Genomic DNA, 71561 nt, shown 5'->3' on the forward strand with positions numbered 1-71561 from the left:
CCAGAACTGAACACAGTACTCAAGGTGTGGTCTAAGCAGTGCAGAGTACAGGGGCAGAATGACCTCCCTGCTCCTGCTGACCACACCATTCCTGATGCAGGCCAGGATGCCACTGGCTCTCTTGGCCATCTGGGCACACTGCTGGCTCATGTTCAGGCGGGTATCAATCAACACCCCCAGATCCCTCTCTGTCTGGCTGCTCCCCAGCCACTCCGACCCCAGCCTGTATCTCTGCATGGGGTTGTTGTGGCCAAAGTGCAGCACCCTGCACTTGGAGCTACTGAATGCCATCCCATTGGACTCTGCCCATCTGTGCAGGCGGTCAAGGTCCCTCTGCAGAGCCCTTCTGCCCTCCAACCCAGCCACATCTGCCCCCAGCTTAGTGTCATCTGCAAACTTGCTGATGACTGACTCCATGCCCTCATCCAGATCATCTATGAAGATGTTAAAGAGGATGGGGCTCAGCACTGAAGAATTCACTGAAGAATTTTCCTTCTCATGCTTTGCCACTTTGGTTTCTTCAGGAACATCTGGACATTTTTTTTCAAACTGAAGTGACTGCATATACTGGATTTCCATTGTCTACTTTTGCCTGCCTCTTAAAAGAAAACTTTGAGGCATGACCTTCCTTGACAAAGAGGATGCTTGTACTAATTCTTCCTTGGTACTTACCTGTTTTCTTGAGTTCTGTTGGAACAGAGTTCACATCACCTCCCAGCTTTAAATTAGCAAAGAAGTTTCCTGAGTATTAAGATTGGGATCAGACTATCAGGTTAGATACATGCATCTGAACCTGGAAGAGACATAGAATCCTAGAATGGCATAGGTTGGAAGGGATTTCAGAGGTCATCTAGTCTCAACTAGACAGCTTCTCAAGGCCTCATCTAAACTGGCCTTGAACACCCCCAGGGAGTAGGCATCCAGACACTCCCTGGGAAAACTATTCAAAACCAAGGTCAGCCTTCTAAAAAAAAATCAAAGCATTTAACAATGTAACTAAGGTTCCCCTCAACCTCAGCTCTGTAAATTTCAGGTGAGAAGCTGAGAACAAGGAACATAAGTAGTCCCAGAGGCAGCTCTCCATTTGTGACATAGAACCAGACCAAAAATGATGCTTTCAGGGTTCAAAACAGGCAAGAGGAATGGAATTCATTGTGCTGGCACATGGACCTTAGTTAATGGGATGAACCTAAGCCCAGATGTCAGGTTGTGTTTTTTTGGCAAAAAAAATTACCCTTTGTGTAGAAGCTTTATTGTTAAGGATATAGTGTTGAAGACTGGAGATCAAAGTTCAGATTGTTTCTCAGCTTGTCCCATGTCACTCCCTTGCTGTCCAAAACACCATGCTGTGGAACAGTAGAGAGGAAACTGAGACTTAACTGTCATACAGCCAACTTAAACTATTCTGAAGACAAGAATGCACAATTTTAGATGAGCTGTGAAGAAGTTCACCTTGGCAGAAGATAACTGCCAATGTTTTTCATCTTATCAAGCCTTCTCTAGCTTCACATTGCTGTGAGCTTCCTTCCAATTTTTCTGTGCAGCTCTTCCCTTTCATATCTCTGCTCATAGCAGCTGTCTTCTTTGGCTATAAAACCACTGTGCTTACATATAAATGCTTGCATTTTTTTTGACAGAAGTTTTATGAAGTGCAGTGGTAAACCACTCCAACAGTGGTGAAGTGCAGTAACTTCCACTTGAATTTAGTGTAATTTGCTTTTTAGCTGGGTCTCACTTCTGTACTGCTCTCTTCTCCTTTCCCTGCCTCTCTGGTCTGGTGGTCAGCAGCACTTCCTATGCTTGAAATGCACCTTGAGTTGCCAATGCTGATGATGTGGTTTCACAGACTGATACTCATCTTCCCCAGGCAGATGCCACCAACCAGAAGAGCTCTGCAGCTCTACAGTTACAATTTGTTTCTTCTGCATGCATTGGGTTGTTAGCAAAATTACAACAATAATTGTATCTACCTAACGATAAATCAGTATTAATTTAATCCTCTCCCTGGACTGAATTCTAAACAATCCTCTGCTGGTTCAGTTTATTTCTAAGATAAGGGCTATATATATTTAAAAAAAACAAGTTCCAGACCTTGTTTGCCCTGCATTTTTAGCAACTTCCACTGCACATAAAGCAAGCTAGGCTAAAATCTCTTTGCAATGACATGGACTACTGTAGGACAGCATCTACATGTCCCACCTTGGGGAATTCTTCTGTTAATCATTTGTGATCGTATTTTTCCAGAGTGTGTATCCATTCTGAGAGACTTTGAACACTTTTAATTGTATCCTGTCTCAGATAGACTCCTGTTGCCAGAGAGGACTTTGCCTTACAAATGATCTTTTAAATAAATAAGATGTGGATTTGTTTAAATGTATTAATTTGATATTCCAACTGAATTGGAGAAATCTTCATCTACTATTGGCCATTAAAGCTTCTGTCCCAACAAAAAAAAATATGTTCCTGCACACAAGAGACACAAGGACATGTTGCTATAGTTCTCAAAAGGAGATTGCCTTTACTGTACCAGTTTTGTTCTACACAAACAGAGCTTATGAGCTTGGATTTTAGCTTTTATAACGTGGAATAGCAATCACAACTTAGATTGTGATATAATCTTACCATAATTTTAATTGCAGCAACTGCCCACAGCTCTTGCTGAAGTGAAAAACCACCTAGATACTTTTCAGCAGTCACACCTGAATACAGAACAGACTCTTCAACACGGGTCATGTAACTGAGTTTTCAGATAACTTATAAATAGATAAGTAAATAAAGTACAGAGAATGGTAAAATGCCAGTTCTCATCTTCACCTGGAGTCTCCTTAACTCACATGTATTCAAAGGTGACCTCAGCTTCAGATAAACAAAACTCAAACACAATTAGCATTAACTCTTTTTGCTGACTCTGAAAGAGAAAGGATTTATTAGGCTAGTTTTATTTCCCATGTGCTCAAACTTACTCAGATTTTTTTTCACCACAACTATCAGAAAAGCAACCATTTAAAGCAGATATGTTAAAGTTGGAGGGAAAGAAGGAAGGAAGGAAAGAAGGAAGGAATTTGCAGTCATCAGTCACAGCTTTGGTTCAGCCCAACTTTTCTATTTGTTTGAAGCCATGGTTTGAGATTCAAGGAGAAAGTTTCACACTGTGCAAAAAAAAACAACCCTTGGAGCATAATAACTTATTTAATGATCTTGAACAGTTCATATAAGTCTTATTTTAGTTAAGCACAATAGGACAGGTTGAAAAAAGTAATGGTTACAGTGGTGTGTCATGAAAATCAGATTCTCCTGATAGCTCTCATGACATGACAAAATGAGTATGACTTTAAAATTGTGTTCATCCCCTTATCCCTTAGCAAAACATCAATGAAAAGCTGCGTGCACTTTTTTACCACACGTGGATATAAATGAAGACAAACAATTGGATTATCATCAAAATTAGTAAGAACTTACATGTTCTTACATGTTTGCTTAAGTAAAGTATAGGTAAATACCTCTTCAAAGCAGTCTTATTTCTATTAGGAGAGCTTTTTCCACATACAAACACAGCCTGCATGGGAGATGTTTGATTTCAGCTACTGTGTTTATAGTTTTGGGTTTTTTTTTCTATCAAGCTTTCATCTTATTATTCTTTTAAAACAGAATCACAGAATGGCTTAGGTTGGAAGGGATCTCAGAGATCATCTACTCCAATCACTCTGCCATGAGCCACTCCCAGGGAGGAGGCATCCACAGCCTCCCAGGGCACCCTATTTCAGAGTCTCACCACCTTTGTACCGAAGAACTTCTTCCTAGGATCCACTCCAAAGCTACTCTCCCTCAACTTCAAACAGTTTCTCCTTGTCCTATTACTAGGTACCCTTATGAAAAGGCTCTCTCCAGCCTTCCTGTAGGATCTCTTCAGGTATTAGACTATATTAAATCACCTCTATTGTGTGAAGGTATTACTGATTCAGGCAGCAACTGCAAGTGACAGAAATTCTAACTGCTGGATGAATCAAAAGATGCTAGAAATAGGTAATGTGGTGAGGGGCCTGGAGCACAAATCCTATGAGGAGAGGTTGAGGGAGCTGGGCCTGTTTAGCCTGGAGAAGAGGAGGCTCAGGGGTGATCCTATTACTGTCTACAACTACCTGAAGGGGCATTGTAGCCAGGTGGGGGGTGGCCTCTTCTCCCAGGCAACCAGCAATAGAACAAGGGGACACAGTCTCAAGTTGTGCCAGGGTAGGTATAGGCTGGATGTTAGGAAGAAGTTCTTGCCAGAGAGAGTGATTTCCCATTGGAATGGGCTGCCCAGGGAGGTGGTGGAGGCACCGTCCCTGGGGGTCTTCAAGCAAAGCCTGGATGAGGCACTTAGTGCCATGGTCTGGTTGACTGGCTAGGGCTGGGTGCTAGGTTGGACTGGATGATCTTGGAGGTCTCTTCCAACCTGGTTGATTCTATGATTCTAAAAAAAAAGCAGTGGAGAAATCATCTGTCACACTTGATCTCATCTTAACTGAAATGAGGTCAGGGCTGTCTGCTTCATGATTAAGGACTGTCTTCCTTGTTTTGTTTATGTGCTTCTCTGCAGCACAACCTTGTGACACTTGGGAATCACGAAAAGATTTTCCTCATAAGCAATGCTTTTTGATTGTGTTTCTTTAATTTGTATTCAAAACATTTTAAAAGAATAACCAGTTCCTGAGATGCTGTTGAAATATCTGCAATCTCCAGAGTGTTTTCTTACTTTTTTCAGTTGGGTGATTGCCAGAGAATCAGAGCAAGGTTAGAAGCATCAGAAATGCTAATCCACCAAAATAAAGTTATTTATGGAACGTTTATTATAACAACTTCCTGCATTTGTGTGATTAGAAATCTGTAAGGAAAAGCTCATTTTCAAGGATATTCAGAAGTGGTGTCCCAAAGTCCCCTGAGTTAAAATAACCCAAACTGTTGAAACACAGAACCACCCACTGAAATGGGCGGGGGTCATCTTCAGTGGGACCAAAGGAGGCAATCTGCCTCTTGAGGCACTTTATGGAAGTCTGTAACAACATATTTTAAGGAAACATCTATGCTTTCTGTAAGAACTTATAAGAGTAGTTACTCTTGTGATTTCTGCACAATGGATCAGGGAAAAAGTGCTAAAATGGACCACAGCTCCCATTTTCTGTCCCCATGTGCTGCTTGGAGAGAGGAGGCAGAAGAATTAGGAGTGAAGCTGAGCCTGAGAAGAAGGTGAGGGAAGGAAATCAATTTTAGATTTGCTCCTATTGCTCATTATCCTAATTTGGTTTTATTGGTAATGAATTAAATTATTTTCACTAGAACAAGTTCATTTTGCCCATGATAGCAATCAGTCTCTGTGTCTACTACAGGCTGCCCAGGGAGGTTGTGGAGTTGTCTCCTCTGTGGCTTGGACAGATTCACTCTGATATGGGTCAAGAAGTGGCTGGAAGGCTGGGCCCAGAGAGTGGTGGTGAATGGTGCCACAGCCAGTTGGCCCAGCCCTGTTCAACATCTTTATTGATGATCTGGACAAGGGGATTGAGTCCAGCATCAGTAAGTTTGCAGATGACACCAAGCTAGGAGCAGGTGTTGATCTGTTAGAAGGTAGGAGAGCCCTGCAGAGGGACCTGGACTGGCTGGATGGGTGAGCAGAGGCCAATGGGATGAGATTTAACAAGGCTAAGTGCAGGGTTCTACACTTTGGTCACAACAACCTCAAGCAGCACTACAGGCTGGGGACTGAGTGGCTGGAAAGCATCCAGGAGGAAAGGGACCTGGGGGTACTGGTAGAGAGTAGCTGAAGATGAGCCAGCAGTGTGCCCAGGTGGCCAAGAGAGCCAATGGCATCCTGGCCTGCATCAGGAACAGTGTGGCCAGGAGGACAAGGGAGGTTATTCTTCCCCTGTACTCAGCACTGGTCAGACCACACCTTGAGTACTGTGTCCAGTTCTGGGCCCCTCAATTCAAGAAAGATATTGAGGTGCTGGAACGTGCCCAGAGAAGGGCAACAAAGCTGGTGAGGGGTCTGGAACACAAATCCTATGAGGAGAGGTTGAGGGAGCTGGAGTTGTTTAGCCTGGAGAAGAGGAAGCTCAGGGCTGACCTCATTGCTGTCTACAACTACCTGAAGGGGCATTGTAGCCAGGTGGGGGGTGGCCTCTTCTCCCAGGTAACCAGCAATAGAACAAGGGGACACAGTCTCAAGTTGTGCTGGGGGAAGTATAGGCTGGATGTTAGGAGGAAGTTCTTGCCAGAGAGAGTGATTGGCATTGGAATGGGCTGCCCAGGGAGGTGGTGGAGTCACCGTCCCTGGGGGTCTTCAAGCAAAGCCTGGATGAGGCACTTAGTGCCATGGTCTGGTTGACTGGCTAGGGCTGGGTGCTAGGTTGGACTGGATGATCTTGGAGGTCTCTTCCAACCTGGTTGATTCTGTGATTCTATGACTCTCTGATCTGCTATATTTCTGGGCGACCTGCTTTGAATGGGGGCTTTAGTTGGGGCTTTGGACTACAAGTCCCTATAGATCCCTTCCAACCCCTACCATTATGTGATTCTATGATGTCCTCTTCTCAATCTACTAACTTTCCTGGTATTTTCTTCCCCTGTCCACTTGAGGAAAAGTAGTGTTAACATGGCTTGGCTGGCACCTGGCAGTCACCCAGTCAACCCACCACACTTAGTGTGCTAGTTTGAGGCAAATTGGAATATGTTAGTGAGAGAAAATAGATTATAGGCTGTGAAAAGGAAACAATGGTGATGTCTACTTCACTCATAGGCTTGCTGAGATGTATAAAAACAAGAACACAAACATAGACAAGACAATGTGTGTGTGTCTCTGTCAGAGACTGGGCTGCTTTCTGTGTAACTAATCTTTCTGCTTTCTAACCCCTCTTGCTGATCCTCCAAACTCACCTTGCATGTAAGGTGAACTCTGGGGTAAGATAGAGAGGTGGAAAGAAGGCTGAAGGGTGGTTGGGAGCCCCTCCTGGGGACTCCGAATTTTGGGAGGGGTGCTATGTCTCTGTATTACCTTTAACTTGTATATTTCTGTATATAGCTGTAAATATTTGCTTGTATATTGTGCTAAGCTGTAAATATAAAGCTTCACTCCTTAACTTCCAGCTCAGCTGAGTCTAGTTTGGGTGATTTCATATGAGTGAGGGGGCAGGGTCGTGAAGGGTTGCAAAGCCTTCTTGCAAAACCCTCATTTGTACAAAATTGTGGCTCAAATGAACCATCAATTGAAGAGTCAAACATTGCTCCCATCTGCCTGGATCAGGTAATTCCCAAACCATCACAGTTAGGTTTTAATGTTCTTTGCTATTTTTAGTATGTCTTTTGAATCTTTGCTTTTCTTCTAATTTGGTTCCACAGCACAGTCATGCTTGAGGATTGTTAGTATGTTTGCTGTCAGGTCCCTTGAGGCTGTTTAAGTAATGCTTCTCAAGTCTAATTCTCCATTATTAACATCAGAGTTTCCTTTACCCTTTTACATACTCTTCAGAGCTTCAAGTTGCCTTCCAGCTTTGCTGCAATTAGGCACTGTTTTCAGGTGTCTGGAACAAAATGGTTCAAAATGAAAAGAGAAGCCAGCTATCCTTGGGCTACTAGCCTCTAAATGGTCATTCTTACACATATTTAAGTATGACTTGTGCAACGTCAAAGTCTGGTTTGGTCCAAATGTTTCTAGCTCTTGACTTGTTACTTTCAGGGATCGCTGCTATTCTTCCCACAATGCCTGCCAGAGTCATTAGAGACTCAAAGTGCATGTGTGATTCCAAGTCCTCACAAAGTGCAAGGAACATTCTTGTGACATTTTGTTCAGTATCCTGCTAAAGGAACAGGGATCAGTGTCTGTGACAGCTGCCCAGTAGGGCAAATAGCCTCTGAGCACAAGATACAGACATTGTCATTCTTCACACAAGATTCTGTATTCTGCCCCTGATAATGGTACAAATAGACAATTTTGAATACAAGTTGCTATTTAGGCTTCTCATTAATTAAAAAGTGTGCATATTCCATAAAGGAAAAGTCAGTTTAGCTGTTTGCTGTACTAATTTAACTTTGCAGATGTTGAAATAAAATAATGTTCACCCAAGGTATAAATAGATCAAATTCTTAATGCTGGCCAGCTCACAGGAGAATGCTGCCTCAATGAAGCAAGACCAGTCCAGGCATTTGCATACCTTCTTAAAGAAGCCTTTATCTCAGGAATGTAATGGCCATATTAGAGAAGCTTATATCTTGTGTCTAAAAGCTTTAAAAGATAAACTTGCAAGTAGTAAATTGTCATATTAAGATGTTAATGTTAATCAGGTTCTCTGATGATATGCCTGTAGCCTAATTTTTAAATTAATTGGAAGTGGATTTATTTGCTTAGAGTATGTTTTCTACTGAGGTTAGTTCCAGGTGCAAAGACTGGGGACCTTGGCATGAGCTAATCAGTGAGACCTGTATGATAACATCAGAGGGATTCAATTTCACTTTGCTTTCTCATTTTCATTGTGGCCTCCCAGTATCTGAAGGGGGCCTAAAAAAAGCTGGAGAGCGAATTTTTAGGCTATCAGCTAGTGACAGGACTAGGGGGAATGGAGCAAAGCTGGAGGTGGGGAGATTCAGACTGGACATGAGAAGGAAGTTGTTCAGCATGAGAGTGGTGAGAGCCTGGAATGGGTTGCCCAGAGAGGTGGTTGAAACCCCATCCCTGAGGGTGTTTAAGGCCAGGCTGGCTGAGGCTCTGGCCAGCCTGATCTAGAGTAAGGTGTCCCTGCCCATGGCAAGTGGGTTGGAACTAGATGATCCTTGTGGTCCCTTCCAACCCTGACTGATTCTATGATTCTAAAAAGGGAGGAGAAAGAAAAAAAAATATAAATTCCAGTTCTTTGACCAGCAGTTTCTTGCCTGATTTTATGCCTTCTTTCATCTATCAGTGTACACACTGGTTGGGTTAGAACAGGTTGGGTTGGAAGAGACCTCCAAAGGTCAACAAGTCCAACTGCCCTGCAGTCAGCAAGGACATCCCCCACTAGACCAGGTTTCTCAGAGCCTTGTCCAGGGATGGGACCTCAACTGCCTTCCTAGGCAACCTGTTGCAGTGTTTGAGCACCCTCATGGTAAAGAACTTGCTCCTAACACCCAATCTAAATCTCCTCTAGTTTCAAACCATTGCCCCTCATCCTATCACTGCAGGCCTTTGGAAACAGCTCCTCTGCAGCCTTCTTGGCTCCTTTCATGTCCTGGAAGGCTACTGTTATGTTACATGCAAGCAATTTGCTATTTTTATTATACAGAACAAAACTGTTTGTCAATGTTTTGTAAAGCCTGTAGCTTTGCTTGCTGCAATGTCCTATGCTCTTGAGGATAGATTTTGTAAATCAAGAACTCCCAGACAGAAATGTTCCAAGAAAGGATGTGCTGAAGCAGGAGGGATATACTGGCAGTTAATGGTCATTAAAAAGATCATGCTCAGCCTTACAGTTTCATCAAAAGGTGTTTTACAGGTATGCCTCTTGTATTTGGAGAATGCAAGTGAGAGGCCAAAGAAATGAAAGCTAATCAAGGTCTGCTGAGATGAAAACAAATGTTAAGGAACTTTCCAGTAGGAAAAGAGCTAACCTTCATTACTTTGCTGAGGTAAATTCCTTTGGATTCCTGTGAAGGTAAATTCCTTTGGATTCCTGTGATTTGTCACTTGGTTTGGCTTCTATTTCTGGATGCCTCCAAATCCATCCAGGCTCAGCTAGAGAAGAGGAAAATTGCTGTCTCCAGTTCTGGGCGTGTAGGCAGCAGGTTTAGGCAACTGGCTTTGGAAAAAATTCCTGCTCTGACATTTTGCTTTGTGCCACAAGACTTTCCAGTCTCGCTGCCTAGACTCAGCACCAGTGTCAGCTCTCCCAGCTTCTTTGCAAAGCCAGCAGGGATTTGTTGTGAGCACTCAATTCCCTGAGTATATCTAGCAGGAATGGGTTGTCATTAAACAAGGAGCTATGGCACTTTGTAGTTTCGAGATTCAGACTAACTTTTAACCGTTGAACATTCATAAGAAGTACTAACACTGCATGCATTTTTCTTTACATTTGTATTCATGGCTTCAGAGAATGTTAGGCTCTCTATTAACTAAAATCAGGTAGAAATCTGCTTTCAAGGACTCTGAATCTTTATAAAGTCTATAAAAGTCCCTTTCTCTTGGCAGAGAGAGCCACTGAACTCTTCAGGAGCTACATGACTTTTTCATTAAAAGAAGTGATCTTGCTACACTGCTCTTTTACTTGAAATATCAATGACTCATTAAATGCAGACTAAAGGCAAGCTCAGTGCTCTTGCAGCTTCTGAAGAGAAATGCAACATGCATGAATATCTCCCGTCTTTTCTCGTTAGAAGAGAAGCTATACAGAGAGTGGTCCTGAGGAGAAGGACTTGGGAGTGTCAGTTGATGAAAAACTCACCATGAGCCAGCAATGGTCACTGGCAGCTCGTGTGCTGGGCTGCATCCAAAGTGACGAGAGCAGCAGGTCAAGGAAGGGATTCTGCCCCTCTATCCTGCTCTGTGAGACCCCACCTGGAACACTGCATCCAGTTCTGGTGCACCCAGCAAAAGAGGGACATGGAGCTGCTGGAGTGGGCCCAGGGAGGCCACAAAGATGACCAGAGGGCTGGAGAACCTCCCCTATGAGGACAGTCTGAGAGAGTTGGGGCTATTCATCCTGGAGAAAAGAAGGTTCTGAAGAGACCTCATAGAGATCTTCCACTACCTTAAGGGACTTTTCACGAGGGTTTGTAGATATAGGAGGAGAGGGAATGGATTAAAGCTTGAGGAAGGCAGATTTACACTGGAGATTTTGAAGAAAGTCTTTACAGTGAGAGTGATGAGACACTGGAACAGGTTCGTCAGGGAGATTGTGGATGCTCCCTCCCTGGACATGTTCAAGGGCAGGTTGGACAAGGCCTTGAGCAATCTAGTCTAGCTGCACGTGTCCCTACCCATGGCAGGGGGCTTGGAATTAGATGATGTTTGAGGTCCCTTCCAACCTAAACCATTTATGAATCTACAAATCTATGAATCTACAAATCTATGAATCTACTGTTGGACTTGATGATCTGTGAGGTCTCTTCCAACCCTGATGATACTGTGATACTGTGAGACACAAGACAGAGGTGTCAAAACATTTGTCAGTGTAATACTTTTTAATTAATATCACTCAGTACTACATGGAAATGTCTAGAGGAGCATGCTCCTTGCTAAAACTAAATATTGAAGTAATCTATATTTTAATACTTTATTAAGTATTATTAAGAGCTGTAATTATTTAATTCATATGGTGGCTCCTTTTTATGCTTCTAAAAATACCTGAAGAAAACCACTGGTTGGTATTCCATCAGCACTTCATGAAGCTTTGGCTCCTTAAAATTAGTGTTTGACTAATTTTAATTGCTAATTAACTGTATATTAATGTTAACTAATTAAAGAGAGAGAGATTTGCCATTGGAATGGGCTGTCCAGGGAGGTGGTGCAGTCACCATCCCTGGAGGTGTTCAAGATGAGGCACTTAGTGCCATGGTCTACTTGATAGGATAGGGCTGGGTGCTAGGTTGGACTGGATGATCTTGGAGGTCTCTTCCAACCTGGTTGATTCTATAAATTCTATACATTCTACAATACAGTGAAATAAATAATATAAGAATAAAAGCCAATGAATTAGATAGAAGGAGAAATAATAATCATGTTGTGATATTTGAATAAAGGTTCATAGGGGCTCTTTGAATTGTGATGAAATTCACCCTGAGTGAAATCTAGAAATAATATCCACAAGGGTGTTTAAATTCATCTGGTGGCATTGCATCACATCTCACCAACTTCAGCCACTTTTTCAATACAAAGCTCTCCCCATAGCTTATAAATCCCAAACTGCAAAATGAGCATGAAAGAAAGTCAGATAAAGCTTAGACTGATTTTTTTTCTTTTGATTCCCACTCCCTTCTAATGGCTCACAAAGTTGAATGCAGGTTATTTCTGAAATTCTGAAAATCCTTCAATATCTTTGGCATGCTTTTTTTTGCAGATATTCTATCCAATAATGCTATGTTGTTTGTTTAATTTGCTTAGGGAAAAGGAGAAACTTCATGACACAGTGGGAAATATTCTGGGCTAAATTTTTCGAAGCAGTAGAGACTTGTGGCAGGTAGCCCATGAAAGTTACCTTTGCTTTATCATACAGCAAGAATGAGAGGATTCAAGTCCTAGAAAGCCATATTTTTCTCTGTACACAGTGAAGGGATTCTGGGTAGACATTCAGATGTCTACAATGTAGACAATTAAATTGTAGATAAGTGAATCCCACTCAGAATGTCAGTTCATTTCTCCACCTAATGGATATTGATTCCACATTTTTCAGAAAATACCAACATGCTAAGAGCTACCCTATGATTTTGTTGTTGTGGTGGTGGTTTTGGTTTTGTTTCTTTGCTTGTTTTTCAATTGTCATCTGTTAACTTTTAGTCCTGGAAATATTTAATGAAGGTCACAGAGAGGAAGCGATGCACTAGCTCAGTCCTACCGTGCTGCACGTTACCTTCACAACAGAGCAACAGCAGCATGAGGATTTCCTCCAGGATTTCACAGCTTTGCACTGGATTTTGATCCTCAGAGTTGCAAGATCCAAACAGGGTATGCTTTCAGAGGATCCAGAGAGACCTGGAAGGGAAATCAAGGTGAGGTGTTTAGTCAGTACATTTGCACTGGGTGTATACTTTGGGAGTTGCTCTTGTCCCATCTGTAGAATGTTCACTGGGCACGTGCCTGGTGTATAATGAGAGTTAAACATGAAGTGTCAGGATGGTATTTAGATGAGACATAGTTCTAAAAGTGAGATTCTGTTAACGAATGCATTTCATCACAAGAAAAAGAAGGCTCCACAGAAGGGCAGTAGCCACATGAAAGAGGACTGTAGCACCTCCAAAAGTGGCTCAGTTTAAGCAATACACTAAGCACGGTGACATGCCAAATTAATAGGTCTGTGTTAATGCCTCACTGTTCAGGTGAGGAACCTGAATGGTATGAGAAGTATGGCTTGGTGAAGGCTGTGTAGGGAATCAGAACACCATGTTAAAGGTCTGTGTAGGTACAAATCCTGCTGGCCACATGCGTTTTAGTGAGACACACATGGAAGTTTCAGACAAAACAGTATCAGTTTGCAGGACATTTACATGATAGAAGATGGCAATAGACAAGGTAGAGGCAGCAGAGTTCAGCTACACATAAAGTTTCATAAGGCATTCTTTAACATTGAAATGAGGCACCTGCTTGCTCAAATGTACTTGCAAGCAAGTATAAATGCTTAAATATCTTGGGGGTAAAAATTGAATTTTATTGCCTTTAAAGGAGAGGGTGTTCACATTTTTCTTGGACATAGGAAAGTAAAATATCCACAGGAAAATATCATCTCATGTGTCAGATTCAAGACAAGAAAATACCCTCTCACAAGGCTCACCAGTTCATGAAGCAACATGTGCCTGTCATGTCAAGATGAAGATTCTTTTCATTACATGCAGGCAAAAAAACCAAAATATTGGGATCAACTGTCTCCAAAGGGCAAAGAAGGTGTCTTTTACTAGGTCTTTAATAAGCTTGATGGGTGTGAGCCGTCTTCCAGGAAAGCTATTAGGAGGACATGGAAAGTCATCTCCACTGCAGTCATTTCTGCCTGTTATAAAGAGATTGGTATACATTGCTTGAATGTTGCCCTGGTTTCAGTGAGAACAGAAATAATCCTGGTCAGTGATTTTACTTTTCTGCTTGGACTCATTCTAAGTAACTGCACATACTGAAAGTCACAACATGTTTTTGCAGACAGTGTCTACTTCTAGGAGTAATAAACTGGACATTTCCAGTTAGTACCAAGACCAAGGTCACTGTTTAATCTCATTTACTGTGTGAGGGTACAAAGTAAAAGGCCACACCTGCAGGGAGGAACATACAGGACAAGTATAACTAAACTGACCGACTAGGTGTTCCATTCCATGTGGATCATCTTTGGTAGAAAGCTGAGGGATCACAAGGGTCAAACCTCTCATCTCTCCTTCTCTCCTCTCTTCTCTTCTCCTCTCCAGTGCCTGGTATCCAAGGAGGACTCTGTCTATTCTGGCTTTGATCTCAATCCACGTGTTCCTGAATCCATTTCCAGAACCCACCTCCTAAATCTGGTTACCATCTGCCACTTAGCTCAGTCTGGGATTTCTGCCACAGCATTGGTGGTGATGGTGACTAATTGTCATCAGGAGGTTCAAGTTAGTTTTGTATATATTTGTATGTCTTTCATTTTATTATTTTTGTTAGTTTTCATCTCAATTCATAACTCCCTTATTCCCTTTCTCTTCCCTTCAGGAAGGCAGAGGGGCTGGCAGAGGGTGTCAGTCATTTAAAGGCTGGCCCAGCCCCAACCCTTGCCAAACGTTCATGCAGACTTTATTTAGGCATGCACATTAGAATCACAGACACATTAAAACCACAGAAAGAGGCAGAGCAGGTAAACTGAGAGCTATCAGCTGATACATGCCCATGGTGTTCAATCAAGATATTGGTGTGCTCCTCTGGGTATCCAAACTTTGGAAAAGACTGTCTAGTAAGAGCTACAATGTGTAACTGTTGCTAAAACAGTTCTTGCATGCAGAAGTCCAGGGGAGTAAAACGTCCCTGTAGTGTGAAGGTGCAGTGCTGAGATGCAAATTCCAGTCTGCACATCCGAGGCTGTTAGAGGTAACGTTGTAATCCCGGCAGGATTGCGAGAGGAGGTGGGCAGACAGTCTGATGGCAAGGCTTGGGAAAGGGAGAAAAAGATTGTTAGGATCTGGCAGCCGAGAAAAAGAATTGGTAAAGAAGCTGGCAAAAACCTAACTAGAAAAGCACTAACAGAGCACAGTACAGCATGGAAACAGTGGTTCTGAGAAGCTGGAGGGGCTGCCCGTTTGAATGTCTGTAATCCTGTGGCTGTTACTATCCCGAAGGTCTTGGGAGTGTCCTGCTGAACGCTCTGCAATTACCATTTCGAGGATCTGATAAGTGGCTATTGTTGTTTTTTGCCTAAAACAGAGGCCTGAGTATAATTATACAGAGGGTGTGGACTGCACCACAAACACGCCCGGGGTGGTTGGTGGTGTGATGGCATGTTTACAATTCTGTAATCTTTATCCTATGTAATTTCAGCGATTGTTTTTCAATGCTACACACTAACAAGTGCTCTGACTCCTCAGAGCATAAGAAGGAGGTGAAGGATACATCCCATTTGCTTTCTAGCTGTTGTGAGGCGGAAGGAAGGACTCAACACCAGGTTTGGCAGTCTGGTATGCCTGCTCTGCCACTGAGTGTGTCTGGCCTTGCATCCAGAGACATCTGAGGTGTTCCCAGCCTTGTCTCAGATCCTCTCTCAGTTCTGGTGCAGGTAAGTCAAGGACAAGGCTTACTGGTCCCTGCGAGGCACACCTGCTTCTTTGTGTATGGGTGAAGCTGTGCAGTATTAATTTTCTTCGGAGTGGGAGTGCTGAATGGCAACTGAGCAGGCAAAAGGTAATGGGCAGGAGGATGGTGGGCTTGACTGTTTTCAGGCTTCAGGGAGGAACACAAACAAGAAAACATTACAAGATGAAGGGACCAAAGTTAAATTATTATTTATACTTAACCTTCTCAGGAAGGATTAGTCTGCGTGCCAAAGAGCACTGATAGCAAATCAGCCTTTTGATTAACTGCAGAGCAAGAAGGTTATATACCAGGACCTCAGGTAAGGCAGAAGAAGAGAAGCTGGAAAAGAAAGCAAAAAGTATTATGGCAGATTTTGAGAAATATAAAAGTTAACAGCAGCATACAAGGGCAGAATTGATCTAAAGCTGTAAACTCTGAAAGTGGGGGGAGGGAGGAAGAGGGTAATTCATCTGGGGAGGAGACAAACCGGCAGAGATGCTTGGAGGAGGAGTGACTGCTGAGATGATAGGGTGGAAGAGATATAGAGAGCTAGAGGAGGTTCTTTGGGGAGGAAGAAGGAGTGAAAGGAAGCACATGTAGGAAAAAAGAGCAGGCTGGCAACAAGCTGGAGGTTACAGCTGTGAAAGCCACACAGGAAGAAATCAACAGGACTCCAAGAAGACCAAAGGTAGAATAACAACATATACATAAGAGGATAGGTCAAAAATATCCAGATTAATGGAAATTTTAGGAATATTTTTATTTTCTGCCTTTACTTTCTTGCTTAATTTTCTGGCTAACTTTAGAGGAGAAATTTCATAGAAGGACAGGCAGTGAGCCTTATGCCATGGGATTCCTCTTGAGTCAGTATGTGTGAGACAGCTTCATAGCTCTTGTACTGGCTCATGTCAGAGTCCTGTTAACTTTCTGGGACAACTCTTACCTTAATTTTACAGGGCCTTGGCGGACAGGCTGCTTGCTATAACTGTCTGGAAGGAGGTGCCTCGATCTGCTCTTTGAATAAAAAAATTAATACAACGTTTAAAAGTTTAATACATGACTACCTTTTAAACAGCTCATCACTGCTATGGTAAAAGTATCTAGCAAGTATCCTATAGCGTAAGGAGAGCAAGCAGTAACACTGTCACTTGGCTTAGATGTTCATTTAGACATCAAAGTGCTGAATAAGAGCCTGTGGAAATCTGAACCAAAGCCTGTGAAAATCATTACAAAAAATCCCATGAATTTGAACTGTGTTCACAGCTGTGATTTCTTCTGCTGATCTGGCTCTCCACTTACATCAGTGTAAGAAACCCAAATCTGAAGCGATTTCTCTAGTATACAACAACTTACCTGGATTCCAGCCCGTTGTGAGCATTAAATGGAATTCGACTGTGTTTGCAAAGAGCTAGTGTGAAGAGTGAAATCAATGAAGCTTGTTCTGGACTGGCAACGCTAAACCTGATACATTGCCTCCAAGTGCTGGGCTACTGCAGAGGGTAAGGGATTTCTTAGAGCTGATCTTTCTTGCAAAGCACAAGTGTGAAAAAGAACTGTCTTTGGCTCAAAGATTTTATAATTCCTTATCATTTGAGACAGCTTAGCTACGAAGGAGTTTAAAAGGTCTGTGCAACTTTCTGTTTCTCTTTGTGGCTGATGGAAGATTAACTGACTCTCAGAGCACTGGGCAGCCAGGGTTGCTATAGGGTTGTCACAGCAACTTGATTTTCCTGTGAATAAGGAGCTATCCTGGCAGGCTCTTCTGCAGCTCTCCATTTCCCGATGGCAAGTGTAGTGAGAGCAGCTCTCCTTCCTTACAGGTATGTGACCCTGCTCCTGGACTAAATATAGTTTCTCAATACACAGATGAACATTGTATTTGTTTCTTGTGAGCATACTGTCACATCCTGGTGCTAGCAAAATGCTCTTACTTGCTACAGTTGTTTAAAGCAAAGACAGATGCCATTCAGCCTCTATTTCTTAATTGTTTATAATGCTAAGAACCCATTCACTAAAATTTAGAAAGAGGAAATATACTGATAATCACATTATTTCACTTGCAGTTTAATGAATGTGTTCATATTCTATGGAAGCCCTGAGATCAAATCAGTATGCACCATAGTCGTTTGCCTGCTAATAACATCTACTGTTGTAGTAATTCTCTTTAACAACTGATACAATAAGTACTATATTAATTCCATTTTTAAATGAATTTTTTTAACTTGGCAAACATGTCCTATTTATATGTTTAGCCTTTAGTTGTCTAGTTTGGGGCATTTTTTAGTGTCCTCAAATGAGACACCAGAAGCATTTACATGATTGGCACAACCAGGAAAGATGATCAGAAATACAGAGGTTTGTGGGCTTTGTTTTCTTCAGTTTTTAATTATAATATTTTGGAACTACTCTTTGTGTAACTGCTTGTTACATGCATATTTCTGTAACATGGTTTCATCTGAAAGAATAGTGCCACATCTTAACATCAGAAAATTACATGATCCTAGAAGTCAAGGGTATCTATTAGCTGCCTACTTCATACACTGCTAGTGCACAGAAATCGCTCTGCTAGTGCACAGAAATCACTGCTAGTGCACAGAAATCGCTGTGCTAGTGCACAGAAATCACTGCTAGTGCACAGAAATCACTGCTAGTGCACAGAAATCGCTGTGCTAGTGCACAGAAATCACTGCTAGTGCACAGAAATCGCTGCTAGTGCACAGAAATCGCTGCTAGTGCACAGAAATCGCTGCTAGTGCACAGAAATTGCTGTGCTAGTGCACAGAAATCACTGCTAGTGCACAGAAATCGCTGCTAGTGCACAGAAATCGCTGCTAGTGCACAGAAATCACTGCTAGTACTTTTCCCACTGCTCTGTTCTCTTTAATTGTTAATGTTTCTTAATGTGTAATAATACTACACAAGCTTTCCTGATGTGTGAAATTAGGAATTCATGAGAGGTTGTCACCTGCTGCCAAGGTATTTCTTGTGGCAAAAGCAATTTTGTTTTTCAGTTTTGTGGATTGTGTGTGTGATCTGTGGTTTGTATTTTCATTGGAACAAATATTTGCTCAAGAAAAACATGACAAAAGAAAAAAAAGGTTGGTTTTTATCATGCACCCACGGAGTAGCTCGTTAGCACTTGGAATAAAAACATCTTCTGATATAAGAAAATGTATGTCATAAAGTTTTGTATTAAAAAACTATTCTAAATAAGGACTAGCTCCCTAGATTCATAGGGGAGAAACTATAACAGGGGAAAAACTCCATGGCAGTTGGTGTGCACATTTTCTTGAAACTGTCTCACTCAGACTGGTAGATAAGACCCACACAATCTGTACCTTCACTGCCAGCTGGAGGAGATCTGCTCTTCTGAGAGCGTTTCCATTAACTCTGCGCTGCCACTGCTGTAGTCTCTGAGGTCTCCCCTTGAGGAAGAAAGCTTGATCAGAACGAGCTTTGGCCTGTATTAATTCTCCAGATGATTTTTTATGCCATCTTTTCTTCTGGTAGATACCACACATCTCCCTGGCAGAGGGCTGGATCTCCATGTGCTATCCCAAGCACTGATTCTGATTCTTAGATGTGGGGTGGGCAGCTGTCCCAGGAAAATGGGACAATGGCATCCTGGCCTGCATCAGGAACAGCGTGGCCAGTAGGACAAGGGAGGTTATTCTGCCCCTGTACTCAGCACTGGTCAGGCCACACCTTGAGTCCTGTGTCCAGTTCTGGGCCCCTCAATTCAAGAGAGATGTTGAGGTGCTGGAAGGCGTCCAGAGAAGAGCAACAAAGCTGGTGAGGGGCCTGGAACACAAACCCTATGAGGAGAGGCTGAGGGAGCTGGGGTTGTTTAGCCTGGAGAAGAGAAGGCTCATTGCTGTCTACAACTACTTGAAGGGACATTGTAGCCAGGTCAGGGGTTGGTCTCTTCTCCCAGGTAACCAGCAATAGAACAAGGGGACACAGTCTCAAGTTGTGCCGGGGAAGGTATAGGCTGGATGTTGGGAGGAAGTTCTTCCCAGAGAGAGTGATTGGCATTGGAATGGGCTGCCCAGGGAGGTGGTGGAGGCACCGTCCCTGGAGGTGTTCAAGCAAAGCCTGGATGAGGCACTTAGTGCCATGGTCTAGTTGATTGGATGGGGCTGGATGCTAGGTTGGACTGGCTGATCTTGGAGGTCTCTTCCAACCTGGTTGATTCTATGATTCTATGATTCTTGTGTTGGCCTAATGGAGAGCAAGGATTTTTATTTTTTCTGGCAGTAGACTCATGGTTTGGCTTTAATGCCTTCTGTTTAAGTCTGAACTGAAGTCCTGGGGAAGATCTGCATTTTGCTTGGACCAATGACATATCTTCAAGTCTGGACCATGTAAACTGAAAGAGATGATGTCAATTATTTGCCAGGTCTGAACTCTCGAGAAGCCACCAAAAAGTTAAACTTAAGGTCTTCATTAATTGGAAAAATCCCCTGTGTGTGTGTTGGTTTTAATTATTACACAGACAAAATTATGGTGTAGCTGGTAGGCAAAAGCTAACATAAGGCCTACCCAGCCAGTCATCAAAGCTACTACTGTCCAGGATGATTCATTCTGGTCATTATTTCCAAACCAGGTATTGCATCAGTGAAGAGGTTTTGAATGACTGCATTATTCTGTGACTTCTGAGTCAAGGATAAGAGTTTTGCAAGGAGTTGGATATATCCCACTGGGGACACAATTTATTAAATTGCTCTTGACTTTCAAAGGATGTCTGCTTTCAACATTTTTCTCTCCTAGCATGGGAGCCTCCTTAGGTTTCAGACAGAAACATTTCTAGCATTAATAGGCTGACCTATCCCTTTAGGTAACAGTTTTTAATAGCTCTTTGCTGCTTCAGTCTCACTCAGCAGCTTAAGTTCTTATATTACAGTTTCTGTATTGGGCCCAGTTCTATGAAGTTCCTTCCTATCTGTGTTTGCAATGCTCACATGAACTCACAGGAGTTGAAGAATCAAAGTCTGTTGTATCCCTGCCTCTCTTAGGCCTTCTTCACCTCATTCCCCTGCTAAAATCACTTGAAAATACATTTTAAAAGAGATTTTGAGAACTGAGAAGGGCAGCAGTTTATGCATACCACAGTCAGTGGCAGAGAGCTCAGAATCAGTATTTCACAGGAAAAAATGAACTGAAGCAACTGTTGGGTCTTCCATCACCCGTTTTTCCCTTGAAGGACTTAGTTACACTTTGACAGAGAAACTCATCACTGGCAGGCATGGCATAAATGTTGTTTCCACTGTACTGCTGCCAAGTTGCCTTGAGCCAATGATATTTTAGGATGTTTTCCATATCATCAGAACACACTGAGAATCACAAGGGACAGCCCCTTGGCACCTAACACTTCATAGAGCTGGGAAAACTACAGCTGGGAGGCTTTAGTGGGTAATGAAGGAACTCCACAGCAGTTTGAAATGAGTCTCCCAAGCTCTTGTGGTGAGAAATTGGCTATTAATGCACATTTAAGAAGACCTTTCTTCAAGGGGCTGAAGACTGCTTCATATGAGTGGTTGGGGTACGCCTGAGGGCATGCACTGGAAAGCCTTGAAGGCTAGCACATCTGTGTTTTGAACTGGGCAGAAAAATACCGTGCCACATCTGCATCTCTGCCCAGAATTTCCATTAATGTTTTCCGTTTTTCCTATTGCCTTTGTGCTTCACAATTTCCATAGCCCTCCTGCTGTTGTTGGTATAGTGCACTGATGAGAGGAGGAACTCAAAGACCCTTTGGGGGAGTCCGAGTGGAACTATTCTAACATTAACCTTCTGAAAGTTAAGTGTCTGATTTAAGGGAGTTAACATTCAAATGCTCTGTAGTTAGAGACATCAGTACCACCAAAGGTTATGATACATCCTTGCCTAAAATAAGCATTTAAGGTAGATAGGATAAGTCTAGAACAAGGGGACACAGTCTCAAGTTGTGCCAGGGTAGGTATAGGCTGGATATTAGGAAGAAGTTCTTCACAGAGAGAGTGATTTCCCATTGGAATGGGCTGCCCAGGGAGGTGGTGGAGGCACCGTCCCTGGGGGTCTTCAAGAAAAGCCTGGATGAGGCACTTAGTGCCATGGTCTAGTTGATTGGTTAGGACTGGGTGATAGGTTGGACTGGATGATCTTGGAGGTCTCTTCCAACGTGGTTGATTCTATGATTCTATGATTCTGTGAATGTGCTCATGTCTCCACTGAGAGGAGAAACCTATTAATTTTCCTTAGGCCAGATGTCTACTTTGACCTGGATATAGTTATTAGCAATAAATATTTGTAATTAATTGTAAACAAAAAATATTCCTGTGAAACTATGCCTTTTAGTTCCTTAGAGCTAAGATATTAAAAGCAAAACTGAAACAACTGAAATATGGTGCTTCCTTCTTTCAAAGTGAGGTGAATCTTGCCACTGAACTCTCTTCTGTCCCACGGCTTGTGGAAAATGAGGTTGTACAAGACAGCAGTTGCGATGACAGCGGCTGAGAGAAAGGCAGTGAACAGGTAATTTAGGGGAAATGAATTAGTTCTCAATTAAAATTATAATTTGGGTACTACATGTTCAAGTTCTTTATAGGCAAGACTTGAAGATAGCCCTAGTAGAGGTTTTGATGCAATAGAAGTGAGGTAAATTGTTGAGGCTGGTCTGGGTGGACAGATCATGAGCCGCATCTTGTTGAAGTGATACGCTGCAGGTTTTCGTTTCTGTAGGAAATCAAACTGCTTTTCATGATTACAACATTTCACCTCCCCATAAGGGAATACCTCCTACTATCTCCAGTACATGCAGAGAGGCAGAAGTCTCACCATGCTGGTGGCATACTGCACTTTTTCTTCTGTAGATGATTCATCTTTACCATTCTCATCCTCAGCAGTGCCTTAGTAAACATCAGTATGTCACAGAATTACAGAATCGACCAGGTTGGAAGAGACCTCTAAGATCATCATAGTATCATAGTATCATAGTATCATCAGGGCTGGAAGAGACCTCACAGATCATCAAGTCCAACCCTTTACCACAGAGCTCAAGGCTAGACCATGGCACCAAGTGCCACGTCCAACCTTGCCTTGAACAGCTCCAGGGACGGCGACTCCACCACCTCCCCGGGCAGTCCATTCCAGTGTCCAATGACTCTCTCAGTGAAGAACTTTCTCCTCACCTCAAGCCTAAAACCTCCAGTCCAACCTAGCACCCAGCCCCATCCAGTCAACTAGACCATGGCACTAAGTGCAACTGGAGAAAGAGACACTGTAAAGACTTCATCTCTTCTTTCTTGATGAAGTCTTTACAGTGTCTCTTTATGCAGTTGCAGCTCTGCTAATACAAAAAAAAAAAAGAAAAACTGCTTAATCAAAACCTACTCCAGAATGGGGAGGTGGGTGGAGTGTGTGGGAATGTAAGATCAGGAATTAAAATGGCTATTATTACTAAATATAAGGATTAGGAAATTTAAGATTTGGTTTGAAAATAGCGATAATCAGAAAGAACTTATTTGGAGACAGGAGCTACATGTTCTGATCCCATGTGGGGTTTTTCTGAATGCTTTGCATCTTTCCTTACTGACCAAGCTACAACCATTCTGTGGAGTAGCCAGAGGACCAGGATTTTGAGTAGGGAATGTAGAAGCCACATAAAATGAGGTTAATAAAATAAGATGGGTAAACAACAAAGCTGAGCTTCTACTTACCATGGAAAGGAAGTAAACATGACTCCTCACGTCTTTATTTCAAAACAAGAGGAGTGGCCCAAAAGAGTGTGAAAATCATGTTATATCTTGTTTTGAATGCTGGGAACATCATCTTCTGGCCCACTTTGCCTAACAACTTGAATGTTTTGGTTTGGTTGGTTGATTTTTTTTTTTTTAATGAGTAGTATTCTTTTAAAATTCAGGGGGGCAAAAATATAGACAGGAGTTTCCTATGGTTTTCTAATTTGCTTGCTAACCTCAGGTAACATCTGCTAACATCACCACAATTGACATGGAATTAATGTTAAGATAAGGTTTTACATGTTTCGTAACAGGCAAGTGAAGAAAAACCTTGCAAGTGCCTTGAGCGTGGAAACAAGGGAACATAAAATGATGCCATGCTTCAGAGGATTCTCACAGAAATGTGGGAATCCTCAAAATTCAAGTTATAGGTGCCATAAAGATACCTCAGCCTCTGGTGGAAAGGAAAAAAAAATTGAGTGGTTAACAGTTTCCTGAGAAAACATATCAGAAATTCTCCTCATTTGTTCCCTCTGTGCTTAGAAATCACCCCAAGGAAACTGGTTTTTGGGTTTTTTTTTCAGAAGGCCCCACTGTAAGATGTCTAATATCTGAAAAAGGAGACTGAAAAAGATCTCCAAGATGATTGAGTCCAACCATAACATAACTACCATGATGACTAAACTGTATCCTGATGAACCTCATCTACAGCTTCTTGAATGCCTCCAGGAATGGAGACTCTACCACTTCCCTGGACAGCTTGTTCCAATGCCTCAGCACTGCCCCAGTTAAGATTTTTTTATCCTGCTGACTAATTTAAAACTGCCCTGGCATAACTTAAACCCATTTCCTCTCATCCTATCTGTGGTTACTCAGGAGAAGAAACTGACACCAGACTCACCCCATCCTCCTTTCAGGGAGTTGTAGAGAAAAGCAAGGAATCACACTCTTCTCTTCAATGATTTCTTGCCAGTAGACTGTTTATTTCAGGAAGTCTGGTGGACTTAACTTGGAGTATAGCAACTGCATTTGTCTTTCTCTGCTTCCTGCAGTTTTCTGTGTCTTCATCAGGCATGTGAGCGTCATTTACACTATTCCTCTTTCTTGGCAGTTTCACTGCTCATGTAGTGTGTTTGCTGTTGCACAGAGCTGGGCACTCTGATGAAGCACTTTTTATATCATCACTCTCTTGCTCTGTGTCTCCCTGTTCTTGCCCCTACAATCTCTGAAGACAGAGTATACAAAAGGACTGCTAAGTAATTATGGTTTACTTTGGTTTGCTTTTAGGAAACGGAAATGACTTAAATATCCCCAAATTTACAACTTCTCTCTTAGCTTCAAATCCTTTTAGCTGGTTTTTGCAGTTGAACCTGTGGTCCTCATTTCCCTGCCAAGTACTGACTGCTAGAAGAGGTTTTACTTATATGGGACAATGATAGGATATCATAAATCACAAAATTTGCTGGTACAACTCAGCATGTGTATGTTGAAAACGGAGCTTAATTACATCTGTGTTCGTGCCTTTTGTTTTCCAACAAAAAGACAGCAGTAGATATTTTCTTCCCTTATGAATGGTACACACTGAATCCCATAAATGGGAACACATAAATGGGAATGAGCAGGGTAGGGAACATCTCCACAGACAGGTGTGAGCAACTGAATTGCTTTCTCTCAGAAGAGACGAATCAGCAGTGTAGAAGACAGTGCAGCCAAGGAGAAAAGTTGGGGAATCTGAAGCAAGAGCATCTCCAGGAGAGCATTGTGTAAGGATGTGGAGAACATCTATTCCAACCTCCCTGCCATGGGCAACTAGACTCTACAGCTCAAAGCTTCATCCAGCCTAGCCTTGAATACCCCCAGGGAGGAGGCATCCACCACCTCCCTGGGCAGCCTGTTCCAGAGTCTCACTGCCTTCATACTGAGGAACGTCTTCCTGAGATCCAGTCTAACCCTACTCTCTGTCAGTTTTGAACCATTCCCCCTTGTCCTATTGCTGGACATCCTCTGCAGCCTTTCTGTAGGGTCCCTTCAGCAGTTGAATCCTGTAATTTCATTAGCAGATGGAAGAAAACAAGGTTACTCTGTTTATCAAGGATGTGAAAGGGGTTAGTCAGTCACCAACCTGCTCAGGCAGCAAGCCTTGTGTGCAGGCTGCTGTACGAGATGCTTTCAAAGGAGCATGCTCACTCCCGCTTGCTTTCATTACAAGGCATGTGAAGATAGAAATCCACTCAAAAGTCTGTCCAACAGGTTACTGCAGATGCTGTGGTCGGGGGACAAATTGGCATACACAGATGTAAACAGTGTAAAAACAGCAGAATTCTAGATACATTAAGAAAAAGAAGGCACTGGCTTGATGTTCACTGAACTTACAGTATAAAAAGGGAAAGCATTTGCACTTGGTGAGGAAATGTTGTAATCTAATCTGTGAGGGAAAAAAAACCCAACATCCAAACAAAATACAGAACCCTTTAAAAAATACTCTGACATTTCCTGATTTTATTTACTTGAAAAGTTACTGCTACAAAGGTGTTTATCTTGGATTTTGACAGAGTGAGTGCAGTAGCAAGGCTTTATTTATACTGCACAGCATGCTCTCTAGCAAAGAATAGTTGAAAATCTTCCCTATCTTTAGGAAACTGATAGGAACTGATTAATTATGACGTGCAAATATGAGCAGTTTTAAAGCACATGGCTATTAGAGAAGTGACCAGGAACCAAATAAGTTAAGTTACCCTTTCGTCTCCTTGACCTTTGACTCACTTGGATCAAAATTTGATTGCAGCTGCTAAGTATATTACCACGAGATGTAGGTAGTGGGTTTTAGTCAGTCTGTAAAAATAACACACACACCCCCACCCCCAGCACCAATACAACTTTTTCTTCTGGCAAAAAAAAAAAAAAAAGATAAAGAGGGAACTGACGTCTCTTGGAATATATAAACACTCCCTCAGAGTTCAGAGGCTATGTGTCTGGTGGGGAGATTTAGCTGCTTGTCTTTTTGTAACTTGATGCAAGTCATGTGTTAAGTCCATGTGTGTTCAGCTGAAAAGTCAGTTGCCCTTATTCAAGGTGAGTCCTATGATGCAACATTTAAAATCAGAGAGTTTTCCTCAGCAAATCAGTTGATGGAAAGCCTTTGAAAAGGTTTATTTGTGATATAGAATAAAATGGCAGGGTTTTACAAAGCTGCTTGCAAGGAACAGTGATATTTTGCATGTGTTGTTGAAATGCTTCCTTGCTATGTTAGCAAAGGTATTTTTTAATGTTTAATATTATTGGCTTTCCCAACTGCATTCTATCTTTTGATATTTAATATTCTTGAAACTGCAGTTCTGGAGGCATGTGAGTTTCTAAGAAATGCATCTTTTAAAAGTGATATTTGTTGCATTTACAATTGCAGATCAAAACCTATCATTTCAATGCATGTCAACAAAGTGGTTTTTAAAAGGCAGAAATTGCCTCTTCTTTGCAAATGTATCTCTTAATAATTTCAGGATTTTAATCCCACTAATCTAACCTTGCAGGATCTGGAGTCGTGGGTTTGGGTTGAAACTTTCAATGGGAATTTTTAAAACCTATTCTAAATTTCACTGTGCAAACTACTTCTTCCTCATGTAGTTGCTCTCATTTGGGGCAATAAATCTGATTCTCTGTCAGAACTGAAGAAAAGCCTTGTCAGACATTGGTTAAAAATTATTATTAGAGCTGGGGAAATCATTAATGACAATGATATAATGTTTGGGGGGTAGTGATTTTTAAAATTCTTTTAATTCTCATTAAAAGCTTGCTCTAAGTTGATATGTTAAGAAGTCTAAGTTAAGGAGAGAAGTAGTTTAATTTTTTGACCTTTCCTCCAATTCAGTTACTTCTACAATCCCCCCCTCCCCCCCAAGGATTTGAATGGACCATTTCCATTGCCAATATTCTGTTAAGGACATGTGAAACAAAGTTAGAAAGGAATGTTAAAAAAGACTGGAGTGAATATTCTTATCAGACCTGCAGTCAAATTAACTTTAAATGATCCCATAGTCTCATAGACAATATCTAATTTTGATATGGTACTTTAAATTTTGCTTAAGGTAAATTAATTTTCATTTGAATATGAATTCCCAGGCACATCAGCATTCTTATTCAAAGTTTCCACTTCAGTCTTAATATTTTACATCAGATAGACAGTGGCTTGTTGACTTTATGTGAAATTGAGTGTTCTGTTGTGAGTGCTCTTCGTTGCAGTTGTGTAATGGATAATTTGAATTGCATAAATGGAGATATGTCTAGACTGCTATTGCATCGTGTTTGGTGGGAGAAGGGTGAAATAGGAAAAATAGCACTGTGAGCTTTTATGATATGTCTTAGCCCTGGTATAATGCTGATTTTCTTTACAACACCTTTCAGTAGGGGTCAGATTTTAAGATACATTAGCACATATTAACAGCTACTCTTTTTTCCAATGAGTAATTGCAGATGTGTTTTTCTCTTAGTCTTGAAATAAAAGGGGTTATGTCTTTCAAAGATCACTTAAGAAGTCTGCCTTTCTGTAAGACAATTGAGATTGATGAAACTAGGTGCTGGCAAGGATGCAGCTCTAAAAGGAAACTTCACAGTCATGTCTTTTTTCATGAAGTCCTGAAACAAAATTTTATCCCATTAATAGTAAGCTGTGCACTGACAGAGATCTGGAAAGACAAGCTTCTTGTACGTGCTTGGCATTAGAGGCACGGTTCCTGCCGAGGTGCTGATGGACCTTGAAGACTTCCTTACCGGCATACTGCAGAAGCAGCCTGGTTAGGTCACACCGGTGCTGTGAACTCTGGATTTTGCCTCAAGTGGGACCCAGGGTGTTGCAGGCTGTGCCAAAGGCAGAGTCTATAGCCTTGTTCTTAGACACAGAGGAATTTTGGAGAGTGTTTGCCTTAGGCAAAGTGTCAGCTGAATAACCATTATGTCACTTTGCCCTAAGCAACAGAGTCAACGCCCCCCCAAACAACCCCAAAACACAAATGGGTACTGAAAGGACTTATCAGGCTTTTAAAGAATTGGAACATTGATAATGTTATGTAACTAGCTTGCCATTTTTGGTGCCGTTTTTGACCTGCTATCTTCCTGCTTGTTTCACCTCATGTACTTTGAGCTTTGAGCTTTGGAATGTGATTTTTTGTTCACTCTCCCCTTATATTAGCAGCTTCTCTCAGGAAGATAAGCAAGTCTGTTGGGACCAAGAAGTGAGAAGAACCCATCAAAACCTTCCAATAGGGATACTTTTACGTTCTCTGCCCTACACCCTGACAGAGGAGAGGAATGGGCTGTAACAGAAACTGTGGGCTCCTCAGTGGGGCCATCATCGGTGCTGTGCTGGCTATCTTTGGAGGAGTGCTGATACCAGTTGGAGACCACCTTATAGGCAAAGCTATAAAAAAGGTAATTTATTTTTTTTCCCTTAGTCTGTATAGTTTGTGGTTATTGAACAATCATTATTTTCCAATCTTGTGTTCTGTTCCTACTTTTTTTTCCATATTCAATCCAGACTTCTCTGGCAAGAGATACTGAAGCAATGTTTATTTAATATATTAATTATATTGTCATGCTTACTCCTGACTCTCATTCTTCAAATGAGAAGCCAAAATATTGTTTTCAAGATGTTATCAGTAATGTACTTCAGAAGTAAATATTTTTCCTTGTTGTTTTATTTATGACTATTTCTCATGTCTTTGGTTTTGTTTTTTTTGCCCCGTGATGATCCACAGTTACCTTCCTGCATTTCTTTTCACGTTTTGGTAGTCACTCTATGCACCTAAGTTTATGTACTGCAAGTAATATAAACAAACTTCCAGTGCAGAAGTTTGTTCTAATTCTACACTTCCATGCATTCAGCTCACATTTTATTACTGCATGATTCAAGTCAATGTGCCCCACAAGACTACAGGATCTGATCATATACATCTCATTGACTCAAAGAATGTGAATAATAATAGCCCTGAAGACACCAGGTTTTTTCTCTTGTTTTGATTGGGTTTGGGTTTTGTTGGAAGTTTTTTTTTTTGGTTGGTTGTTTTTTATTAGTTTTTGTTTAGGTTTGGTGGGGGTTTGTTTGGGTTTTGAAGATTAATTTACTTCCTTAAAATCTAGGGTTTTTATTTAAAGAAAAAAGGGGAAAAAAAACTGATGAAAAGGACATAGAACTGAGAGTCTAAATCATGGGATAAACTAGAGTGAAAGTCCATGGAAGCCCTGGTGTGTCTGCCATGGAGAATGGATTCTCCTTGGGGTCACTGCAGCCAAGGTGGACTCTGCAGTTAAAAATCTAGAAACCCTAAGGTCTTTGGCTGATGGTTAGTCCTGCTAATGGTCTACTGTAGCACTGAAGACTGGAGGTCTTGGAGATATGTACTCAAATACCCTTTTGGAACACTGCCCTTAACTCAACAGCTATAGAAGTCAATTGAGCAGATGATTATATGAGATGTTAGGAACTGTTCAACTGTCCATTGAGGCCCTGCCAAACATCACTTCTGGCCAAAAAAAAAATGACTTCCACATAACATTTTAATTTGCCCAGCTAATTCAGTGAAAACCTAACTGTAGAGGATTTTTCCAGTCTGTATTGTATTTTTTTCAGGAGATTATTTTTTTTTTTTTTGTTCTCTATAAAGTTGATAATTCCAATTACCTTGAAACATTTTAAGAGAGTAATACTCTCTATTTGCAAATAATTTTAATGGGTTGATATACTGAGGAAATCCCAGGTTTGTTAGAAAGCACATGGATTTAAAACTCTGCATGTCCTTGAATTAAATATTTACCTGGAGTTAAGCTGGAGTGTTGCCTTTCACCCTGAAGTGTTTTTTCAAAGCAAATTACACATATTAGCAATGTTATGTGCTCATCTGTTAACTTATAATAATGAACCAGTTATACAGCATGATTTGCAGGTGTCTACACGTGAAATTATACCTGCATGAGTTCTTAGTGGTAAAGTGTCAGGCTGAATAATATTTTCCTCAAGCTCTTTATCATTTTCTGCATTGTGATCTGTTGGAAAACATGTTTGGTGGAGCGCTATGGGAAGATGACTCTTTGTTCACCAATATGGTTAGATGGTCAAATCCACTTTATTTTGGTGATACAGTGACTTATATGCATTCTAGCAAGAGGTGTCCTCAGCTTAAGATTGGTTACAGTCAGAGGGTCCAGAGTTACTTGTAAGGCATCAATAGGTCAGCATACCATAACAATCTGAGGGTCAGCCTCTGGGGCTGGCTAAACTCTGCCCACCTGCAGCTGCACTCCATCCCCTGCAGCTGCATGTGGGGGAAAGCTACCCTGTGCCTGCTATTTAAACTCTCAAGATGGATTCAAGGACATTCCCAGCACAGGTTGCTCATGTTTATCAATTCTTGTGTGCTCTGCTAACAAGAATTTCTCCAACAATGATCATGTTTCACTTGCTTGTACCTATTTCAAGGCAGCTTGTTTAATGTATATAAAAAGGAAAGACCATACCAGTATTCATACAAAACATAAAAGACTAAATTTGTGGAGTTTCTATTTGTCTAAGAAAATGGATACTTTTTTTTTTCATAAACACAAGTCATAATAGATTTTTTTTTCCCCCCTATTTATCATGCTGACTATTTGGTGAGACCACAGAAGTCTGAGTCAATTCCTTCTCAGAAAAGCTACGCCACCATGTAATAACTGAAACGTGCCATCAGCTCAGCAGACACTCAAGAAGGAATTAAATCTAACTAATTCTGATTTACCTGTGCTGATGAAAGGGCTGGGAAGACAAAATAAAATAAAAATTGTTATTCACTGCCTCTATATTTAAGATAAATATGGAGGAAGCAGGCCTGCTGGGTAGAGCATACTGCAAATATTTGGTTTTCCCTGAAATCTTTCACTTTTGGAAATGTCATTTCTTTAAGAAAATATTTGCTAGAAACAGCTCCTGTCCAATGACAGTTTTGTTTGCAATTTCTCAAGAAAAGAGACTCTAGAATGGAAAGAAACCTAACAACCGAGGTGTTCCCTCAGATATGGCCTGTAAACATTTCTGTTCCCATTGGAAGTCATATGAGGCAAAGCTTGAACTTAGGTCCTCATCCACTGAGTGAAAACCAATGTCAAAAGGATATATTTTTATTAAATGGAAAAAAAAACATTTCAGTTATCACCACTATAAGCAGAATCATAGAATCATAGAATCAACCAGGTTGGAAGAGACCTCCAAGATCATCCAGTCCAACCTAGCACCCAGCCCTAGCCAATCAACTAGACCATGGCACTAAGTGCCTCATCCAGGCTTTTCTTGAAGACCTCCAGGGACGGTGCCTCCACCACCTCCCTGGGCAGCCCATTCCAATGGCAAATCACTCTCTCTGGCAAGAACTTCCTCCTAACATCCAGCCTATACCTACCCTGGCACAACTTGAGACTGTGTCCCCTTGTTCTATTGCTGGTTGCCTGGGAGAAGAGGCCACCCCCCACCTGGCTACAATGCCCCTTCAGGTAGTTGTAGACAGTAATAAGATCACCCCTGAGCCTTCTCTTCTCCAGGCTAAACAAGCCCAGCTCCCTCAACCTCTCCTCATGCTTTACATTCTGCCTGTCCAAAGCTCAAGAGAGGCTGCTGGTTGTTTTCCTGCCTATCCTATCCTACCTCAGAGTAAATCCAAGTTCTTTAAACAAGTTGACAGCACAGAAACAAATGTTGAGTATTTTTTTCCTCTGAAATGGAATTTTTTTTCTAATGCTCTAGGAGACTTCATAGTATAACAAGAGAGATTGTCATTAATACACTTATTACCAAGATTTAGTTGAATAGTATTATTATCAAGTTACTCTCAAGCAGCCCCTGTTAGGCTTGTTAGAGTGTCTCAATAAATAAGGACAACTTCAAAAATTCAAATGCAATGGTTCAAAAATCAATGCAATCAATAGCTCTTACTGTTCTGTGAGAGAACACCTGAGCATGGGCTCTCCCATAGGCACACTTCTTTGCAGTTTACCAAACCCTATCTGCCTCATTTCTTTTCTATTGCAGCCATTGAAAGATTAACTTGAGTAAACATTGCAGGACATATCTTGCTGGAAGGCAAGTTATGTTGTTGCAGCAAAAAGAAAGTGTACCTATCTTGGTGCATGTGTCTGTGCATGTCTATCTTGGATGCCCTGGTAGAAACTCTTAGTTTATCACCTGTTATCTCCTAGCAGGCAGGAGCTGTTCTCCACCCTTGAACTGTCCATGACTGAACAAGCCAAACAAAGTCCATGGAACACAGAATTCCAAGATGTTACCTCTTGATGGATTCCAGTTTATTGACATACTTCATACTTTGCTTCAACACGAAACACATTGCCTTTTTCTCTCACCCCAGACTGCTTTACTTGGGGCTGAGAGCTTTTTGAGATCATTTGTTTCTACCTCTGTCTCCAGCAGGTTTCAGAAGATTTTCCCCTTAAAGGGTGACTTTGATTTGAATACCAAATGACAAAAATCCTAGTTTCCTCATACACTGAATCTATCTAGGGGGAGGTGCATTTCCACCAAGGTCTTAGGGATTTAGAAAACCATCCTTTATAAATTAGAAGTGAAATCCAAAAGGGTTTGAGCTTGTTTAAGGCTACAAAAGTGTGGCTTTTTAACTGACTAGATGACCTTTGGAGGTCACTTCCAACCCAAACCATTCAATGATTCTTTGATTCTGTGACTCCATGTATTTCAGTTGCATTGTTATTATTAAATATTTTCATGTCTAGCACAAAAAAAAAATAATCAAAAGACAGGGAGAATTCAAAACAAATCAGGAAGCTGACATCTGACATTGTTGAAAGACCATATTTGACATGACTTAATTACTACTTCTTACCTTTCCTTCCCTTAAAACAATATTATTTATTGAAGCAAAATTCCCATAATGATATAACTTTTTTCCCCCTCTGCTCTTAACTTCTTCTTCCATCTGGGTCTAACCACTTAAACTCATTGGTAGCTTATTTGTTTGCCAGCAAATTATTTATCAGTAGTTCTCGTAAGACCTTTTGCTTTCTGCCTGGGTGTGTGCCCTCTGGGAAGTTGTCAGAAGTCACATAGTGTTACTTAATATATCGAATTGCTGATGAATTGATAACACAGAATGATGTATGATTTGCCAGAATACTTCAGTACTGCACTTTTTCTGTAGAGCCTTTGGGGTTAGTTTCTGCTATTTTTAGAAATAAAGCTATCAATTTTAGGTATGATTATGTTGAACCATCTGCCTTTCTACCTATCTGTTATCTGTGCTTGGCCAGATTATATCTTCTCAGCTACTGGAGACACAGGAAACACATCTTATTTAAATTTGTGTTTGTAGCATTCATCTGCCACTTTTTAATCTAAATGAATGAAGCTAAAGCAATTGCTGGCTCCCAGCAGAACACGAGTGATTTAATCACATATATTCCATCATCCATTAGAAACCTGATTGGTTTCCATTCTTATTTTTTATGATGAACGACTGAATAAAGACTAAACATTTTGATCCAACAAAAGCTGACTAATAATAAGCTAATAATCATCATTTAAAAATAATAAATGGCTATTTGTACTTTCAGCAGCAAAGTGGAGGAAGATTATTTGTTTTCCAGAGTTAGTTACTTGGTTTTATAAAGCAAAATATTGTCTGTTTCCTCCATTTTACATAGCCAAACACAGAAATTAGTCACAGTTTTGTTGCAGCCTAGCATCTCTCACTTTCCAGAACATGGCATCTTTTGTCCACCTGGCCAGATTCCCATTTATTTAAGACAGCAACTTTGTCTTACATTTTGTATTTCTTCGTCACGTCCGAATTTAGCTTAAAGCAACAAAACACAGCAAGCTCCTATTGCTGACAGCTCAGCATTTCTTGAATTTATGTGCTGCCAGTTGAGCCATCACAAGCAGGACAAAAACTGTGGTAGAAACAAAAGGGATTAAAGTTCCCATTGATTTCACTCATTTGGCAGAGTTAGGTCATGACACGAACTTGGATGTGTAGCAATTGCATCTTGTAGATCTATTTTTGCTAACAGTTGTCAAGTATTGCACAAGTCTTTCATATTACTAACCACAGATTAGTAGTTTCCCAAATTACCCTCCCTTTCATAATATCACAAAGCTTGACTTTGTTAGTAGTTAGTAGGGGAATGTTAAAAATGGCTAGCCACAGAGAGATGTGATATTTAGGGCTGGCTTCACCAGTGATCAGACAGTGAAAATCCAAGGGGTTGCTGATGTGAGGATATTAGTTTTATTAAATGAAGACATGAATAAAGACAGAGCACTAGGTTTTCTTCCACTTTAACCTGCCATTTGCACTCTTGAAGTATGTGACAGAGAATTATACACACCTCTTTTGTGGGAGAAATGTTATTAACAATAATGGCTGAATGCCACCAAAAAGAATGGTCTTACTCCCTTCCGCCCCTTCCCTCTTTTGTCCTGCTGCTTCCCTTGTTTTAACTCTGATTGTCATCTGATCCTTCCCCCTCCCCACACTGCTGAGCCAAGTAGCTGACTTGTAAAAAGGTAACCCAGCTAGAAAAAATAGTAAATCTGCCTTCAGTCTGGCAGGCAGAAACCTCTGCCTGAAGAATGAGAGCTGGTACAAAGGAAGCAAGAGACACATGGCTCAGGTACCAGGAGCTGCAGGAGTCAGCTTGATCCTTCCCATGCAGCACTGTCATGTTGGATGAGTTGTCCCTTGAAGCCAAGAGTGTTCATAGTGACATTAGCGCAGAGTAAATGGTAGGCTGCAGATCCACAGAGTAACTCATTATGACCTGATGGTGCCAGGGACGCCTTCATACAAGGCCAAAAGTAATTGACTGTCATATGGACATAGTAGTTATTCTTGTATGAAAAATAAAGCAGAGCCAGCCCACCTCTTTAGGTGGACAGCAAATTTGTCCTAGATTGCTAAGAATGTACATGGCATGGTATAGTATGGGCCAAAAAACAAAGTACTTGAAAAATCTTGTCACACTCTACAGTCCCAACTTCTGTGGAAAGTTGTCCTAGTTGTAAAAAAAAGCTAGTATAAGGTCCTGCAGTCTCTGCTTTCCCTGCAATAGCAGAGAGAGAATTGCAGCAAAGATCCATCCTATGGTATAAATAAGATCCTTCACAAGGAGAAAACTGTGAGGAAGCATGTTCCTTATAGTCTTCCAAGAGAACACAAAGTCATACAGTCATTGCAGAAAACGTTTTTCAGTGTCCAAAGTATCTAAAGCTGGAGGCAGGCTGAGGACTATTTACGTCTCTCCTCCTATTCTGGAGAGGCATCTTATGGCTCAGGTGGTCTAAGCAAACTTCAGGGGCAGAGGAGTGAGTATATCGTTCTGTGCTGTTTTAACCCCTAGCTAAGGGGATGGAGGGAGGGGAAAACTTCTTTTGAGAAGTAAGTAACACTACTTCAATTTTTTTTTTTTCACAGGGATGAAACTTCTCTGTTTACTTTTGTACCTGTGTGGTGTTGTGAGAGTTTAGTTTGTCCTCTTGACCATAAAGCTCTCAGGAACCCTTAACACTTCCCTAGCCCAGCTGCACAGAGACAGGAGGTTGAATGTTAGTACCTGTCTCTGTCCCAGGACCCAGCTGAGTACAGATTACAGACAGGTGGAGCAGATAGAGCTGCACCTTTATTTCTATCAGCCTGCAGCTCTCAGATCCTTTGAGCAATTCTCTGTGGAAACATGAAAGGTGATTTCCAATCCACATAAGCTTTTCTCTCTTCACCATGAAGATGGGTTCTACCTCATGCTGAATGGCAGCTGTGATGCAGTCTTTGGCCTCCTGTGGCTAGCACAACTAAGCTGAAGAGAATTTTTTCTTTTGAGTCTGCATGATGCACTTAGTGCCATGGGTTAGTTAATTAGAAGGGTTAGGTGAGAGGTTGGACATGATGATCCTAGAGGTCTTTTCCAACCTGGTTGATTCTGTGATTCTGTGATTCTGAGTGCAAGACCTCGAGCTGGTAACACATTTGCTGCATCATTTCCTGCCCTCACACAAAACCACATCAATTAGAGCAGCAAGCCCAACGCTTCACACTTCCAGCAAGGCATTTGGAATTCTACCATACAAAGAGGCTTTCCACAGACAAATCACTGACTGGTTCATGAGTTGTCCAGGACATGGGTTTTTTTGTTTGTTTGCTTGTGTTGGGTTTGGTTGGGTTTATTTTTGGTGGTGTTGGTGGGGTTTTTTTTCTGCTTTTGTTTCATTTTGGATTTGTGGTGGAAAAAAACCAACCTGTCAATTTGTTGTTTAAAATGTTTTGGTTTGGTTTGGTTTGGTTTCTTGCTGTCTGGAGGGATTCCAGCCTTTTAGTTCCCAAAAGGATTCTGTGAGCTGTGCAAATAAACTAATGAATATCTCACTACTCTGAAAAAAAGAAACTATCTTGGAGTCAAACTGCCTACATTTTTCTTCCTATGGAAAAAAAAAAATCTCCAAATTTTTACCCCCAAAAAAAAAGAATACATTATCCCAAGGCTCTGGGAAAATACATAGAAAGAGGCCTGATGCAGACCAGGTAAATCAAGCATTCCCCTGAACATACAGTGACAACATACTGTCAGACTTTCCATCTGTACTTAGTGCCATGCTCTAGTTGATTGAACAGGGCTGGGTGATAGATTGGACTGTATGATCTTGGAGGTCTCCTCCAACCTGGTTGATTTTATGGTTCTCACTGTGTAGTCTCAAGGACTAAATTTGCTTTTACCATATTATAGCTGAGTACCATAAAGCCGTTGGCTATTCTGATGTGATTGCTGTGGTCCTTTCTTGTCCTTATATCCATATTTTGTCCTCATTCCTTAGTCCTGGGAAACTTTTATAACAAAATGTTATCAAAACTGAAGAGATTTCTTAAGGTTTCAGTTTTGGTCACAAGAGTTTTCAGGCAAAAAAACAGTCCTTCAGGAATGCAATTTGCTTTCTCTGGTTGCAAAATTGCTTATGGCCTGTGTACTGCTCAAATTTAACCCTTCTTTCCAAATCTATGAGAAGTAGTTTATGGTATCATTTAGTCCTTCATAGAATCATAGAATCATAGAATCAACCAGGTTGGAAGAGACCTCCAAGATCATCCAGTCCAACCTACCACCCAGACCTATCCAGTCAACTAGACTATGGCTCTAAGTGTCTCATCCAGTCTTTTCTTGAAGACCTCCAGGGACGGTGCCTCCACCACCTCCCTGGGCAGCCCATTCCAATGGGAAATCACTCTCTCTGTGAAGAACTTCCTCCTAACATCCAGCCTATACCTTCCCTGGTACAACTTGAGACTGTGTCCCCTTGTTCTACATTTGTTCAAACATTTCTTTTTGCAGTTCTTCAGCGGATTTGATAAATAATTTTGAAACTAAGGCAATACCTGACCACAACTTGTAGCAAAATTTTGTTATTTGCTATAGTGGCAATCACTTCCATCTTGTGGGCAGTTATTGTATCACTCAGTTTTGATTTTAGGCATGTCAGGCTGCCTGAAAATGTTGATCAAAAGTATCACAGTATCACAGTATCATCAGGGTTGGAAGAGACCTCACAGATCAAGTCCAACCCTTTACCACAGAGCTCAAGGCTAGAGCATGGCACCAAGTGCCACGTCCAACCTTGCCTTGAAGTGTCTGCTGTATGCCTCATACTGATGATAACATTGCCTTTATGTTTTTTTTTCCACTTTTTTGTCAGCTCAGGAATCTCCTACAATTATCTGGAAAGTAAATGCAGTTTGTCACTAATTTTGTGTGTGGTTAATTTGAGCTTTGATTTTTGTCCTTTTAGGAAGCTGTCATTGCAAATGGTACCATTGCTTTTCAAAATTGGCTTGTGCCAGGAAGTTCAGTTTACAGGCAGTTTTGGATCTTTGATGTGCAAAATCCTTCAGAGGTGTTAGAGAGAGGAGCGCGTCCAAAGCTTGAACAAAGAGGACCTTACACATACAGGTAAGCAAAGCCACCTGAGTGTGTGACCTGTCACATCAGAAGTTTTAAGTCAGAGAAAGTTCTGCTGAGTTAAGATCTAGTTTTGAAATTCTAGTTTCATATTTTAGTCAGATTTGACCACAGAAAAAAAAGAGAGAAGCCTAAATTGCAGCTATGCACAATAATCACAAAGACTTTTGTCATTGAGTCTCACACTGGAAATACACCTCTAGAAATACGTAGTTGGGTGTGAAGCTGTTTGTTCTTGCGGAAAACGATCGCTTAGTAGCTGTGTGTTCGCCACAACAACTCACATAGGTTCGATTGCATTTGTTGCTGCTCAGTTCCTGCCAGCTTTTTGCATAAAAGAAAATATGCCAGATGACCTAAACCCAAGATCTCATCATCCATGGATCACTCATATCTATTTTAATGATCCCTTTCTTTTTTTCTCTTTGTTCTTTTATGACTTGGTTTTAATCTGTAGGGTTGGTTTCTTTTTTTTCATTTTCAATTGGTTTTAATTTCATTTTCCTTTTTCATTTTTCCATTTGAAAACCATTCATTTTTCTGAATATACTAATTGAGGCACAGATCACAGTATCACAGTATCATCAGGGTTGGGAGAGACCTCACAGATCATCAAGTCCAACCCTTTACCACAGAGCTCAAGGCTAGACCATGGCACCAAGTGCCACGTCCAACCTTGCCTTGAACAGCCCCAGGGACGGCGACTCCACCACCTCCCCGGGCAGCCCATTCCAGTGTCCAATGACTCTCTCAGTGAAGAACTTTCTCCTCACCTCCAGCCTAAATCTCCCCTGGCGCAGCCTGAGGCTATGTCCTCTTGTTCTGGTGCTGGCCACCTGAGAGAAGAGAGCAACCTCCTCCTGGCCACAACCACCCCTCAGGTAGTTGTAGACAGCAATAAGGTCACCCCTGAGCCTCCTATTCTCCAGCCTAACCAATCCCAGCTCCCTCAGCCTCTCCTCATAGGGCTGTGCTCAGGGCCTCTCACCAGCCTCGTCGCTCTTCTCTGGACACGCTCAAGCATCTCAACGTCCCTTTTAAACTGGGGGGCCCAGAACTGAACACAGTACTCAAGGTGTGGTCTAACCAGTACAGAGTACAGGGGCAGAATGACCTCCCTGCTCCTTCTGACCACACCATTCCTGATGCAGCCCATCCCCATTCAGGGAATTTTTAAAATCATTTCTGTAATTTTAAATGTGATGTTGGTATAGGACTAGTTGATGCTTCCTGAGTCATTAAGCCCAATGCTCAGCTCTCACTGACACCATTATTATGAAACTGCTTTCCTGAAATGATGAAACATTTCTTTCTTGCTGTCTTAAGGGATGTATATTATTTTTGCAAGATGGTTTTACATTACAACATCGACAGTCGATGTGCTTTGATGTCTAAAAGATTGTTCATTTCTCATGGCAAAATATAACTCTTTGTTTGTAGAGTACTTGGAAGTTATAGGAAATGGTTACACAGGAATCAGGAAAGAAACCAGTTAAGAAATTCTGCAGCAGGTGAACTCCCACCAAGCAGAACTGTTTTCCTCTGCTGGTGGTGATTGTGCCTATTTTTTCAGGGACACATCTGTGCGAGATGCCTAGAACTGTAAGAACACAGTCATGCTCACTGAGGGTGTTTAGTCTACTTGACCCACAATGCTGCTTAGTTTCTCTCTCAGTCTCCCATTAAATATTTAATTATTTATTACTATGTGGAACTGCTGTCCTGGGAAGCGCAGCTGTCTGCACAGTTCTTTCACCAACCTTGTTCTAGGTCTTTTGCTTCTGCTTAGAGGTAATATTAATTAGGAAAAAAAAAATCTCCCTACTTTCAGTTTACAGAGTATGCTGCTAATTAAAACATTAGGGACACAAAGCAGTCTCAAAGGTAAGATACAGCTGCTTTTGGGATAATGCCCACCTGCACTTAGTATATGTGTGTCATGGGTGGAGGCTCTTTGAACATCACAGTATCACCAAGGTTGGAAGAGACCTCATAGATCATCAAGTCCAACCCTTTACCACAGAGCTCAAGGCTAGACCATGGCACCAAGTGCCACGTCCAATCTTGCCTTGAGCAGCTCCAGGGACAGCGACTCCACCACCTCCCCGGGCAGCCCATTCCAGTGTCCAATGACTCTCTCAGTGAAGAACTTTCTCCTCACCTCAAGCCTAAATTTCCCCTGGCACAGCCTGAGGCTGTGTCCTCTCGTTCTGGTGCTGGCCACCTGAGAGAAGAGAGCAACCTCCTCCTGGACACAACCTCCCTTCAGGTAGTTGTAGACAGCAATAAGGTCTCCCCTGAGCCTCCTCTTCTCCAGGCTAAACAATCCCAGCTCCCTCAGCCTCTCCTCGTAGGGCTGTGCTCAAGGCCTCTCACCAGCCTCGTCGCCCTTCTCTGGACACACTCAAGCATCTCAATGTCCCTCCTAAACTGGGGGGCCCAGAATTGAACACAGTACTCAATGTGCCCCTACACCCAGACTAGAAGAATTGATGGTGTACCCTGAAGATCCCTGCAATGGCACTGTGACAAGCTTTGTGAACCCACAGCATAGGCTGAGTTGAGTGGTTCCTCAGCAGAGAGGTCAGCAAGAGGATGGGGACTTGAAGAGTTGAGGCTGGAACTATCACTGCTCAGAGACTGCACCTTAGTGAGTTGCTGATGAGGCATTCACGGGAGGTGTACGAGGATCTCAGTGAAGCTGAAGGACTGTTTATGGATTTCCACAGACATACAAAGTGTTATCAAATTGACTCCTACTATGGATTTAACCTGTAATCTGATTTGTTGCATCACAGGCCTAGCAAATCAAAACTTAAAAGTGTTTCCTAATCATTCTGATTCATCCCCTTCTAATTACATTCAATTTTGAGCAAGTTTAGAAAACAAAGTGACAAAATATAATTAAAACAATATATGAAAAGATTCAAGTTCCATTGTTGGAATAAAAAGATAAAAGAAAAATAATTTTAATTTCATATCAGTGAATAAAATTCCTTTATGAACTTTGGAAATATTTCCCAAAGAAAAATCTTCCACAGAAAATTGAATTGTATTCACACAAAAAGTTTAGAATCCTTTTTTGTGGTTATAAAATGTTCAACATTCCAGTTCAGGTGTCCCCATCATAAGAAGGACACAGAGCTGTTGGAGCAAGGCCCACAAAGATGATCCAAGGTCTGAAGCACCTCTGCTATGAGGACAAGCTGAAGATGCTGGGGTTGAGAAGACTCCAAGGAGACCTTAGAGATACTTTCCAATATATGAAGGGATCCTACAGGAAGGCTGGAGAGGGATTTTTCATAAGGGTGTCTAACAGTAGGACAAAAGGGAATGGTTTGAAGCTGTGGGAGAGTAGGTTTAGACTGGATCTTAGGAAGAAGTTCTTCAGTATGAGGGTGGTAAGACTCTAGAATAGGTTGCCCAGGGAGGTTGTGGATGCCTTCTCCCTGAAGGTGTTCAAGGCCAGGCTGGATGAGACCTTGAACAGCCAAGTCTAGTTGAGAGGTGTCCCTGCCCATGGGAGGGGGGTTGGAGAAGATATCTCTGAGACCCCTTTGAACTTGAGCTGTTCTATGATTCTATGAGAAGATCAATCCACTATTCATAAACACTTCAGTCAGGCATGATTATGTTGTCTGGAAAAACAACTGTCAAAGTTATGAAGCTATTCTCTGTTTTTGTTTTGTACCTGAAGGGTGCGGTATTTACCCAAGGAGAACATCACGGAAAACTCCGATGGCACAATATCCTACATGCTGCCTAATGTTGCTCGTTTTGAGCCTGACATGTCTGTCGGGACAGAGAACGATACCTTCACAGTCCTCAACCTGGCTGTTGTTGTAAGTAAAGAGAGAAAACCTGGAGGAAATAGAGGAGTTATCGTTAGGACTACTGAAACTGCCACTTATCATATCATAGTATCACAGTATCATCAGGGTTGGAAGGGACCTCACAGATCATCAAGTCCAACCCTTTACCACAGAGCTCAAGGCTAGACCATGGCACCAAGTGCCACGTCCAACCTTGCCTTGAACAGCCCCAGGGATGGCGACTCCACCTCCTCCCCGGGCAGCCCATTCCAGTGTCCAATGACTCTCTCAGGGAAGAACTTTCTCCTCACCTCCAGCCTAAATTTCCCCTGGCGCAGCCTGAGGCTGTGTCCTCTTGTTCTGGTGCTGGCCACCTGAGAGAAGAGAGCAACCTCCTCCTGGCCACAACCACCCCTCAGGTAGTTGTAGACAGCAATAAGGTCACCCCTGAGCCTCCTCTTCTCCAGGCTAACCAATCCCAGCTCCCTCAGCCTCTCCTCATAGGGCTGTGCTCAAGGCCTCTCACCAGCCTCGTCGCCCTTCTCTCGACATGATCAAGCATCTCAATGTCCCTCCTAAACTGGGGGGCCCAGAACTGAACACAGTACTCAAGGTGTGGTCTAACCAGTGCAGAGTACAGGGGCAGAATGACCTCCCTGCTCCTGCTGACCACACCATTCCTGATGCAGGCCAGGATGCCACTGGCTCTCTTGGCCACCTGGGCACACTGCTGGCTCATGTTCAGGCGGGTATCAATCAGCACCCCCAGATCCCTCTCTGTCTGGCTGCTCTCCAGCCACTCCAACCCCTCTCTGCGAACGTAGATGCTGTGAGAGTCAGCTACACTGAGGACAGCTCTATTACTGTTTCTAAAATAAATAATAGGAAAAAATACTTCTGAGGACATATTGGACATATATTAAGGTTTTCTTATACTCACAGGGTTTTCTTGGATTCCTGTCAATGGAAGCAAAGTCATCACTTTGGATGTGATGTATCAAAGAGTATCATCCTAGTCAATTTTAGCGTGGGAATGAGCAAAGAGTTTGTGAGTGGATTCCCTCTGTGTGTGAGATGCAGCATGGATTTGATACACTCTTTCCACAATATCTTCAGTCCTGCCTTGCAGGGGAGGCTGAATTAAATCCCATGCTTGATGTATTCGTGGCCTCGCTGCCCCAGCTGCTTACTCACCGTGGTGCCCCTTAGCATCACTACAAAGGCATTCCCTGGGCTTTCCTGTCCTACTGAGACCTTCTTCTTCAAACAAAACCACAAGCACACAGGTGGCCTAAATTTTTTTCAGTGCAGTTGTTTTTTTGTTACCAAAGGCTGAGAGTATTTATCCTTGACTGACCTTTCCAGTTTTCATGTTTATATTCATCCCTGATTGTCTTGCACTGACTCTGTGGTGTCTGCATGTGAACGTTCAGGACCACTGTGAGAGGGTGGCTGTTAGAGGCAGAGTAAAGAGATTAGTGTCAACATAGCACAGAATCTCAGAGTCAGTCACAGAATCATAGAAGAGTTTATGTTGGAAGGGACCTCAAAAGGTGATCTGGTCCAATGCTTTCTGAGAAAGGGAGCCTGGATGAGATTTTCTGGACATTTTCTGGGACACTTCAGTGACTGACTGTTCTCACTGTAAAAAAAAACCCTTTCTTCTATCAACATGAAACCTTTCCTGGTGTAATTCACAGCCATCTCTTGTCTTCTTCCTGTTGTTTCTTGTGATGAAAGAGCCTCACTCGTATTTGTAACCTCCCTTTAAGTACTGGAATTTTCTCTGAGGAGAAAAAGCCTATTAAATAAAGGCAAATGACCTGTTCGACCCAGATATATTCTGCCTGTGTTCTAGCTTAAGCCAACACTTCTCTTTTGAAAAACTGTTCTTGTTTCCTACACTCCAAGTCCTCTATGTCACAGTATTAACTCTGCTCAGCTCCCATGCTTTGGACTCTCATGTAGCTCTTGATGGGTTTAAGCATAGGCTCATGTCTGAAAGCAGCCATGTCTGAGGAAATGGGACCATAGCATCCAAGTTCTGCTTTGTGGCTCAGAAACAAAGTGATTTAAGCCTAGACTCCCAGAGAGACTTTAACTACCTCGTTTGACAGCAGTGACTTCAGTCAGTCAGAGCTCCCCTTTTATACCATAACTACTTACAAAGGAATTCAGAGGGATATTTTTCACACCTTCTTAACCCTGAGGGGACTCAGCTCACATCTCTACTATCTCATCATCTTTTCATATCCATGCTTTCAGGTTCAGGCATATGCATTCAAGTTCAGACAAAAGTTGAGGGGGTTGAGGGGGATGAAAGGAAAGCAAACGAGATTCTTTCATTGCTATCCTCCCAGCACTAAGCACGAAGAAATGGCCCATTAACAGGCCTAGGCTGAGCATTTGCTTTAAGAGAATCATTTGGTTTTTACACAAATTTACTTATCAAAATTGTTACTGTTTCCTGCTTCACCAAACAGACCAATATAGATCATTTGTTTGCTTTCTACGAGCTATTCATTGCCTCTAGGGACTTGACTTAGTGTTTATGCCCCTAGGAACGTTTATTACAATTGCTGCTGGTAAATCAACATTATCCATCATTGAATTAGGAAAGATTATCCGTTATTTAGAGTTAATTCTGTTGAGAAAGAAGGATGTGTTTGTGGCAAATATGTATTCTTACTAAGTAAAGACATAATGTAGACTGAGCACTTGGTCGATTTTATGCAGGGTACAGCTGTATTGCAGCTAGTGTAACAGCAAATCTAAACCACTTGTCTAAGCCAAGAAGTAAGAAGGTTTGTATGTTTTTTACTTACGTGTTTATAGTGCAAGTGAGTTTGAAGCACATGTAGATGGCAGAAAAGAAGTGGCACAACAGTGGTTAGACAGAAAGGGATCTGAGATGATTGCTTGGAGATATTCAAAAGCCATCTGGCCGTGCTCCCAGGCAACTGGCTCTTGGCTTGATCAGGGAGGCTGGGCAGGGTGACTGCAGAGGTCCCTTCCAACCTCCACGGTTCTGTGATTGGGGGCAATCCAATGAACTCACGTAAACAGTGATGACAAATCATTTGAATTTATGCTGGTTATGCCCAGTAATTTCTTCTTTGGTAGAGAAGTGTTAAAGTAGAAACTTAACTTAGAGGGAGCTGGAACTCTGGAAGCCAGTTTTGCCAGAGATTGCTTGGAGGCAGTCAATGTTATGCTAAATGTTAATTTTATTGCTGTTGTAGGCTGCACCTTCCTTGTATACAAACGCTTTTATACAGCTACTATTAAACACTTGGATTAAATCTTCTAAATCATCAATGCTGCAGAACAGAACAGTGAAAGAGCTGCTGTGGGGATACAAAGATCCTTTCTTAAACAAAATCCCCTTCCCTGTGGACCCAGTTCTAGGAGTCTTCTACCCGGTAAGTGAAAACTATGAGGAGGCAAAGCCTTCAGTCATCATTCTGTCATTAAAAATTGCATCAGCTTCTGCAAGGAAGATAAATCTGACAATGCTACAGTCTGGATCAATACCTCTAACTGTTATTCCTTTTATTTTTGTCACAGTATAATGGGACATCTGATGGACTTTACAGAGTCTATACTGGGACAGAAGATATTACAAAGACAGCAATAATTGAAAGCTATAAAGCCAAAAGGTATCATAGCATTGTACAATTAAAAGCTGCACGTGTTTTTCAAGGCTTTTAAGGCTTGGTTCCCTAAGAGCTATAGATAAATGGAAAAACTTCAACAGTACAAAGGAAGCTGGCTCAAGCACCGGACTTAGCAAAACCACCTCTCTCAGCTGTTAATTATTCTATTAGGAGCTGGGATTTAAGACTATTATTGATTCTTTGTTACAAGTAGTTACTTCTGTTTTGTGTGGTTAAGTAGCTAGATCCCTTATATCCTATTCTAATGCATCATAAAGTTTATCTGAGTAAATGAATGAGCAGCTCTATCCTCTGACTTTGCTAATGGGTCAGGCTTATACTGGAGTAGTTATGTTTATCCATAGAGGTAATGAGGTGAATCACATGGTGTAATATGCTGCATGCAGCATGACTCTCTCTTTTTATCTTAAAGGAATCTTTCATACTGGGAAGGTTACTGCGATTTGGTTAATGGCACAGGTGAGCCTATAAAAGCTTTTTAAATCTTGAAGACATGTCTTGATGTTACTTGGCAATAATGAAATACAATATTTAAGTTAATTCCCCTCACTTTGACAGTTCAATATTCTGTATATTAAATGTAGATGTAAATATGAATGTGTAAATGCTACCATTATTGCTACAGAATGTTAGGGGTTGGAAGAGACCTCCAGAGATCATCCAGTCCAATCTCCTTTCCAAAGCAGGGTCACCTACAGCATGCTGCACAGGAACACATCCAGGCAGGGTTTGAAGGTCTCCAAAGAAGGACACTCCACAGCCTCTCTGGACAGTCTGTTCCTGTGCTTTGTGACCCTCACCATAAACAAGTGTCTCCTTGTGTTGAGGTGGAAGCTCCTGTGTTCTAACTTGTACCTGTTGTTCCTTGTTCTATTACTGGGCACCACCAAAATGAGCCTGACACCTTCAGATATTTATAGATGTTGGTAAAATCCCCTCTCAGCCTTCTCCTCTCAAGACTAAACTAAACAGTTCCAGGTCTGTCAGTCTTCAGAGCACAGATGTCCAAGTTCCCTGGTTGTCTTTGTAGCTCTCTGTTGGAATCTCTCTAGAAGATCCCTGTCTGTTTTGAACTGGGGCACCCAAAACTGAACACAGTACTCAAGGTGTTGTCTCAGCAGGGTAGAGCAGAGGGGGAGGAGAACCTCCCTAGACCTGCTGTACACTTTTCTTAATGCACCCCAGGATGCTGTTGGCCCTCTTGGCTACAAGGGCACATTGCTATCCCATGAAAAACTTGCTGTCCATTAGGACTCAAAGGTCTTTCTCCATGGAGCTGCTTTCCAGCAGGATGACCTCTGGTCTGTAATAGTGCTGATGCTTGGTGTTATTCCTCCCTAGGTACAGGACTCTGCACTTGGCCTTATTGAACAAGATGTGCATCTGTGCTAATATTGGTGCATAAGTGTGCTATGATCTATATGTTATACATTGTTGTGTTGTAATATGTTATACATTAATAACATTACACATCATGGTGTTGTAATATATATATTACAGATTATTAATAGGTTGGACTTGCTGATCTATGAGGTCTCTTCCAACCTTGGTGTTACTGTGATACTGTGATTATGGTGTATGTACATGTACACAGCCTCTCTTCAGCTAGAGTAGACATGGAAGAGATAAAATGAAAGAATCCAGCTTTCTGTTTCTCTTAATTATTTCAGTGGTACATTGTAACTAGTATTTTTTCCCCTTTCCTACCACAGTTTAAAATTAACTTTACATTCTAATAATACACATTCATTTGCACTGTGAAAAAAAGTTCAGTTAAATAAAGCAGAATGGACAAAAATGTTTACTTAAATATGCAAAAAGTGGCGAGGGCGAAGGAGCCATCTGGTGGTTTGGAGGCCACTGACAAAGGAATGAAGAGGAGAAGTAATTTAGTCTGAAATGAACAAACTCGAGAAAACTTTTTGTAAGTTGCCTTTTGGAATGGATATGAAAGTAGTTGAATTCTTGAAGTTGCATTTGATTTTTTTCTTTTTTGATGAGTGAAAGTGTCACTGTCAGGACAGCAGAAGCTGCTGAGCTGAGGCTGCAGGTGTCGTAGCGGAGGCTTTTGCAAAAAGCTGCAGGCTTTCAGAAAGCCAGCACAGAATCATAGAGTCATAGAATCAGCCAGGTTGGAAGAGACCTCCAAGAACATCCCGTCCAACCTAACACCCAACCCTAGCCAGTCAACTAGACCATGGCACTGAGTGCCTCATCCAGGCTTTTCTTGAACACCTCCAGGGACGGTGACTCCACCACCTCCCTGGGCAGCCCATTCCATGAAAATAAACCTGATTTTGCATTTTTTGCACCTTTCTGTGCTGCTTTATCTGCCACAGATTGTATTCCTTATAACCCAGAACACATGACAAGTTCTTTTGAAGTATGTCAAATACATCACAACCATCTGATTTTCCTAAAGTGTGTGCATCAGGATAGATTAGTTCCTTGTAAAACTATATCATTCATTTTATAAGAGGCAATGCTTTCTTTAGTTTCTGGGGCTTTCTTATGAAGCATGAACTCTTTTTTCTCAGGGTCAGGTTTTAGATTTTTATTCTTCCACAGCTGATGAAATAAACATACTGAGTTAAGTAGACTAAATGCCTCAGTACATGAATATATGGAGCTTTTCCTTGTTAACAAAGGTTATTGAACAGTTTACAAGAGCAATGTGACTGCTCAGGAGAGACCATGTGTCTAGACAAGTAGCAGGTCTAAAAAGTCTTGTAAATGTGAGAAGTTCTCCTAATCTTGTAACCTTCTCACATCAAAGAGCAGCTTATATAGTGTAAGTAAATTTCTAGATAACAATGTTAAGCAGTATTCTTGTATGAGGTTTGAAATGAGTCCATGTTTGTAAACTCTCCAAGACTGCCAGGAGCTAGAAGTTGTGTGTGTGTAGAATAATCTTGGACCTTCTTTAAGAAAAAGTGTTCCTGTCAGCAGTGGGCAGGAGGCAGTATGTAATTTAGCTTTCTTGCTCCAGCCAACTAGATTAAAAAATATCACAGATGTTTTCAGTTCATTGGTTATGGCTGCTGACTAAGAAACTAAACAGAAATTGGGGCAAGAAGTAACATATGTCCTGGTTAAAGTTTTGTTACAACACCTTGTTTGGGAAAATGACAGAGAGTACTCTTACTTAACTCTGAATGCTTGCAGTGCAGAAATATGCATCTGAACTGACTGTGTGCTTTTTATAACGAGTGGAGAAGAAAACATCACCAAAGCGCACTTACTCTGACCTATTTCGAATGTCTAACATGGGGTGAGATGAACTGTGCCCTAGAAGTGTTCCCTTCTTTCCTTTAGCTATAGAGGGTATATCAGCTTACAAAGAAGAGGTCTGCTTGAGCAGAAAATAGGTTTAGCACTGTTTATTCAATAGCCAGCTTGGAAGGTCTAGCACTGTTTATTAAATAGCCAGCTTGGAAGTCAAATCTGTGCTTGCTGTAAGTGTTGAGCATCATAACTGCAGGTGTACCAAGCACCTCTAAAACCCTGCATTCATCTTGAAGAAAGGGCAACAGGTTTGTATTGAGCAACATTTATTTTCATATCCTTTGTTTTTAATGAAGTCATTCATAGAGCTTCACATCTGGGGAAAAAAATAAACAAGCAAACATTTAAAAAAGTAGCTGCTGTGGTTTGGCTTCCTTTCAAAGCCAATTCAGTCTTATCTGTGGAGTGCCTGCCACCTTGCAATAACTCACATAAACATTCTTCTCATAAATGACTCATTTTGTTTCCTTTTTCACAGCTTTGTAGGAAAGTAACTGCTGAGTATAGAGCTAGAAATCCAAGCTTGTCTTCTAAATGGAATTGCTTTCAAAGCTCTTGTTTTGGTTTTTCTTTTATTCACAGATGGGGCATCATTCCCACCATTTGTTAAGAAGAATCAGGTACTGCGCTTCTTCTCCTCCGACATTTGCAGGTAGGCTGTGTGGACACAGCTGCATGTGCCACGCAAACACTCTCTCATTTCAAAGGACATCTGCATTGGCTCTGCTTGGGTTAAGTCATCTAGGCAGCTAGGCATAAACTTTTCATAGAATCATAGAATCAGCCAGGTTGGAAGAGACCTCCAAGATCATCCAGTCCAACCTAGCACCCAGCCCCATCCAGTCAACAAGACCATGGCACTAAGTGCCTCATCCAGTCTTCTTTTGAACACCTCCAGGGACGGTGACTCCACCACCTCCCTGGGCAGCCCATTCCAATGGCAAATCACTCTCTCTGGGAAATAAATTCATGAGCTGTATCCATTATTCAGAACCCGATTCTACAACTTTTGTTTCTGTCATGTAGTAAGCTACTTACAGTGTGCTTTATTTCAGCCGGCTAGAGATGTGTAACTCAGGAGTATCTGAATCCATTGTGAGCTGTTACAGACCTGTGAAAGACATTGATGCACACAGAGTTCAAAGTCCTGAACTTTTCTAAGATCAGGACCCTGCTTAGGAGCTGGGGTTGTTCAGACTGGAGAAGAGAAGGCTCTGGGGAGACCTAATAGTGTCCTTCCAGTACCTGAAGGGAGCCTACAAGAAGGGTACAGCAGGACTGTTTCCAAAGGCCTGCAGTGACAGGATGAGGGAAAATGGTTTGAAATGAGAAAGGATTTAGACTGGATGTCAGGAACAAGTTCCTTACCATAAGGGTGGTGAAACACTGAAATGAGTTGCCTGGTGGGGTGGTTGAGGCCATATCCCTGGAAAGAATCACAGCGAGGCTCATTAGCAAGGCTCTGAACAACCTGCTCTAGTGGAGCATGTCCCTGCTGACTGAAGGGAGTTTGGATAGATGACCTTCAGAGATCTCTTTTAACCCAGACCATTCTAAGAGTTTATGATTGTTTGACCTTAGCAGCCAATAGGTACAGCAGGTGCCGCTCAGGCCCATCTTCAGAATTTCTGCAGAACATCATCTATGCAGAGCAGGACATTCTGGCATCCCCTTGATACTCAAAATTGTTTTCTCACAGGATATTTTTACTTATGTTATTTTTATGTATTTACAGATAAACAAACCTACTTAATACACCCCAGACTGATGGCTTTTCAGCCTGCTGTTTCTGTTCTGGCTCTCCAGTGTCCCTCAGTTCTCCAGTGAGATCACTGAAAGCGATGTTAAAAGATTTAAAGCGCATCGCAGTGTATTTGTTTTGGGAGGCTCGACCCCTGTATTTATTTTGCTGCCTGGAAACAGCTGCTTCCTTTAAACTAGATTTAGAGTGGGTTGTTTGCTTTGCAGACCGTTTAAAGAGCAGTGTTTCTACACGAAGTTAAAGTTCTTTTAGCTTATGTGTGAAGTAATTGTATCTCTAAAGCGGAAACCGTTTCACCAGTCATCGAAAAGGGAATTCTGAGCAGAGGAGATAGAAGTCTTTGGACTGGTTGCACCCAGTGTGAAAGATCCCTCTGGCCATTTATTTCTCACTATTAATGACCAATGAAGAAGGACAGTTAACAGTTGCCCTACGGTTGTGCTGAAACAGGGTCATGGAAAATGTTTCTGGGGATGTTGCAAAATGCAGAACGCTTCTTTCATTTGGCTGCAGTACAAAGCGCTGCTGCCCTGGTTACATTACTGTGTAACAACCATATCTCTGTATCTGTAGTTAATGTATCAGCCAAAAGAAGCTTAAGTGGCATTCCGATTGTATACAATGGAATAAAGTTATTTAAACAATGTTGCCTGCATCATGGCACTTAGATTAGTATCCCCAGCTCAACCAAAGCCTATAGCAGAGCTGATTTATACTGAGTGTCTCTTCTGTAGTCTAAAAACTCTCCAAAATGTCATAACAGTGATGTGTGTAGGGGAAAGAGCTCTTGAATAATTGTTTCCTAGTAGTATTTCTGCCAGTCTTGTGTATCGTTGTGCTCACCTCTGAGCTTTTGTGAGGGAGTACATCAGCCCTCTGCTCACCTTCATGGCTCTCCTCTGGACCTGCTCTGGCAGCTCCAAGTCTGTCTTATGCAGGGGGATGCAGTACTGCAGGCAGGGTCTCATGAGAGAAGATGGGCAGAATTGCCTCCCTTGTTCTGCTACTCACACTTCTTTTGAAGACTGAGATATATTGAAGTTGTTGTTTAAAATCACTTGGTCTAGCAGCCATTTGTCAGTTCTGTTTAAACAGAAGAAACCAGCAACAGAACAAGGGGACACAGTCTCAAGTTGTGCCAGGGAAAGTATAGGCTGGATGTTAGGAGGAAGTTCTTAGTGATTGGCATTGGAATGGGCTGCCCGGGGAGGTGGTGGAGTCACTGTCCCTGGAGGTGTTCAAGAAAAGACTGGATGAGGCACTCAGTGCCATGGTCTAGTTGATTGGCTAGGGCTGGGTGCTAGGTTGGACTGGATGATCTTGGAGGTCTCTTCCAACCTGATTGATTCTATGATTCTATGATTCTATGAAATATTCTCCATTGCATGGAAACACCCCTATGAACTGCTGAACAGTGTGAGAGAAGCCTGAGCACAGGCTCCCCGGAATATCTTTTTTTTATTATTTTTTTATGAGGTATTTGGCAACATTGCCAGAAATTCAGATTTTTAATTCAAATGACTGAAATATGTTTCTCCTCTTTTGTGTTCAGGTCGATCTACGGAGTTTTCCAGAGCAAGCAGAAAGTGAAGGGAATCCCGCTGTACCGTTTCGCAGTTCCACGGGAAGCATTTGCATCACCTACTGAAGTTGAAGACAATTATTGTTTCTGTACAGATAGAGCTGTATCACAGAACTGCACATTAGCTGGAGTTCTAGACATTAGTGCCTGCAAAGCAGGTATAGTACTGGCACCACACTTCCAAATAAGCCGTTTAGCTGTGGAGAAAGCACATGCCCTTCAGCCAAGCTTTACTTTCAGATCTAGGATGTTTGGGTTTGCCTGTGAACTCTTCCACACACTGCCTGTGAACTCTTCCACAGACTGCCTGTGAGAGCTCTCACATTTTCTGCAGCCTCATTTCCCAAAATGAGGGCTATAACAATTCTGCATTTTGCCTAGTGCTTTGCAAGATGGTGCTAACTACAGAAACCTGTGAAAAGGCAGGAATGCACGTATAGAAAAGAAGGGGAAACACACTGTGTAAAAGCCAGAGATGGTCACAGTCCTTGTGTTCACAGTAATTCAAACACAGGGAGGGGTGGTGTGTGTGAGGAGGTGGGGGCTGTGTGTGTGTACACAACTATGTACACATGCAGAGACTGAGAGACATTGATTGCTTCGTTTATCATCAGTACAATAATATCTATCTATCTATGAGTTGATGTTTGGTGCAGCATGGACAGCTTAGGTTCACTTCAGGCTTGCTTTCTACTAAAACAATGTTATGAATGTGGGGAGAAACGGCGACAGCCAAGTCTTTACCTCAGCATGATACTGGGAGCTCTGCCAGCTCCACAGCATAGACACAGACAAGCAGGCTCTGTAACCACAATTTATTTCACCCTGTAAATACTCCTTGTGACAGTAGAATCACAGAAATGCTCAAATTTAATTCTTTTTTGGGGGCTGGGTCTGTTTTTATGGGGATTGTGTATCTATAGAAAAAGGGAAATACAGAAAAAGCCTCAGATAAGCACTGAAACAAAGCTTAATTATTGAAGTAACTTTTTGTTTGTTGCTTTTGGGTTTGATTTGTGGTTTGTGGTTTTTTTTTTCAAACAGGAAGACCTGTATTCATCTCTCTTCCACATTTTCTTCATGCAAGTGACTCTATATTGCATGATGTTGAAGGCTTGAGCCCAAATGAGAAGGAGCATGAGACATATCTAGATGTAGAGCCTGTAAGTCCAAATATTTAACAACTGTAACTCAGTAAACTTGCAATGTTTAAATTTCATTGTAGTGTAGAACAGGTCTTTTGCCAGAGGGATGAGCAGAAGAGACAATATTTTCTTGCTTGCTTTTGCAAGATCTGCTCACAAAGTGTTTTAGCAAGGGAAATTTAGAGCGGAACTTCATCTCATTCTGACCTTCATAGCTTGGAAAATAAGTTTTGGGTTTTCCTTATTGGGAATGTGGGATTAAATAGATCCTGCAAACTTAGAAATATGCTTTTCTACAACCTTCAAATATTTTTATTACTGCTCTGATTTTGATGGCCTCAAATTTAACTTCCATTTCTGTACCAGTAATTGAGGTTGCTCATTTTAAGTTTATTCACCAATGTTTTCTAAATTGTGTGATGAACTATAAGGTTCCAAAATGTTCTTTTGCTCTGAATTTTTAATGACAAAGTAAAAATTCAGGATTGCTCACTAAAGTATTTTGGCTGTTATAATTTTGTTATAACTTTGGTGAGGACATCTGAAGTTAACACTTTGTTTCAGCTTGTCTCGGTTCTAACTTAAATTCCCAGAGACTCAAATAGATTTGATAGAACCAATAACAATTTTTTTAGAGTGCCCTTCCCTCTTCCCCCTTCTTTCCCAAATGAAAGGAATTAGATGTAGAGAGAGAGGAAGGTAAGCACACCCAAATAACTCAATCTCACTCTGATTTGGAAGTTAAAAAGAAGAAAAGTTTAACAATAAATTAAAAAGGTATCTGAGGTAGGGAAGCTACAAAGGTATAGGGAAGGGAAAAAACAGAACACAAAATGTGTAAATGCAACCAGATTTGGATGGCAATGGGTTTGTCTGCCTTGTGGGTGATGGCAACGTAGTGAAACAAAGAGAAGGTGGTGGAGGCACCGTCCCTGGAGGTCTTCAAGAAAAGACTGGATGAGGCACTTGGTGCCATGGTCTGGTTGACTGTCTAGGGCTGAGGGATAGGTTGGACTGGATGATCTTGGAGGTCTCTTCCAGCCTGGTTGATTCTATGATATGATATGATATGAACCTGGAACAGGATGGTGATGCTGGTAAGCAGGGAGCACAGAGAGAGAGAACAGGCAGTCCCCCTGCTTTATAGACCTTTAGACAGGAAGGGGGAGCATCCTAACCATCACCTGGTAGCCTTCAGACCCACCCGGGGGGAGGGGTCAAGACCACCTAGGGTCAGGTTGAGGGTCAGTCCCGCTGGAGGGTCAAAGCCTGTGCACACCTTATTTGGAATACAGAGATCAATCAGAAGTTCCTAGATTTGACATGAATTTTGCCAGAATTACACCTTGTCTTGTTTCTGTGGAGGACAAAAGGGAAAAAGATGAGATGAAAAGAAGACCTGATCTTTGTTTTGATGTGTTTGTTCTGATATGACATGTTAGGGTTTGGCCCTGTGCAAGTTACACATCCTTCTTAGTGAAAATGAAAAAATACCTAATATCTAGGGGGGAGGGATCCCTAAACCAGCACAGTTTTATATGAAACGTTTCATGACTAAGTATTTTTAAGCTTTTTTTTGACCTTCAGTTTTTATGGTCAGTTATGAAAGTAACTCTGGTAAAGCCACAAAACCAGAATTTCTGTGAGAAATGAGGTCCTTAGAAACATGAACATTTCTTCAGACCATAAAGATAAAATAGCACCTGGACACACAGCCCAGATTCTGGGCTTAGGCATTCACAGTGGTTTAGTTAATGTTTTTAATTGGGTTGGTTTTGTTTGTTTGTTTGCTTTCTGCTTTTAGACTACTGGCTTTACACTACAATTTGCAAAAAGACTGCAAGTAAACCTCCTTGTGAAGCCTGCACCAAAAATAGAGTAAGTACTGCTTTGTTATTTTATTTTTCATGGGTTTTTTTTTTGTTTCCAAGAGGGCTGACAGGTCTATGAGAGAGTTTGTAGAAATGGCTGGTAAAAGAAGGAATAAAAATATTTTCCCAAAGGCTTTTTGTCTTTCAAAAGTCTCAGCCATGACTTCTCAAAGAACATAACTTTCAGTGAAAGCATAAGCATTCTTGAGGAAGGCACTGCCTATGTATCATAGAATCATGGAATGCTGGGTTGGAAGGAACATCAAAAAATCATCCAGTCCAACCCCCCTGCCAGAGCTAGATCACCAAGAGCAGGTCACACGGGGAAGCACCCAGGCAAGTTTGAAATGTCTCCAGAGAAGGAGACTCCTCAACCTCTGTGAGCAGCCTATTTCAGGGATCTGTCATCCTCTCAGTGAAAAAGAATTTCCTTATGTTCACTTGGAACCTCTCAACACTAGCCCTTCACATCTTTATAAGCATGCATGAGGTCACCCTTCAGGCTCCACTTCTCTAAGCTACAGAGACCCAGCTCCAGGCTTTCGTCAGAAGGGAGATGTTCCACTCCCTTAATCATTCCTTAACACACATTTGACATCCTCACAGAAGCTTAGCAGGCAACATGTTAACAATTGCATTCTTACAACAAACATCCCTGTGGCCACGATGAGGATGTGGACGAACTAGAAAGCAAAATGTATTTTCTGTAATAAATCCAATGACAGAGAGAGAATTTCTATGAACTCTGTCACTAGGTGGATTTTATCATGCAGATTGATGGTTCTCTAGCTGGTTCTTTTCTCTTCATTGGTCCAAATGTAGCTACAGGCTTGCATTGCAAGATTTTATACATCTGGTGAGTGAACACCACCTAGATCCCACCAACACCTGGAATAGGTTGCCCAGGGAGGTTGTGAATACCTCCTCCCCAGGGATGTTCAAGGCCAGGTTGAATGAGGCCTTGAGCAGCCAAGTCTAGTTGAAAGGCATCCCTGCCCATGAGGTCACTTCCAACCTAAGCCTGCCTGTGATTCTTTGATTCTTTCTGACTGCCCACATACAAAAGACTTGACAGAAAGAGGTGGTTGCCCATTATTAATTGTAGGCTTATATTTTTCAGTCTGAAACTAAACTAAAAAGGTACAACTGGAAGGTAGATATGTAATTAGAGGGGAAGAAAAATACTTAAGTAGAAGCTGGGATTATGAACTAAACTTAAAGTAACACACTGTTCTTATTTTCTCATTTCAGAGCTTTATCAAAAGTTAACAAATCTTATGTCTTTCCTCTTCTTTGGCTAAATGAGGTTAGTATTATTTTCTGCCTGCTAATCTTCATTGTTCAAAACAAAACAGAACACCCTTGGCCTAGCATTTTCAGTCTCAGTGCCCTGAAACTGGGCAATTAAAGGCATGGTGCGATTTGCACACACCAAGAATATATTCAGCAGGTGAAGGCTTGCATGCTTACCTCTCACTGATGTCTTTTTTTTCACTGTTTCAGTCAGCTGTTATTGGTGATGAGAAAGCAGAAATGTTCAGAACCAAAGTCACTGGGCCAGTCTACTTTTTGAATGTGCTGCAGCTGTCCTTACTGATCACAGGTTCTGTGCTGTTCCTGGCATTCATGGGTTCCTACTTCGCATGCAGACCAACGGAAATGAAATAGGTAAGTAGGCACTAAGGGGTCTGTCCTCAGCAGTAATGGTTCCTCAGGGTTTCAAGAAGTTCAGAATCATTACCTATTTAGCTGCCCTTTATGAAGTGCTCGTAAATTCAGCAGTTGTTCTGTGGGAAATCATCCAGCCTTAATGTTTTTAAATTCCCTTCCCATCCCTAATCTTTTTGGATGCTCTTCATGCACTCAGGAAACAGTATTGGCAACTATATCAGAAAATCAACATTTTTTAGAGTTCCAGAACACAATGTGATTGTTGTGAGTTCATGAAAACAGACATTTTGTCCCAAACTGCTAAACCATTTATAAGTGTCCTCTATCTACTGCTCTGGGACAGAGGCCACACAGCTGCAGATTCCTATGTTCTTCCATGCCATACTCCTGCCAGGGGACCAGAGAACACATTGTAAATGGCATTTTTTGTTGAATGTTGGATAAGATTTATCTTTTTTCCCCCTCAGTTATGCATCACTGTTATGTTAGGCTAAATATCTCCTGAATATACCTAACCCACTAAGACTACCCTGATGGGTAGAATAACCAAATGGTGGATTAATGCACTGACATCTAGGGAAACAAACACAGGTTTTGAGTGGCTTGCATGAAGTGCAGAGACATTAATGTTAGGGTGTAACAGTAGTAGTAAAGAGATGTTTTCAGGATGGAGACTTAACTCATCACATGTTGAATTCTGGGGGCTGTAATAGTCAGGCAGGTGAATATAAGCCAGCAGTGTGCCCAGACAGCCAAGAAGACCAATGGCATCCTGGCTTGCATTAAAAATGCTGTGGCCAGCAGGAGCAGGGTGGTGATTGTCCCCTTGTAGTCGGCTTTGGTGAGGCCATACCTCAAATACTGTGTTCAGTTTTGGGCACTGCAATACAAGAGAGATGTGGAGGTGCTGGAGCGGGTTCAGAGGAGGGTGACAAAGCTGGTGAAGGGCTTAGAGAATAAATCTTACGAGGAGTGACTGAGGGAGCCCAGGATGTTTAGTTTGAAAGAGGAGGCTGAGGAGAGACCTCATTGCTGTCTACAACTACCTGAAGGGACATTGTGGAGATGCTAGTGCTGGTCTCTTCTCACAGGAAATTAGAGACAGAACAAGGAGGGATGTCCTCAAGCTGAAACTTAGTAGGTTTAGATTGGACATTAGGAAAAAGTTTTTCACAAAGAGAGTGGTCAGGCACTGGAATGAGCTGCCATGGGAGGTGATGGGTCACTGATGCTGGATGTGTTTAAGGGTCATTTGGATGTGTGGGTATGGTTTAAGGTGAATCTTGCAGAGTAGGGTTATAGGTTGGACTCAGTGATCCTGAGGGTCCTTTCCGACCTGGATGTTTCTGTGATTCTGTGAATTCTGCTTTCATTTCACTACAGATAATGAAAAGTCTTCAGAAGTAGTCAATGTTTAAGTGAAGTTTCAGTCCAGCAGAATATTAAAATTCAAAGACAAAATGTATGATCCAAGGCACAGCCAGTCCACACGCCGTGGAATTCAACATGCTTTTCCACTTTGAGAAGCCCAACTAGCTAAGCCTAGCAGGCTGATGTGCTAAGGTTCAAAACGTTGAGATCACTGAAGAGGCCACGATGGAAACTATGCTGTCAGATAGCTCTGATTGTTTGAACCTTGTTACAAATGTTAAATGACATGCAAGCAGACTGAAGGTGAGGTGCGGTTGGACTTTAGTCCACCTTCTGCCTGGGTTTTTTGTTTGTTTGGTTGGTTGGTTTTGGATTTGCAAGACAGAGGAAAGTTGTTTGCTGATGTTCTGTCTCTGAGCACAGGCTGGGAATGACAACACCTTTGAGCTCAGGCTGTGCTCTAGATGCTTTCGTTGCAATGTTTGTTTGTGTTCTGTCAAGGAGTGGAAGCTGCTGTAATAGACCTGCTCTCTGTCCTCTATTCAGGGATGTGTGAATTGCACCGAATGTGAAGTTTGTGATGTAAAATTACTAACTGTAATACACAAAGTTAATAAAAAACCTTACTAAAATATGTGGTCTATACATTTTAAATGGAGCTGGCTTCTAGACACACCACAGTCATTCATATGTTAATGGAGCTCATGAACATTTGGCTCCACATCTGTTTAGTTATCTGAACAACTCCCTGACTCCCAGCCTGCTTCATTGCTCTTGCTTTCTCTATGCCTTTCTTTCTGGCTTTTGCTTGAACGCTAACCTCTGCTCTCTCTTAACCCCACTTTGCCCAAGGCCTCCCTTAAAGGTCAAGAGAAGATAGTCCAGAATACTTTCTAGACACAAGAAAGACTGATAGTGATTTCAGTCCAACATTGCAGGGTTCTGCCTCCTTGCTATAGAAGAACATAAATGAAAACTGTTAGCCCCAGCTCCTTGCTGATATTTGTAACTGAACCATCTGCCACAAGGAAATTGTGCAACCATTTGTTTAATGAGGTGCATCAGCCTCATTAGAGCAGGTAGCAAACACTGCCATCTGCATGGATGGTTTGTTTTTGTATTCAATATGAATGCCATATTTTAGAAATGAGAGTTAGTGAGGCACATATTAAGTGTTGTGAGGTCTCTTCTTTTCCTGTGGACTCACTGAATTCAGAATGAGAGCCTAATTTCAGTACTTTTAAAGATTCCCCCCCCCCCAAATAGCTGCAAAGAAAAAGGAAGATTAATCATGTCCAGCCTCTCATAGCCTGGTGTTTGAAAATAATGCTACAATAGACTTAAAATTAGAGAGGTTTATCTTTCTAGTAAAGGACTGTCTTTTGTCTGAGGATTTTTAGTGAGGTGGTTGCCCCCTTTGGAAATAAAAGGGAAAGCCCAATAGACTAAGGTGCTACCAATAAATCTAATAAATCACAGAAATCCCCCAAGATTATTCTTGAAGGCAGGGTCAACGTGGTATGTAGCTGCACCCTCTTTCTTTCCAGCCACGGGCTGGAAATGCAGAGTAACAGGAGACAAGACACTCAAGGGGAGCTCTGCTCCCATCTAGACAGCCTGTGCCTTTGATTGCTCATGGTGCTTTCCAGCCAATAAAAAAACAAGACCTTTTTCTCACCTCTACATTATTGCTCTGTTCTCATATTAGTCTGGCGACAGTCTGACACAACTGAAGGTATCCCTAGAGTCCCAGGGGCTAGGCTGAAATGTGTAAGAGCAGCTAACATCATTATGCCACCTTCTCTGAAACACAGTGGTTCAAGAGCTGACACCAAGGTTTTGTTCCAAAACTAACATTTGTGCCAGAATCTGCCATGGAGATCTTTTTGTGAAAGGTAACAGCAATGCTTCTGTTGGTTTTTTGCTACTCAAGCATTTAATCTTCATCGGCCACTGTCTACAAGTTAGTGCTTGCTGTGCTGGTGTTGGTCAGTGCAATGTGGTGCTCCAGCAGGAGCAGTCCAGCAAGTCAGGCTGTGATTTTCACTGTCTCAGGGCCCAGTTTTGCAGTCACCCAAACTGTTTGTTCATCTCTGTCATCTCAATGCAGGTTTGGACTCTGAAACTGTGTGCAGCACCTAGACTACACTTGAATTAGTGGTTAGTTTGTCCAAAGCATCAGTTACAGCTCTTGTTAATCCATGTTATTAAGGCTAATGTTCAGTATTTACATTTGTCCAAGAAATGCAGGATGAACATTTATTAGGACTGTTAATGAACTCAATGCAAATAAAATAGAACTCAAGCTCTTCTTTCTAAGATCTTCATGTCTATTTGTAAATAAAGTCTTCTATGTTGAATAATGAAGTAGCTGTGGGTTTTTTCTTGCTGTTTTGAGTGTTTTACTAGAGATTGATTTTATAAACTGATGAATAAGGAAGCTTATGTCTAACCTTGTTATGCCTCTGTACTCTGGCACATCACAGCTGCCTAGAAGTGCCTATCACCTTGTTGCCATATGGTATTTAAAAGTCACAGTGACATACAGCATTTATCCTCTGTATTAAAGAAAGGAGGAGCCTTTGTGGGCAGAGCTGAGATAAGCATGTCTTGAATGAAGCAATTCTAAATCAATCTCAGGAAACTAAGCTCAGATTGAGACCTACTTTCAGCTCCCTTGAGCTGAAGGTGTTGGCAGCTTGATGTTACCATATCCAACAGCACATTTCAACACACTTTGCTGGCGCTGCTGGCCTGGCAGGTCTGGTGAGAGGTGAGGCTGCCAATGCTCACACTTCATGTTCTCCACCTACCCCACATCCATCTGGGTGAAAATCACTGGTTAAAACCAGATCTGACCCAAGATCTATCTGCCTACATACACCCCACAGCAGGTGTGCCAGCTTGTGAACTCAAACAGCAATTAGTCTTTCAGAGCCTTTCTTAAAAAATATTCCACCCTAGCTTAACAGTGTCTAAGGCAACATAAACATGCTGTCACACCCTCAAAAAGATAGAAGATTTATATGTTCTTTATTCTTTTAACTGAGAGACCAGAAAATGACTGCTGACATTGATGGATATATATATATATATATATATATACAGAAATTACTGAAAATAATAATGAGCTTAATAACTAATTAAGCATCTTTACAGGCTTTCACTGGCCATATAAACCCAAGAAACTGGGTGACAGCTGACTCAAGCTTACCAAATGTAAATTGCATTTATAAATAGATGGTAATAATTTTCTATTCTTTGTTCCTTTCTTGTGTTCCAGATATCCCTGTTGCTCTGTAGTCACACCCTCTCCCAGCTGTACCCAAAGAAGCCAGGGTCTTAAAGCCCACTCAGCTAGTGCCAGTTTGGGATGTTTCTCAGCTCTCCTAGGAAGGCACTACAGAGGGATCTGGACAAGCGATATCAATGAGCTGAGGTCAACAGAATGAGGTTTAACAAGACCAAACACTGGGTCCTACTCGTGGGTCACAACAACCCCAGGCAATGCTACAGGCTTGGGGCAGAGTGGCTGCAAAGCAGTCTGGTGGAAAAGGATCTGGGGGTGCTGGTTTACAGCTGATAATGACCCAGCAGTGTGTCCAGGTGGTCAAGAAAGCCAATGGCATCCTACACTGGATGAAACCAGTGTGTCCAGCAGGACTAGGGAAGTGATGGCGTCCCTGTACTTGGCACTGATGAGGCTACAGCTTGAATACTGGGTTCAGCTCTGGATGCCACGTTATAGGATAGAAATTGAGGTACTGGAGTGTGCCCAGAGAAGAGCAACGAGGTTGGGGAGGGGTTTGGAGGTGTCATATGAGGAGTGGCTGAGGGAGCTGAGGTTGTTTGAAGAACAGAAGGCTGAAGGGAGATATTATTGTACTCTACAGCTACCTGAAAGGAGGTTGGAGTGAGGCTGGTGTTGGTCTCTTCTTCCAGGTAACTAGCAATAGGATGAGAAGAAATAAGTTTAAGCTGTGCTGGGGAGGTTTAGATTGGACATTGGGAAAAATCTGCTCTACTGAGGAAGTGGTGAGGGGGTTGGAACAGGCTGCCTAGGGAGGTGGTGGAGTCACCATCCATGGAGGTGTTCAAGAAGCTGCAAATGTGGTGCTTCAGGGTATGGTTTACTATTCATAGTAGTTGAGTTACGGTTGGACTTCATCTTAAGGGCTTTTCCAGCCTTAGATATTGTATGATGCTAAAAGAAAGCAAATGCTTTGCTGTAGGCGCCACCCAAAGGACACAGAGCTTTTCACAAGGTCTCCTGCTTCATTTCAACATAGGCAGTCAAAAATAATGCTGGCTGAAGTTCATTTTTCCTTCCTCTGCCAGACGACATCCCCAGAAACAGTTGCATCACCACTTACTTAAAAAACAGTGTGAGGAAAACAACACATCCCAAGTGTCTTCTAAATGACACTTTGTTGGATGCAGGACTAAGACAGGCATTTTAATGCTAAATAGTATTCTGGAGTGTTTTGCTAAGGCCAGAGTCTCCCTTGCATTCTGTGAATTGGGGTGGTGTACAAAACCTTGCTTGGTGCATCCAGGTGCTGTGACTTGTGTTACACCAAGGATCTGTGGACAAATGAGTACCTCCTTTAATAGCTGTTCATGTGCTCTTTTATTTGACCTAGGATTTGAATGCACATTTGTAATTTCACCTCCACCAGAATATTTGCCTGCAGGACTGGGAAATTTGCATTTTCACCCATACTTTTTCCTACTTTTTTTTTTTCCCAAATGCAAAGCACACACTTGTGAATGTCTCTAATGGTGAATGTCTCCACGGATCCTTTTTGTCATGATAGGTGCTAAAATATGATTGGCATCTCAAACCAACAGCCTTAAACCCTGCTGGAGTAGGTGCAGCCTACTTTTTGAGTACTGACATATAAAATCCAGATACTTTTTTTTTTTTTTTTTACCCTCAAATGTGTAATCAGAGAATCATAGAATCACAGAATCAGTCAGGGTTGGAAGGGACCACAAGGATCATCTAGTTCCAACCCTCCTGCCATGGGCAGGGATACCCTACCCTAAATCGGACTGGTTAGAGCCTCATCCAGCCTGGCCTTAAACACCTCCAGAGATGGGGCCTCAACCATTTCCTCCTCTCTGAGTTCCCACTACAGGTGTAACTATTTATCTTTGTGCTGGTCAAACACGGGGCCTGCTTTCCAAAAATCAGAAATTAGCACTGTAATTAATGCACACACGCACACATATGCTGACTTTGATGCGTCAGCAGCTGCATTTCATTCTGCAGTCTGGATAATGTCAGCCTGGTTGTCTTCAGCAGAATAAATTGAAGAACATGGTTGATATTTAAGGACTTGCACTGGGAGAAAACAAGAGGAGAAGGTGGGTAAAAACACTAAGAACTTTTGGCAAAGCATATACTTTGATTCAATGACAAGTTAGTGCAGCTAAAAGGTTGATTCAAGGAATGCTTTCCATCCACAGTGAAATCTCCCAGGCAGCAGACAGAGATGTCTTTGAGCATCACCCACTTTGTTGAATGGAAGGACACAGTCTCAAGTTGTGCCAGGGGAAGTATAAACTGGATGTTAGAAGGAAATTCTTCACAGAAAGAGTGATTTGCCATTGGAATGAGCTGCCCAGGGAGGTGGTGGAGTAACCATCCCTGGAGGTGTTGGAGAAAAGCCTGGATGAGGCACTTAGTGCCATGGTCTAGTTGATTGGCTAGGGCTGGGTGATAGGTTGGACTGGATGACCTTGGAGGTCTCTTTCAACCTGGCTGATTCCACGATTCTATGATGTGTGTCTCCTCTGTAAGATCATTTGGCACTTAGTGCAGGCCAGAAAGAGCCATATCTGATAGGTGTACAACAATTCTTGAGGTAAAAAAGTAAGTTCATGATTAGAGGCATCAGCCAGAATATGGTATATACGGCTTCCAAAATCTCCTAATTTTATGTCAATCCATTTAAATTACATTAATTCAGATGGAGAGAGTATGCTGTGATTCAGATTATCCCCTCCAATGGAGCTGCTCTTCGTAGGCAGAAGAAATGAGTGAAAAGGGTATCTAGCTAATTAATTCAGGAGTAGATTTCTACTAACTTCTCTTGCTCATCTCTTCTGAGTTGGTTGTGGGTTTTTTTTGTTTGTTTTTAACAGCCTTTTCATGGGTCTTTCAGAAACCATTCAGGAAGAGATGTTTTCTTGTAGTGTGACCCCCAAAGAACAGGTTTATATATAAAAATATCTGTATTACACTTCTGACAACACTGATTTTTTTTTTGGCCAACGTTTACACGTGCAACAAAACTTGGGCATGCAACACACCTGCTGAAAGTGGCAGAGATCAGTGGTTTACAAATCACTGAGTCACTGTTTGCAGTGTAGGAGTACTGTGGAAACCATGAAGTAATCCCAAAGGGAAACTGAATAAATTTGAGTGGGAAATGAGAGTTGTGTATTTGCATTCTACTTGCAAGCAAATACTGAGCGGAAAGAGGTGGCATTGTGCAAGGCTTACCTGCAGCCTGTCCCCTCTGTATTTACAGGGTGGAGTTAGACAGGATTCTTGCCTGGGTTCTCCTCCATCAGAGAAAGGAACATAGAAGGGCTGAGAGCTGCAAATTTCTCTTGTTGTTCTATCACAACATTAATTCTTGCTCTTTTAGAAGAAGAAGAAGAAGGAGGAATGAGACTGGAGAATTTCTATTAAGAATTTCCTTCTGCCACTACACAAAAGCCCTTGAACAGAGCATCTCTGAAAGCCCTCCTTGCTTTTGCACGGTTTTGGTGTAGAGCAGCTTCATTTCCATGCCTCACCAGGCATTTTCTGCAAAGAGCACTAGATGGCAATGCAGTATGTTGCTGACAGACCAAGCGCTCCAAATGTCTTGCCCAGAGCGGCTGACCCGGCACCAGGCTTTGGGTGGATACACTTGGAAGCGGTGAGAGTTCAGCTGAGGTCCTTTTTTGTCACCTTAATCCAGAGCATAAGCTATGAATGTGTCACCACCTCACACAACTAGCTGGGGTTGCAATAGTCACCTTGTTTGCTCAGCTGTATTAGTGTGTGGCTTCCACAAGAAAGACATACTACAGGTGTGTGTTGAGATAACATAGCTGCAGCAGAAGCAACAGCATGCAGTTAGTAGGGTGCCCATGCTGGCACCTTAGGACAGGAATTGACATAAAAATCATGTCAACTGCAAACCTGACTTTGCAGCCTACCTCCAAAAACTTGCCTGTGGGGTCTTCCGAGTGAGCAGGGTATGAGACACTTCTGATACCCATCATCAAGGCAGTAGTGCAAGTCCTGCTGAGAGCTCAGCAACTTGGTCAGGGTGTCTAGCTGGAGTTATGGTTAGACCTATTATTTATGAACATAAAGCATTTATATCTCTGTGTGCATTTATCATCTTCAGTCATTACATATATGTACTGCTTGGATTTAGGAAGATTGGAGAGCAATTCCTCTTTTATGTGGGAAAAAGCCCTATATCTACCTATCAGTCTGTCTCTCTGTCTGCATGTATGGTTTTTTTTTCCTATAGTTACTGACCGAAAGAGAAATGCTGAAGTCTTTTCTTGACAAGTTATGGACTATTATCTCTCATCCCAGTGAGATGGCATCCTCATACCTAGGTGAAAGCACTTCCAGTAACACTCAAGAGACCCTTTACCATGATGGATGATCAGTTTATTTTTCAGGCAGCTTGGACAAAGAGGCAGGACTAGACTCTGGGTTCTTCCTTAGAGAAATAAACTCCAAATTGTTGTTTCAGAAGTTATCTGTGTTGCTAAGCACACAAAGTGCTAAATGCTGGGTTTGTCCATGGTTTCCTCTGTTTCTGTGTGGAATATGCCTGTGTTCTGAAAACACAGGCTCTGTTGTCTAGCCTCCATTTGGAACAAGTAGGATATTGAGCATGTCCAATTGTCACTCTATGTTATGGAAGATTCTGGTAACAATTTTAGGGTGAAGGATTTCTTCCTAAATTTTCTAGTAATTTGTATCAAATGTCTCTTGTGGCCTTTTAATATACGTAATTACCACATTGGCCTTCTCATTCTAAACAAGAAATCTCAACCTTTAACTACTGACCAAAATCACTTTTTTTTTGTACACCTGCCTTTTTGCTGAAGAAAACTGAGCTTTAAATAACTTTGAACATACAAAATGAGCTCGGCACAGAGGTGATCCTGATTAACTGTAGCAGCAAAGGCTTCTGTGTTGTTGCATTTTAAAGCATTTAGAAACTTATATCCATTATCCATATTAGCTCTTTAAATGAGCTTTTCATCAAGTCTTGCCTGAGTGAGGCTCTGCACACAGTGCTTGGCATCCTTGCTGAAGACTAAGCCTTCATGCTGAGCGCCTGAAGGGCAGGAAGCGTGTTCCCAGGTCTGAGTGGGTGGTGAAGGTGTGTTAAAATGACAGATACACAATGAATATTAAACTTTCTCCATTACCAGATTTGCCAAAGAAGATTTCAGAGGCAGCTGCCTGTGTGTGAGCTCATCTGCAGCTGCTGACACACCAGGGAGCACACACAGCTGCAGATGCACAAAATACTGCCTTCTGCTGCCTCTGTCCCTATCGCTCTGCTTCCTCCAGCCCTCAGCAGTGACTGCTGATGGCTCCTCCAGACAGGCACTGACAACTAGCAAACATGCATGTAGCCATTTTGTGAAGCAGACAGTTGCTGCACAGCACACACAACATTATTACCACATACTCCTAGCAATAAGAATAAAAAGTAAAACTGCAGCACCTGCTAAGGCTGAATTCTGCATTGCATCATCTGCAAACACACCCATGACACTGTATCCAAGAACACACCCTCCTCACCCACTTCTTCTGCCTTGATAACCATCCACTGCCCTTGATAACTACTGTTTTCCAACTCCATGCAGAGCAGTACCTGCAGCTGCTAACTGCTGGAGTTGATAAAGTCAGATTACTGTCAGGGAGGCAGCGGAAATGCATTTGAGAAGATAACACAAACTGTGGCTCTTCAGCTGGGTGTGGCATCATGCTCTTGGACTCATGGAGTCATGGTACGGTTTAGGTTGGACTTGACCAACATTACCTTGAGTACTGTGTTCAGTTCTGGGCCCCCCAGTTTAGGAGGGACATTAAGATGCTTGAGAGTGTCCAGAGAAGGGTGACGAGGCTGGTGAGAGGCCTTAAGCACAAGCCCTATGAGGAGAGGCTGAGGGAGCTGGGATTGTTTAGCCTGGAGAAGAGGAGGCTCAGGGGTGACCTTATTGCTGTCTACAGCTACCTGAAGGGTGGTTGTGGCCAGGAGGAGGTTGCTCTCTTCTCTCAGGTGGCCAGCACCAGAACGAGAGGACACAGCCTCAGGCTGTGCCAGGGGAGATTTAGGCTGGAGGTGAGGAGAAAGTTCTTCACTGAGAGAGTCATTGGACACTGGAATGGGCTGCCCGGGGAGGTGGTGGAGTCGCCGTCCCTGGGGCTGTTCAAGGCAAGGTTGGACGTGGCACTTGGTGCCATGGTCTAGCCTTGAGCTCTGTGGTAAAGGGTTGGACTTGATGATCTGTGAGGTCTCTTCCAACCTTGGTGATACTGTGATACTGTGATACTGTGAAAGTCCCAAATATCGTGCATTGGCGCAATTCAGGGGTTACCAGGACATGTTGTCTGAACTTCCATGGGTACGAGCCAAGCTGGGTGCTGGCGTCCGGTGGCTGGCGCAGCACGGATCGGGGCACTGCCGAGTCGGCTCTATAGCTTCTGTGCATCGGTGCGCGATCAGTGCCGTGCCGGGCGGTCAGTGCAGAGCGTGTGTGAGTGTGTGTGCGAATGCCTGTGTGTGTGCGAGTGCCAGTTTATTAGGGTAATGCAGTGTCTTAAATAGTACTCAGAGGAGGTGTATCCAGCCAGACTGAGGCTGGCACAAGTGGACAATACAGATTGGCTCAAAGTTATATGTAAGGCACAGATAGGTTATTCCTTATAAAAACAACCTGTAGTTCCACCCCAGGAGATGGCAGGGTCAGCCCCCAGCAGGTGTGCGTGGGGTGTTCACAGTGCCTGCGAACTCAAGGACCCTTTCCCAAAACAAGGTCTCATGTTTACAGCTTACCACAGTATCACAGTATCATCAGAGCTGGAAGAGACCTCACAGATCATCAAGTCCAACCCTTTACCACAGAGCTCAAGGCTACACCATGGCACCAAGTGCCTCATCCAGACTTTTCTTCAACGCCTCCAGGGATGGCAGCTCCACCGCCTCCCTGGGCAGCCGATTCCAATGGCAAATCACTCTCTCTGTGAAGAGCTTCCTCCTAACATCCAGCCTAGACCTCCCTCAGCCTCTCTTCATAGGATTTGTGCTCCAGGCCCCTCACCAGCTTTGTCACCCTTCTCTGGACATGTTCCAGCACCTCAACATCTCTCTTGAATTGAGGGGCCCAGAACTGGACACAGTACTCAAGGTGTGGCCTGACCAGTGTTGAGTACAGGGGAAGAATAACCTCCCTCGTCCTACTGGCCACACTGTTCCTGATGCAGGCCAGGATGCCATTGGCTTTCCTGGCCACCTGGGCACACTGCTGGCTCATGGTCAACTGCTATCTACCAGTACCCCCAGGTCCCTTTCCTCCTGGCTGCTTTCCAGCCACTCTGTCCCCAGCCTGTAGTGCTGCTTGGGGCTGTTGTGGCCAAAGTGTTGAACCCTGCACTTGGCCTTGTTAAATCTCATCCCATTGGCATCTGCCCACCCACCCAGCCTGGCAAGGTCCCTCTGCAGGGCTCTCCTGCCCTCCAACAAATGAACACCTACTCCTAGCTTGGTGTTATCTGCAAACTTACTGATGCTGAACTCAACCCCCTGGTCCAGATCATCAGCATAGATACTGAACAGGACTGGGCCCAGCACTGATCCCTGGGGCACACCACTAGTGCCAGCTGCCAACTGGATGTAGCACCATTCACCACCATTCTCTGGGCCCGGCCTTTCAGCCAGTTCTTGACCCATATAAGAGTGAATCTGTCCAAACCATGAGCTGCCAGCTTGGCCAGGAACTTGTTGTGGCAGTCAGTGTTGATTTGATGCATTTTACCTGAGTGAAAGCTTCCTGCAAATAAAATCTCACCTGTCTTGTCTCATTTCTGTGCATAGAAACTGAGTGCTGCAAACCAGACATTATAAAAGCAATAACCATTGATCAAAATCCCAAAGGACACCTCCCAGTGAAAGATTTTGCTTATGCTGTGTTTTTCCACTGAAAATCAGTGGTGTGCAGTCAAAAGTTAATAAATGTACCAGTTGTCATCATTTGGAGAAATCATAGGCCAAAATAAATGGTATGCTCTACATATTGTTTAGCTCTGGCGTGGTCACTTGATTCCTGAGGCATGAACACATTCTCTCTGTGTGTGCAGGACAAACTCTTCACCCTAAGAATGCAATCCAGCAAACACCAGCTGGTTAGAGTTTCAGCCAACAGAACAGGAGGAAAAATATTAAATAATTAAAAAGGATCTAGAAAAAAAGCTGCATTTACAGCTGCATTAGCACTTAATACCATGAATTTCTTTCAGACTCGGAACAAAACTGACCTTTAAGAGTAGCAAACTTGGAATATAAACGCAAAACATGGCCTGGTTATGAAAGCTCTGATGTAAAGCAGATTTTACTCTTAGAGTGCTTGTCAAGCTCTCGGCTCGGAACTGCTCTTTGGTTGCTGTGCCTTTCCAAGCAGACGATAAATCTCCCTGCTTTGTGCAGTTTGGTATGACAGCAGGGCTCCTGCAATTCTTTTATGCAATGAAATATGCCTGAGACCAAAAGATTGTGTCACAGGTAAAGGAGCTCCCTCTTGCATTGTTATTTCTTTCACTGGGATGTTAAGGGTATTGAAACCCTCCTGGCTCATGCAGATGCGGTCATTTATTGATTGGTTCTGTACACCCAGTTACAGTAAATGAGATTATATGCCCTCTCCCTAATTACTTAATGAAAGTCTCCTGGGCTGCAGCAATTTCCATATCAAAGTAGGTGGTTCATGCATGCATTTAATGACTGGAGCTGAAGCAATCCTTTTAAAAGCAGAGGCATAAGGCCAAAGGCCATTTCCTACAATTAAATTAGATAATCCAAAATCAAGTTGGATTAGGTGGGTTGCTGCAGCCATGGAGATGCTAAGCAGCCAGAGTTACATTGTCAGAAAGAACATAAAGGTTGTATATCTCATCTGCCTGTAGGCGTCTGGAAGCTGAAAATGGTGGAGGAGGCACTTCCTGGGAGTGGCTCTTCACTGGCATGAAGAGGTCAATGAGCCTGGAATCATGGATTCATAGAATGGTCTGCATTGGAAGGGCCACCTAAAGGTCATCCTGTCCAACCCCCTCTGCAGTCAGCAGGGGCATCCTCAACTAGGTCAGGTTGCCCAGAGCCCTGTTAAGCCTCACCTTGAGTATCTCCAGGGATGGGTCCCCAACCACTTCCCTGGGCAACCTGTTAGTGTTCCACTACCCTCATGGTAAATAAATTTGTTCCTAATATCCAAAGAACTGGCTCCTAACAGCCAGCAGGTATAGTCACCAAAGTCAAGTAACTCGGTCCTTAGCCTTTTAACTGTCCTGCTCTGTGTCTGCTTCTGCCTCTCAGCTATTTTGCTGACCAGAATGGAGGTTGCCATTTATGTATGGGGACCAGAAAGAGCAAAAGGATTACTGCTACTGCCTGGGGCCTCTAAACACTGTTACAGTGCAGTATGGAGGAGGCTGGTACTCTTCAGTCAGAGTTTGTTCCTTTTCATACAAAGCCAAGGGAAGAGCAGAATGCACTCAGGGCACTCACTGTGCACGTATCCCAGTGTATGGCACTGAGTGAGCTGGCACTTGTGAAACCTTTGGCTGACACGTTCTGCCACTGCTCTTTCTCCCTTCCACTGTCTCACTCTTCAGTCATCCCGGGAGGCAGCTATGCTGAGGCTCATCTCTCCTAGTGTTAGGTGTCCACACCACAGTCCATACACATTTTTTTGTAGTTAATGGACAAAAAAAAGGGTGGCTCATGATTCCTCTAAGTTTTCAGGTCTTGTGATGAGATATACCATAAATAGCAAAGGCTTAGTTCTAACCCTTCAATCAAGGAACTGAAAGGAGTAGTTCATATAGATGCCTCCCCTCATGATATCTGGTGTGTTTAGGGCTTCCCAGCACTAGAGAGAAGGTTCTGGTGTATAGCTTGAAATGAATTTTTCAAGTTGC

General features: G+C 42.3%; 1 protein-coding gene across 2 annotated transcripts; it reads left to right on the forward strand.

Moving 5' to 3' along the window:
- The first annotated feature begins 16901 nt into the window (after positions 1–16901).
- CD36 (CD36 molecule (CD36 blood group)) lies at positions 16902–60697 on the forward strand. Of its 2 annotated transcripts, XM_064142922.1 has the most exons (14): positions 26162–26238; positions 28349–28587; positions 37985–38145; positions 41852–41996; positions 45209–45388; positions 45534–45625; positions 46056–46102; positions 49511–49580; positions 52243–52430; positions 53317–53435; positions 55222–55295; positions 56540–56594; positions 56792–56956; positions 58343–60697. In XM_064142922.1, the coding sequence occupies exons 2-13, from the start codon at positions 28468–28470 to the stop codon at positions 56954–56956; spliced, it is 1416 nt and encodes a 471-aa protein (XP_063998992.1). In that variant the 5' UTR covers positions 26162–26238; positions 28349–28467; the 3' UTR covers positions 58343–60697. The 2 variants fall into 2 exon arrangements, with proteins under 2 accessions (XP_063998991.1, XP_063998992.1); XM_064142921.1 differs by lacking the exons at positions 26162–26238; positions 55222–55295; positions 56540–56594; positions 56792–56956; positions 58343–60697 and adding an exon at positions 16902–16947 and having other exon boundaries at positions 53317–53485.
- Positions 60698–71561: the final 10864 nt, after the last annotated feature.

Source organism: Pogoniulus pusillus, chromosome 4 (assembly GCF_015220805.1).
Source record: "Pogoniulus pusillus isolate bPogPus1 chromosome 4, bPogPus1.pri, whole genome shotgun sequence".
NCBI classification, from domain to species: Eukaryota; Metazoa; Chordata; class Aves; order Piciformes; family Lybiidae; genus Pogoniulus; species Pogoniulus pusillus.

Coding starts and splice junctions, on each gene's coding strand:
- CD36 (XM_064142922.1), top strand. CDS start 28,468: ATGGGCTGTAACAGAAACTGTGGGCTCCTCAGTGGGGCCATCATCGGT. Junction 53,436..55,221: donor CATATCTAGATGTAGAGCCT/GTAAGTCCAAAT, acceptor TTCTGCTTTTAG/ACTACTGGCTTTACACTACA. Junction 55,296..56,539: donor AAGCCTGCACCAAAAATAGA/GTAAGTACTGCT, acceptor TTCTCATTTCAG/AGCTTTATCAAAAGTTAACA.